Here is a 72,089-nt window from a genome sequence, read left to right on the forward strand (position 1 = left end):
TTAATATTCGTGAAATATTCATAAGTGAACCACAATTAAGGATTTCAAAAACTCCTGGAAGATTTGGAGCCTACTGGGAAGATTTCTAAATTGTGAAAAACTCCAGTATAAACTGAATTATTGTAGGAGATCCTAAAATGATTTAGGAAGCTATACAATGTTTAAAGAATGATCACATCATTGAATTTAGAATATTCAAACAGTTTAAATTTCTCCAGGATGACTTAAAATTATTTTAGCTCTTGGACTAATGCGCGAATCATTTTAAAAGTATCTTTATTTATTAAGCGCAACAGGCCTTGTAGTCCTAGGGCTAAAATGTTTACATTTCTGATTACATAAATAATAAATACCGTAATATAACTTACATAACTTATAAATTTCATTTTCTTACACTTCAGTCTTTTTATACACTCCTTCACCATCTCCCTCCATCTCCTTCTGTCCAATGCTAGTTCTTTTCATCTCTCAATGTTACTTTTCTTCAAGTCTTCGTACCATCTTTTTGCCATCTTTTCCTTGGCCTGGCCTTCCTCCTCTTTTGTATTGGTCTTCGTGAGAGTACCATTTTTGGCATTCGTTTACTTTCCATTCTCTCGATGTGCCCCAAATATCGTATTCTCTGTGCTTTGATCGTCGTCGTGATCGTTGGCTCTTAATATAGTTCTTCCAATTCTTTATTGGTTCTTCTTCTCCACTGACCTTCTATTTTCACACATCCATGTATTGCTCTTTGCATTTTTCTCTCCCATCTTTCTAAAAGGTCTGTTTCTGACTTTTTGAGCACCTATGTTTCCCATGAGTATGTTACTGTAGGTCTGAAAACAGTCTTATAAATTCTTATTTTTGTTTTTCTTGATACGTATTTGGATTTCAATAGTGTGCGTAATGCTCCATATGTTTTATTTCCTTTAGCTATTCTTGCCTTTATCTCCCCTTTTTCATGCATGACCATTTTCATCTATTTTGGCTCCCAGGTAAATAATTTCTTTGACTCTTTTGAACGAGTCTGTTTTTCCTCCATCTCTAAAAGTATCTTTAAGTGGGTTTAAAATATTTATTCACCCTGTAGGTACGTACTATTTTCGGAGGCCTTGTAATGTGTCCTAGAATATTTTTAAAGGGGTCTGGATAGTTCCAGTATTCGAATAATCAAATATAAAAAACCTATTTTACAGACTCTTGAAATGTGTAAAAATCAATTTGGAAGATTTTTTCCATAATCTGGAAGACTCCAGTGCAACTTTGAATTATTCGGTGAGGACTATAGTATAGCATATGGCCTTGAAAGCTTTCAGGAAAGGTTCGATAAAGGATCTATAGTAGTTAACTACATAGATGGGGTTCTGGAATATTTCACGAATATCCAGGTTGTTTCTTGTCAAGGATTCTAGTTTCAAGGAGACGTAAAAGATCTAAAAGGTTCCATTACAGCCTAAAAGGTTTTATTTGAGTCTTAGAAGTTTCGATCTATTTAAAATATCTTAACTGCTTTAAAAGATTCTAAAAGTAGGCACAAATTTCACATTCAATTTAAGACCAGCTTACAATGTTTACATGGTCTTAAGAGTAAACAGTAGCGATCAACAGGTAGCAACTTCAGGAGATAGTATCATACCTTTTTTCGTAAGGTCTGCGAAACTTTGGCAACAGTGGTAACCTTTGACATTATCTAAGATTAATATTTTGACAATTTAACTCGCGCTAGGCGCGCTAAATGGAAGTAATAGAAAACCATTTTGTTATTAGTAAATAAATATTTATAAAAATGAACCAAAATGGGTGAAAATTTTATGTTAACATAGGTATTTGCACGAAATAATAATAATAAATAATAATTACGTTGTGAAGCGAAACGAGAGCCGTCTTATTTAATTAGTTCATAGAGCGCCAAAGGCACTCTACAAATATATCTGAATAAAGGAGACCGTTGTACCCCCCTGGCGACATGCGACAGGACTATGAATATCTACCTAAAAAAAATTGGCATTTGTACTGTAGTCAAGATTTCTGTACCTAAACATATAGATTTATTACGAATTTCATTTTCATGGGAAACAACTTTTCACACATTTTTAATTTATGACAACAGTAGAACTTCTCATAGGTACTTCAATATTAAAATTTGTGGTTGCTTCAATTTCGATGTTCTCATAATTTTGGCACGGTTTTTAATAGACTTTTTCTTGGAAGGATTCGCTATATTTTTGGTTTGATCAACTTTTCCCATTTTGTTAAACTATTGATAATATTTTTAGAATAAAAAATCCTCCTAAAGCTTTATATACTCGCATTAGAATTCGAAATATTTTTACGTAAAATATACTTACCTACCTACATATAACTAAAACTCACAATTAACAATCATCTATTATTTCAAAGAGGCCAACAACTTATACAACAGCAACAAAAATATAATAAATTAACTATCAATAAACAACATAACTTTCCTATGAAACAACAACAACGAAGTATTAAATTAACACACTACTGCACTGAACAGATATCGATAAAGATGACAGAACAGATTAGAGAAAATCTGACGCAGGTTTGTCAAAATGACAGTAATAATTTCTCTATGTTGCCTAATTAGTTATTAGTTATATGTTCGATTTCTTGTTAGAAATAAAAACATTTAGTAGTTCCAAGATTACACAAAATCTAGGCATGTGATAAAAAAGTTTATTTGAAGAAAGTTTATTTTTTGGTTCTTCTTAAGGTGATACAGTAGCGATCAACAGGTGGCAACAAACGCGGTCCAATATTGCGAAAATTCTGCGAACTTTCAAAAGTGAGGCAACAGTGCGTCGGTAATTCGACACTGACAGTGACGTTTATACTATCAAAAACAATAATTTTTATACACATAGGCGCGAAATGTTGCCAAATCAGTGACGTTCGATTTCTTGTTATAAAAAAATCGATTTTTAGTAGTTCCAAGATTACACAAAATCTAGGAATGGGATAAAAAAGTTTATTTGAAGAAAGTGTATTTTTTTTCTTTCTTAATGGCGGTACAGGCTCCTTTTTTCAATATTTTATTTAGTTGTAGAGTAATTTCCACATACTAACATATTTCTGAAATTGGGCTATGTACCGCCATTCTTTATTATATTACGAATATGTGTGCCAAATATCTCGACAAAATATTCAAAATTACAGCCGCAATCTTGGAACGCGTTTGTTGCTACCTGTTGATCGCTACTGTAGCCTCTTAAAGGCTTTCAGGATAGTTGGAAAAGAGCAACTAGGATAGCCCAAAATGGACCTGCGCGGTATTTAGATAGACTAAAAACTTCAGTACAGACTGAAAGATTCCAGGACATCATAACATGTTTTAAAGTACTCTAAAATGTCGTAAGTCTGGTCTGAACTGTTTCATAGGGTCTTGAAACCTACAAATAAAGTTTGGAAAGGGGATTTATTGTAAAAAGTATTTCAGAGGCTTTGAAATGTTTCACGTATATTCAGGCTCGTTTTTGTCAAGTATCCTAGTGTCAAGGCAACTAGCAATATTTCAACTGGAATCAAAAGTTTCTAACATAGCCTGGAAGTCTTTATTTGAGCTCAGAAGATTTCAGATGTGCTTGTAACATTTCAGTAGCATCTAAAATATTCCAAAAGTGGATTAAAATATTTCACGTGGTTTTATAAGCTTCCAGGATAGCTAGAAAAAGATGGCAACCATGATAGTTAACAATATTGTAAAAATTCTGGAAATACTTTTACAAGTATTGAGTGCCATTCCTCTATACACAAATCTTGATTCTAGTAAAGTATAAGTAGGTACTTCAAGGGGCCTGAAAGGTTTCGAAATACCCTAAAAGATTCCAATACAGTACAGACAAAAAGAATCCAGGATAACCTAAAATGTTTCAAAGGGCTCGAGAACTTTTTTACTAATGTATTTAACATTTGCATGTACTTATATTATTTGTTATTTGTACATTTTTTTGTAAACCAAGGCGGATCTGTGAAAAGAGGTCTATTTTTGGATGGGCGAGGTGACATTCGGATTTTTGCAGATAAAGTTGTGACAGCTTTAATAATAATAATTGACTTATGCTCCTTCTCAAATATGCCCGGAACATTAATAAAAAAAATTAAAATATGTAAAAATTTCGAAAAACATCGATTATTTTCTACTTTTTTTGCTTATAACTTTAAAACGGTTCATTTTGGAAAAAAGTCGTGGGGAAATAAAATAAAGATAATTAAATTTTGTATCACATACGTCTGGTTACAAATGTCTTTAATTATTAACCTTTCTGCAAAATAGCAATAAATACAAAATAAGCCTGTTTTTATTCAATGTTTTTCAACCAGTTGGGATGCACTTAAAACCTTCGTAATTCGCTTAGAACATTCTTACAACATACTTAAATCGTCCACCAAATTTCATTAAAATCAACTTAACAGATTTTGCATAATAATTTTGCAATCTAATTTTTTTTTAAAAAGTTAAAAATTTTTAAAAGCTTTCTGAACAAAAAGTAGATTATTTAAAAGTTTGCTAATGTTTCTACATTATATAAAGAGGCGTTCTACCTATCTAATACATTTTACAAAACTAAAATTGGATCATTAGGCGGCCTCAGCACTGTTTTAAAGTTAAAAATAATTTTTTGGCTTTAAAATGTATTTTAAATTAAATAAATTATATACTTTTTTCTTTTTGTCTCAATTAATTAAAAAAAATTGTTGAGCATCCTGTATAAATAATTATGTTAATGTCTATATTAATGAATAGAGAATTGAATAACCTTTCGAATAAGCAAGCACACGACCCCTATTCTCATTTAAAAAAATCATCGATTACGTCATCACACCCAGATGGATGACGTCATTAGTATGATATACAGCGTGTCTACTTGAGTTGGAAACATGGGAAACTTTTTTATTATTAATTTTACGAAAAAAAGTTATTCTTTATAAAAAGTTCTGCATGCCTCAAAACCTAAGATTCAATTATCAGATATCAAATTGTCTCAATATTATACGAGGTATGTCAAAAAATATGAATTTCGGCTAAGGGTAAAGTACCTTTATTTCTCTCAATATCGAAAATTCTTATTATGAAAAGTTGTTTGGAAATAAAAACCAAGCTCAAATATGTAATTACATGCTTCTAATTGGAAAAAAATATTTTCCAAATTTTTCTCAAATTTATTGATACTAACTTCGTTTTTATTCATTACACATTACACATACGATAACTCTTTTATTATTACTTTTACGAAAAAAAGGTATTCTTTATAAAAATCTCTGTATGTCTTAAGACCGAAGATTCAACCAACAGATATGACATTTTATTAATTTTATACGAGTTATGTCAAAAAATATGAATTTCACTCAAGAGTAAAGTACCTTTAGTTTTCACAATATTGAAAACGGTTATTAAAAAAGTTGTTTAGAATTAAAAACTGTGTGTCAATATGCAATTACATTCTTCAAATTGAAATACTGTGAAATATAAAGGTGCTATAATATTGAGCGAATTTCATATTTTTTGACACACCTCGTATAAAATTAATAAAAGTTGATATATCATGGTTGTGTCTTAGATTTTAGACCATGCAAAGTTTTTTATGAAGAATAACTTTTTTTCGTAAAATGAATAATAAACGAGTTATGATATTTGAAATAATTAAAAACGATGTTGGGTATCCATAAATTTGAGAAAAATATTTTTTTTTTCAATAAGAAGCATGTAATTGCATATTTCATCTTAGTTTTTAATTCCAAACAACTTTTTATCATAAGAATTTTCGATATTGAGAGAAATAAAGGTACTTTACCCTTAGCCGAAATTCATATTTTTTGACATACCTCGTATAATATTGAGAAAATTTGATATCTGATAATTGAATCTTAGGTTTTGGGGCATGCAGAACTTTTTATAAAGAATAACTTTTTTTCGTAAAATTAATAATAAAAAAGTTTCCCATATGTTTCTAACTCAAGTAGACACGCTGTATATGCCAAAAAAATTTTAAATATAAAAATCGACCTGTTTCGGGATTTATCTCCAGAGTCATCCATTCTCGAGAAAATTAATTTATTCCAACTCAAACGTCATCACTATATTTGTTTATAAGACAAAAAATTGTTTATAATTTTAAAACAGTGCTGAGGCAGCTTAAATAATCCGATTTTAACTCTGTAGAGCAGCGATTCTCAAACTGTGGTACATGTACCACTGGTGGTACAATTCATTACTTGCGGTGGTACACCAAACACAAAAAAAATTTAAAATGTTACTTAGTAAGTCTTGATAATACACTCTAAAAATACAGGGTGTAACAAAAATACAGGTCATAAATTGAATCACATATTGTGGAACCAAAAATAGTTCGATTGAACCTAACTTACCTTAAATACAAATATGCACACAAAAAAAAGTTACAGCCCTTTGAAGTTACAAAATAAAAATCGATTTTTTCCAATATATCGAAAACTCTTTGAGTTTTCTTATTGAAAACGGACATGTGGCATTATCATGACAGGAAAATCTTTAAAAAAAATTCTGCACCTCATAAAAATTTTATGGGGGTTTTGTTTCTTTAAACCCGCCAAACTTTTGTGTACGTTCCAATTAAATTATCATTGTGGCACCATTAGTTAAACACAATGTTTTTAAAACTTTTTTGCCTCTTTAATTTTTTTAATTAATTTAATTAAGTAATTATTAATATAGTAATATAGTAATTAAGTAATATAATTAATTAATTTAAGTAATTTTTTTAACTAGTTTTTATCGAAATATTTTGAATATTTGTCAATTCCACCACATATCTGTATACTGTTAAGTACGATTATAGAGACGCTATAATAATATGAAAATTTATTTATAAATTACAGCTTTTATAAATATATTTTGAACCATATTAAAAAAGAAGCCACATCTCGATAAAAGGTGCCTTATCGGAAAAATACTAAGAGGCAAAAAAGTTTTAAAGACACTGTTTTCAACTAATGGTACCGCAATAATAGTTTAATTGAAACGTACACAAACATTTGGGGGGTGTAAAGGCAGAAAATCTCCATAAAATTGTTATGTTAACATATTAAAAAAGAAACCGCATCTCGATTAAAACTGGTATATCTAAAAAATACTAAGAGGCAAAAAAGTTTCAAAAACATTGTGTTTAACTAACGGTACCACAATAATAATTTAATTGAAACGTACATAAAAGTTTGGGGGGGTTTAATGGAACAAAACCCCCATAAAATTTTTATGGGGTGCACAAATTTCACTATAATTTCTTTTTAAGATGTTCCTGCCATAGTCATGCCACATGTCCATTTTCATTAAAAAATTTCCAATAGTTCGATATATCGGAAAAAATCGATTTTCATTTTGTAACTTCAAAGGGCTGTAACTTTTTTTTGTGTGAATATTTGTAATAGGGTAAGTTAGGTTCAATCGAACTATTTTTGGTTCTAGAATATGTTATTTAATTTATACCTGTATTTTTGTTACACCCTTTATATGTGGTACCAAAAATAATAAAAGAACTGTAGGTGGTACATGACTCAAAAAGTTTGAGAACCGCTGCTGTAGAGTGTATTAGATAAATAAAGCGTCTCTTGATATGTAAAAAATTTAGCAAACTTCTAAATGGTCTACTATTAATTCAGAAAGTTTTTAAAATATTTGAACTTTTTTAAAAAAAAATTAGATTGCCAAATTATTCTGCAAAATCTATTACGTCGATTTTAATGAAATTTGGTGGACGGATTAAGTATGTTGTAAGAATTTTCTAAGCGAATTACGAAGTGCAACGAAAGTGGTTGAAAAACATTGAATAAAAACAGGCTTATTTTGCCCCCTTATTTTGTATTTATTGCTATTTTGCAGAAAGCGTAATAATTTAAGACATTTTAATTCAGTCGTATATCATACAAAATTCAATTATCTTTATTTTATTTCCGTACGACTTTGTCCCAAAATGAATCGTTTTAAAGTTATAAGCAATGAAAATAGAAAAAAAATCGATGTTTTTCGAAATTTTTAAATATTTTAATTTTTTTATTAATGTTCCGGGCATATTTAGAGAAGGCATCCATAAGTCAATTATAATTACTGAAGTTGTCACCTAATCTTATCTGCAAAAATCAGAATGACACCCTCTTACATCCACCTCAAAACAGATCCGCCCTGGTCTATTGTGTTTTTAGACTTTTTTGAGTATTTTCTACCGATAATTATTACGTTTGTATATATTTTTGAGTTGATTTTATGATTAGATCCTTTATAAAGTGTATCAGCACTTAAATAATATTAAATTATTTTATAATTTTTTTGAAAATACGATTTCAAAGATCGACATTTGGCAACAGCGTCTGGAAGACTACGCCCTGATTCTTAAGCATTTCTGGTGACTATTGGCCCCCTCACGACCTACTATCCCGATCCCGATTTCTATGCAAGGAATAAATTAAGGCCCTTAAGGGATTCCTGTGTTTATTTAAGGAATATGGGATATGATGATAGGGTCTAATGTCCGAGAAGAAGAAACAACGATGCGGCATATGCGTAGAATGTTTTTGAGTTGATAAGAAGCTGGCAAACAGCGATCCTGGAGAATTGGAGATCTATATTATATAAAAACATCTTAAGGGAATGTTACTTTTTTATCAATTAGTGATGAAATATTTACGTTTTGTAACAAGAAGTTAACAAACGGTTTGTAAAATCCAAAATTTTCTTTATTTATGCCTCTAATATTTGGCCTCTAGTATTTACTGTCTAAACAAAGAAGATACACAATAAACTAGACTACAGGCCCATGTCCAAAATGGATGGGTCATATGAACCACCAGGTAACGTATATAAGACGATATAAGAGCATAAAATAATAAGATTCAGCACTATGCCGTCACTTGTAAGCAGTCCAACTGAGTGCTGGTAAGAATAGGGATGTTCACTAATTTTTAAATATAGTTAAATTCAATAGATTACAAGGTATATAAAAACGTAACAATCATAAAACTGTTTAAAAATGTATATTTTTTAAGATAAATGAGTTCATAATGTTGATTTTCTTGGAGGCTAGAAAAACGGTACCCTGCAGCGAGGCTACGGTCTGTGACGTCAGCAGTCGTAACGTCTTTGATCGACGACTAGTTTTGTATACTTATTTACTCAGTGTATTTGAATGTGCGCAGTTTTTTACGTATTTAGTTATTAAAAATAAAGCCAAATAAGTGGTGGTTTGTTCCTGTGTGTGTAAATACATCAAAAAACAGTTCTGACAAGATTTTTATTACCGTTCCAGCCAATTTAAAACAGAAAAAGAAATGGTTTGTTGCAGCTAGAACTTAAAATAACTAACTTAAAGAACTAACTTAATAAAATAAACATTATAGAAGTTTTCGAGAGACTTTCGGCCCTTGGTAATAATGTAATTGTTCTTTCTGCATTTACATTTTTCAAAAATACTTATTAGTTTTCTCAGGATTCGAAAAAAATGAATGAATTTAAATAGCATTGGACCAAGATTTTGCACCTACCCCCTTAAAGAGTAAATGAAAAAGTTTCGGGACCTCAAATTTGTATTCCTTAAACTGGGATATTCCTAAAAACGGAATTCTAATAATACATACAGTAAAAGTAAACCTTGAAATAACTACATGTGGATGTAGTTATGACTTTATATTATATTAAAATCATTACCTAATAATTTAGTGAAAAGATTGGTTGATATGAAAATGTATAATACCCAAGTTCAAAAATATTTTTTACCTTGGAACAGTTGTCAACTCGAAATACGAAACAACCGAAATAAGATCTAGAGTTGAAAAGGACATAGCAACATTTAACAACATGCATGAGAAATATTTTCACCCATTGCGACATAATATCTCTCCCACTAAAAATGCGGCTGCTAAAATGTTATTATTTCCGGTCTTGCTATATGGCGCAGAGGCCTGGACAATAATGGAAACATTAATGAAAAAGCTAGAGGCATTCGAGATGTGGGTGTACCCACGTATCCTCAAAATATCCTGGGCGACCCACACCAACGTACAGGTATTGCGTCGAATGGGAAAACAAAAAGAAATCTCTTTTACAATTAAGAAACGAAATCTTAAATATTTCGGTCATGTCATGAGGCATGATAAATATCGTATACTCCAACTGATAACGCAAGGTAAAATAGAGATCAAACGCGGACCCGGAAGAAAAGACACTCATGACTTAAAAACTTACGCCAATGATTTGGACAAAAATCGATCGAGTTATTCAGAAACGCCTCAAATGAAATTAAAATTGCCATGATGATAGCCAACGTCCACAACGGACAATGCACATAAAGAAGAATAAAAATATTTTTAATACACCTAACCAAGGTAAAGTAATAACCAGCCAATGTATGTATACAATATGCATGCGTACAATGCATGCATACAACTTTCTCTATTTTTTTTGTGGAGTATTAAGCATTTATTTTTTTAGCTTAAAGAAGACATGGAAAATTATATGGAATATACACTCAGTAAAGCTGTGGTAGATTTATTTTTTTACAAGATGCCAATAAATCATACACCATTGTTACATCTACACTGCAGTCGGTAGTTTATACGAATCGGCTTTCTGAAAACCTTCTTCCATTTTATTTGTTTATTTTTGTAAAACCCAAAATATGTCCTTACAAACAGTCTATCCATTTTAAACTAAACAAATTCACTATAAAACTCCACTTTAACCCTGATAAAACAAGAAGAGAACAAAATAAAATGACCTGAAACGTCAAACAGATAAACAGTAACACTATGAGAATGGCGCGCGCTTGGGGTATGCAACTAGTGACGTCAGGCCAATAGAGAAGCGTTCTTGAAATTTAAAATAATGCTAGATTTCTAATAAAGATTTTTTATAGAAAGGCTTTTTCAATTTTGTTGAAATTTTGGACAATTATTCCTAGGGTGTTTCTTAATCGTTTTACATGTTTGAAATGACTTTTTAATTTTTTGTGAACATCCCTACTCAAAAGTGCAGGTAGAGTGGGTACATTTTGGTCATATATTTTTGTACGGCATTTTTACCATCGATAGATCCATGAAAAATAATAAGAAAGCGCGCAGTGCCGTACAAAATTGGCGAGCCACAAAGTTAATAAATTTTTTTGATTCTGTGACAATTTCCAGGGTAAATTTGGTCATTTGATTCTGTACGGCATCAGTTTCATACTGTTTTAATACAACTTCTAATCCATTATTCCGCAACGCCGTACAAAAATCATGCGACAAGGGGAAAAAATCGAGGGTTGCAATCCCCTCTCTTTCCGTGGTCCGAGGAGTGATTTGAAAAAGTACGGCTTCGGTTCCAAAACATTATCTAGCACTCAAAAGTACTATTAAAAATAATGCCGTCAAAAAATTATTGTTCATTTGAATGTATATTAATGCTTATGTTAATTTCATGGTATACTTGATTTATAAAGCTAAAAAAATCATTTGACTCTGTACGGCAACTTTTTCTTTAACATAACATTGTAAAATACAATTGTTATATAGTATTGCCGTTCAAAAGAAACTGTTCTAAATAAAATTATAGAGAAATACAAAAACAGAAATTTTTTAAAATATTGCCAAAGTTTAAATATTCATAGATTAATAAATTATAGCAATTTTATACATTTATCCTTTGTTTTAAATAGTATTAAGGTAAATAAATTAGGAAAAAATGATGCCGTACATTTTAATGCATACCATACCTTTTAGGTTGATGATAATGACGCTACACCATTTTAAAGGTAGTACTTTATGGTCATTTGATACTGTACGGTATTAACATAACTATTTTTTAAGAAAACAATTATTGATAATATGATAAAATCATTATGACGTCTAACTGAAGTGAAAGGGTGTGTAGGTATATAATATCCAAGAATTGAAACTGTAAATCCCAGTATTAACAGTTTTGTATACTTTTAATATATACTTCAAACATTATTGTTACATGTATATAATTTATTTGTTTCATTGTAATGATGTGAATAAATAAAACAACTACTATTTTTTAGAAAAATTACTACTAGAAAACGACTACTTAGCACACAGTACAGTAAGGTACCTGAATACAATATGCCCATGTTGGTAATATGCCCATTTCCATTTTTTGCTTTAATATTTGATATTCGGCGAAGGAGGCGCTGGACACACTGAACGCCTAATATAACTAAGCCCGTGACCGACCGCAAGGTTAGTTGTGAGCTTGCCGTGGTGGAGTCAAGTTGTACGTGGTTTTTAAGAGCGTGTTTATAAAAATTGACGTCAGTTTTCACCTCTGTTTTGCACTTAAACGTTTTAATTTGTCTACGACATGAAGTGATTTTAGTTTGCCATAGAGTACTTAAAATGTAAGTAAAAATAAAATATAATATTATTCAAAATGTTTTTATAATTTAAGAAAATGTATTAATTATCATGTGCTAACAACATGCCCATAGTGTATGCTGACAATTTGCTCAAGTGGGCATATTGCCAGCTTATTATAACAGTTAATTTATTGATTTTTTTTGTTTTAGATAACATGCCTCGTGTCAGAAATAAGGGGATACGGTCGCAATGGAGCAATCAACAGCTAGAATCCGCAATTGCAGCAGTAGTGAATGGAATGTCATACAATGCGGCAAGTCAAAGGTATAATATTTCTAGACGCACTTTGAAACGCTATGTAGAAAAAAATAGTACCAAAAAGGCAAAAATGGGGAGAAAGACTATTTTGAATATAGATCAAGAAAATGAATTGTCTCGACGAATTGTTTGATTGGCAGAAGTTGGGTATCCCCTTAGCAATAAAACTTTGAAAAAATGTGTGTTTACTTATTGCGAACAAAATAATTTGCCACACTTTTTTTCACAAGGAACCAAAATGGCTGGACGTTATTGGTTAAAAGGATTTTTGCAAAGACACCCTGAAATATCGATAAGGAAAGCACAAAACATGAATCCTGCTCGGGCGCAAAAATTGAACAAGTTCATAGTAAAAGACTATTTTGACAAATTAAGGGGTGTACTTCAAGAATTAGATTTAATCGACAAACCTGAAAGAATTTACAATGTGGACGAGAAAGGCTGCAGACTCAGTCTGCATCATCAACAGACCGTTCTAGCAAAGAAAGGCGCGAAACGCGTACATTTGGTTGCTCCGGAACATGGGGAAAATATAACTGTTGTTAGCTGTGCTAACGCCAATGGCACCACCATTCCTCCTGCTGTTTTGTTTAAAGGACGGCGCATGAAGCCCGAATGGAAAGATAATTTGCCTCATGGCACGTTGGCGTTGATGACCCCTAAAGGCAGTATGAATGTGGAAACCTTCATTATTTGGTTGGAGCATTTGGCAAAATATAAATTGGAGGGAAAGTGTCTTTTAATATTTGATGGAGCCTCATGTCACTTTGACATTTCAATTGTCGAAGCTGCCGAGAAATATCAAATAACCCTTCTGTGTTTGCCTAGCAACACAACTCATGAGCTCCAGCCGATGGACAAAGCTGTGTTTCGTTCCTTTGAACACCACTGGGACGAACAAGTGTTGTTGTATTGGACCAAATACAAAGAACGTACTTTAACAAAGCAGCGTTTTGAGGAAATATTTTCGATAGTGTGGGACAAGGCATTGACACCTTCTAATATTAAATCTGGCTTTTCTGCAACAGGAATATTTCCTTATAACCCCGATGCTATACCTGAAGTTGCTTTTGCCCCAAGTATTTTATCAGAAATTGAGAACATTGATCCCACTCCCATTAATGTACGCCAGAAAACACCATCTCCTACTCCAGGCTGTTCATATAACTCCTCTCAACAAAAAAGTGTACCAAAATATCAAAAGACCCAAGATTACAAAAAAAAGAAACCTAGAACTGAAACATCATCAAGTGATAGTGATAGCGGACCCATTAATCTGCGCCAGAAAACTCCACCACCTACTGCAAGCTATTCAAAAAGCTCTTCCCAACAAAACTGTTTGCCACAATACCAAAAGACGCAAATTCACATGAAAAAGAAGTCTAAAACACAAACTTCATCAAGTGAGAGTTCTGGCAGTTATACTTCGGAATCAGAAGACAGCGGCGAAGAAGTTGAATTGGCAATAAATCCGTTTCATAAAAAAAAGGAAACTTTCCTTGTGAATTCTGAAAAAAATGATTTGGTGGTTCATAACAAAGAGAATAACAATCTTCGAGAAGAAAAAAGTATTATTGAAGAAATAAAAACTTGCCAGGGCAAAACTTTGGACACATCGTTTACGGATATGCTTGAGACTCCGGCAAAAATTGAGAAAAAAAAATACACAAAATAGAAAGAAGGCAATAAATAGCAGAGCTACAGTGGTAAAAAAAAATGTATTTTCTACCACTAGCACAGGTCCACAAACAGATATAAATAAAGGCACGAAACAAACTCTACCGGGTTCTTTGGTAAAGAAAAACAAAAAATCAGAAGACGTAGCGAAATGGTTTTGCAAAATTTGCGACAAAGCTGAAATAAAAGACATGCGACTATGCTTTATATGTGTACAGTACGTTCATGAAGAATGTGTAGGGCTGACAAAATTCGATAAGGAATCCTTTACCTGTCCTGATTGTACTGGACCCCACAATAATGTTCCTTAATTTTAAGTTATTTTAGTTAAAAATTGTTTATTTTGACATTTTAGTTTTTACAAAAAGGTTGTTTAATATCTTTGTTTGGTTACATGTTTTTTATAGTGTCAATAAATATAAGATTTTGTAAGTATATGATTTAATTTAATATTTATTTCCATATCTTTTAGTGTTTTAGGTACGCGCATATTACCTTCACTCGACTGGGCATATTACCTTCAAGGGTTGGCAATATGCCCAGATTGAGGGTTTTTTTTAAAAAAAAATTTCGATATGAAAAAAACATAATTGCAAAACAATACAAAAACTAGCGATGTTAAAACACCTAAACATTGGTATAGTGTTAAAAAATATATGAAAAATATATTTTTGTAGCAATAAATCCAAAAATTCCCTTAACATGGGCATATTGTATTCAGTTACCTTATTATAGGCAGGTGTAGATATATGCTTACAAATGCTACACGTCGTAACATAACGTTGCTCCTTAAGCGATATATACGCAAATTATATTTATTTAATATTTTTATTACTTTTTTATCAATATGAACTTTCAGATTTGTACGGCGTTAACTTTTTATAAATTATTGCATTAAGTAGAAATGAACTATCTAAATGCCGTATAAAAAAATTCGTCATAAATTTCAACTTACATTTCGTTATATGGATTTTTCGTACATTTCATTCTGTGGATTTTTCCTTGAGCTTTTTTTTCCTACAAACCTTTGGACCAACGAAAATGTACGGCATGTAAAATAATGTTTTCTATGCATAAAATACTTTCAAAATAAATTAATTTTATGTTGTTTCAAATCACCCCCCGGACCACGGAAAGAGAGGGGATTGCAACCCTCGATTTTTTCCACTTGTCGCGTGATTTTTGTACGGTGTTGCGGAATAATGGATTAAAAGTTGTATTGAAACAGTATGAAACTGATGCCGTACAGAATCAAATGACCAAATTTACCCTGGAAATTGTCAGAAAATCAAAAAAATTTACCAACTTTGTGGCTCGCCATTTTTGTACGGCACTGCGCGCTTTCTTATTATTTTTCATGGATCTATCGATGGTAAAAATGCCGTACAAAAATATATGACCAGAATCCCAGGCAACCAAATAACGTTTATAAAACGTTGAAAAAACGTCATAATTATCACCAAACGACGTCAGTTTATCACGTTTTTTCGACGTCGAAGATCACGTGAATATGTCCCACCATAAGTCACGTCATTTTTATCACATTTTAAATACGTGATATGAAAATCGTAGTTTTTACGTCGATTTTGCGTCGTTTTTTAGATTTAATTTTCATTTTATGGTTTTAGAAATACACAATAATTAAATGGGTCCATCACATGGTTTGTTTTTGAGAAGTCAAAGAAAAAGTTTTATATTGTGATAATGGTGAGTTTATACATTTTAAAGGTGAGTAATACAGTTTGTATTTTGTATTTAAAAACTGTATTACTAACCCTTAAAATGTATAAACTCACCATCATCACAATATTAAAACTTTTTCTTTGACTTCTCAAAAACAAACCATGTGGCGTTTACAACGTTATTCGGCAGGCCCATTCAATTATTCGTATGGGCATTGTTAGTATTGCAATTTTTTCATTTAAGTAAAACCAAATGGAAGGCTTGTTAAAATGCATAGAATTACAATATCCTCAATGCAACATATAGGTATAACATACATAGAATTTTCACTTTTTATATTATAAATATTTACTGTGTCAAAAGTGAAACAACATATAAACTAATAAATCATTTATTAACAAATTAAACATTTAAGTCACAATGTAATAACAAACTTAAGTTTAAACCATTTAAGTTATATAATATATATAATTATTATAATTATACCACAAATTTTAAAGGTACGATTCTGACAACGACTGCAGATGGCAGTTACAGTTGTCACCATGACAGACGTCATTATTTTGCACTAATAATTTGCATAATTATTAGCAACTGACGTTCTTCCGGACAGCAGTTGCAGTCAGATGTCGGAATCAGTCTCATACAGATAAATAGTGCAAAGTATTAACGTCCATAATGCCGAGAGCTGCAACTGATGTTTGCAGTTGCTGTCTGCAGTCGTTATCGGAATCGTACCTTTAGTCAAAAATGAATACATACAAATAAGACCCAATATATTGAATTTCAATGAAAACTATCTGCTTTATATTTATAAATTTTAAAGAAGACGATTGAATGATAAAAAATAGGACAAAACTATAATAGTCTGTGTTCTCACATTTATATTTCCATACTCTTATAATCCTCAAAATGATTTCAAATAATTATTACAAATAGTTGCATACAAAAAGATCCACAGACACCTGAAAAATATATTTTTTGATTAAGGGACTGTAATGACCAAATTAAAATGATAAAAACAATTTACATGTGATATCTGATAATACACACTTAAAAGACTAATAGGGCTTTTTATCGACTGTCATTTGTTTCGAGCATCTGCCATGTGTCACATAATATTAATATATCTACGCAATATGTCTTTGGTGTGTATCATTGGTATATACCAATAACGTATGACGTAGATATAATATTAATATTATGTGACACATGACAGCAGCTCGAAACAAATGACTGTGAATGAAAAGCCCTATACATAAATACTCATGATGAAGAAGTACATTATAATTAAAAATAACTAACCATTTTCATATCGCTGCAACATGAAGCCAAAGCCGTCTTATATTTCAGTTCGTTTAGAGAGAGCAACAAGCACTCTGACTGAACAGCTTGAAAACTCATTAGTTTTTCACCAGAGAATGTACATAGCTGTAACATATGTACATGCATTGGGTTCTTCTTCTTCTGTCTTGCTGTGGGCATACTCAGCTGCAAATAAGATTGCTGCAATATGGCTGCAAACTTCACTATTACCGGCAATACACATACAATGTGCATTTGCTATGCCATTGGAACTGGCTATCACCCAAGCATCTAGTGGTTTAGCATTAGCTTTTTGGGAATTCTTCACCTAAAAAAAATATTTTATCTTTGTGGGAATGCTTCAACTACAAATATTTATTTTCATTAGAGTATTTGCATTCTTTACAATGATTGAGAATATTTTAAAATCAGACATTCATATAATATAATTTTAGAACAAACAATCATGACTGTTTATTATTCTCTTTTCTATCATAGCAATTACATGTCGTCGACCTAATCTGTAAACTGTGTAACTCCATTTATCCAAATTTTACAGAGGCAAAAAAATTATTTCTCTAAATATGACTAATGCGAATACTACGTATCTCCCATTTTAAAAGATAGAATGCTAAAATGGAATATTTTATAGATAGGTACTAACATTTGTACCTATATTGTTTAATGAGTGTATTAATATTATTTACCACCAACTCTTTCTTGAAAATATCACTTTCTAAACAGTGAGGTCAATCGTGTGGTATGACAAACTGGGGAGTTACATATTTTTCGTACTAAATTTACTGCAAGGGAGATCGGTGTATACGAAGATGTTACTATTTACTCTTCTGGTAAAAATATGCATGTGTATCCTTTACACAGTTACACAGTTTACAAATTAGGACGACAATATGTCTGGTTTCATACAGATATATAAACGTAAATAAATGTAATATTTAAAACCCATTTATCTGAAAGACACTAATACTGTTATCTATATATTTTTAATGGTGAATAAATATTATAAAGACTTACCTTTCCAACAATAATATAAAAATCATCAAAACATCAAATGTTTCAAAACAAATCCAGTTGTGAAGGCTTTTATGTGCCTGAAGGCTTTTGTATGCTTTCATCTGCTGCTTAAAGTAGTAACTGTGAGACTCTACCAGTCTATCTATAATAGCATTATAACAGTAATAGATGGAATGCACTGTAAAATCCAATTCTGATGACTGAATTGTATATGGATCTAAATCTCCAATTATTTTCAGCTTCAATGAATATCTAAAACAATAAAAGAAATAATGTTATTGCTTGCAAAATTCATCATTATTGATACATATCAGGGAAAAATGAATAGTAAATAAAAATTGTTTCGCCTACCTTTCTAAAACATCTGCGGAGTTTCCAATAAGAATTTCCTTAAATAGGTAATCACTTTGCATTGTGGTAAATTTATAAAATTTACAAATGACAAACAAAAGTTTTAAAAAATACACACAAAACAGCCAACAAAATCCAAATGAATCCAAAATAGGCAAAATACTAAGACGTGACTAGGACAAACAAACGACAACGATACAAACAAACATAACCTTAGTTTTGTAACTTTTAAGCTTCAAGCTCCTTCCAATTTCGTGACGTCAGACTTAGGCTGGCTGAAATAAAAACGTCTTTTAAACGTATTTTAACGTCATTAATCTTACGTATTTAAAATCACCTACAAAAGACGTCGATATGACGTAATGTTCAACCACGTGTATATATTCCACCAAATATTGACGTTTCCTCGACGTTGTTGACGTCACTTGGTTGCCTGGGATGTACCCACTCTACCTGCACTTTTTAATTCTCACCAGCACTCAGTTGGACTGCTTACAAGTGACGGCATAGTGCTGAATCTTATTATTTTATGCTCTTATATCGTCCTATATACGTCACCTTGTGGTTCATATGACCCATCCATTTTGGACATGGGCCTGTAGTCTAAACATAATTAGCAAAATCCGATAAAAACAAGCCAAGGGCAAAAACAAGTGTAGTATATCACCAAAGTTTTTTAGAGATACGCCAAGATATTCGTCTTCTTCCCACATTTTCTATATCTATTTTGCCTCATATTATTCTGCATGGGGAAGGTGGAAGGGGACTAATAATAACGGGAAAATTTAAATTTGAAGAAGTAATCAACTTTAAGTACCTAGAAGTAACCATAGGAAAAGGCAGCAAAGACAGAATACTGGAGAGAATTCAGAAGGCTAATCAACCTTTTGGAAGCAATAAGCAATTACCTGCCAGATCCAAAAACATCATACCAGTTATATGCAATGGAAATCACGTCGCCGACAAAAAAGAGAGAAGATCTAAGAATAGTAGAAAGAAAAATGAGATCAAATTGGGACCAGAAAGAACAAGTGCCGGGGAAACAAAAATGAAGACCAATGAGGAACAATAATTGGATATAGGAATTTAGTCAATACTCGCAATCTTAAGTTGGTATGTTAATAGTTGTTACATAATCATGGGGCAACCGGTTTCGGTTATTAAATATAACCATATTTGAAACCGGTTGCCCCATGATTATGTAACAACTATTAAAATACAAACTTAAGATTGCGTATTGACTCAATTTCTAATAAAAGATATTAGATATTCCTCCCATGAAAAGGTATAAGTGAAGTTTGATGTAGAAGAAATAGGCAAAATGCATAATTACTTTTGTTTATTTAACGTCCTATATATCTGCTATCTACAATATGATTCATCATCATTCATCAATCAGCCCAGATTTATCCATTGTTAAACATAGGCCTCCTCCAGTAATATGATTCTTGTTCTTCAAGTGCCATCTCCGCGACAGAGGTCGACAATCATCATAGCTAATCGGAGTTTAGAGGCGGCTGTTTTGAAAAGTTCCTTTGATGTACATATGTACCATGCCCTCAGATTGCGCAGCCATGATATTCTACGTCTCCCTGTGCTTCTTTTTCCTTGAATTTTTCCCTGCATAATCAATTGGAGCAAGTTATATCTCTCTCCACGTGTCCAAAATCTTCCAATTTTCTTGTTTTAAGGGGATGGGTACGTATTTTCGGCTGCAATGATATTTTTAATGGGGATTCATTTTTTCGAATCCTGAGAAAACTATTAAGTATTTTTGAAAAATTTAAACGCAGAATGAAAGATTACGTTCTTACCGAGGGCAAAAAGTCCCTGAAAACTTCTATAATGTTTATTTTAATAAGTTACAGGGGGTGAAAAACTAAGAGAAAATGTAGTGTGATTTTTAATTTCAAATATTTCATTCAAAGAAACTTTTTATATATTCTAAGGGACTTTCGCCCCTCGATAATAATTTAGTATTTCATTCTGCGTTGAAATTTTTTAAAAATATTTATTCATTTTTTCAGGATTCGAAAAAAATGGACACCATATCCGTGGTGATATTTTCCAAATCGAACATTCGCTATCTTTGGCATACAACGCACTAAGTCAAATAGAATATGATGACAAGACAAGTGACATTTTTAAATATTTGACCTGGCATCGGGAATATTTTGAGTTGTTGATTAAATAATATTAATAGTGTAATTGATAAATAATTGATTTAGGACATGAACTTAATAAAAAGTTATTTATTGTGTATTATTTGTGGAAGATCCAAGCAGAGGATATATATTTCGTGATCCAAGTATTTTGTTGTTAAAGATGTTCAAAATTGTAAGCGTTCCATAGTAACAATATATTATTAAAAAATCACTTTAACACTTTTCCTCTTTTCTCGATTGAGTATTAGTTTTTGTTGTACATATAAATTATTATAATCACTGAATACATAGTTAGTGAAAAAATTATCACATTTATTAACTGAATTAATAATTTGCAATTATACAAATAACAGTTATCCAAGAGCATTCAAAAGCCATCTCTTTAAAGTTAATGATCATTTATCATTGTCAAGTAGAATGACATTCTAGTAATGTTTACATATCCATACCAGTGTGAATTTTACTACACGTAATTTGCTTTGTAAAGACATAAAAAGTAGGGATAGCCGTAAAATATTTGCGAATTATGTACCGATGGCCTTCAGAAATTAATATGATTACAATAAGTAAATTGTCTGTACAATATTAAAAAAATGTGTTGGAGAAAATAGGCCATTGACAATTTCCTGTCTATTCTTGGCACTGGAACAGTGTCATATATATGTCTTAGGGTTTGTTTGGGCAACTGCTTCCAAATTCTATTGGGCTTCTGCGACTAGTTTATACTCAACAGGTCAGATGGGATTTTTCGTTTGAGGCTTAGTTCGATTGGTTATGCCATTAAGTTTTAAGCTCGATTATGGTGGGGTGTTCTGTGAGTCTTTGTTCATACCGTTTGGTGACTTCGTTGACAGTTGTCATTTTTAGGTCTCGTACTATCGCCTTGATTCGGAGGACTTTCGATTAAAATCTTTCAAGAATGTCGATACCGATACTGGATCTAGCTGCTGTTCCCCATAAGTAGTTTGATTTCATAACTCCAAATGGGTTTTAGAATAACTTTACCTATACATATGTCAAAATTGTGTTGTCGATTAACAGTTTTGACCTCTGGTCTATTATCAGTATAGTTTGCAGTTTGCTGAGTTTAATACCCAGCGGTTTTCGCTTGGTAAAGATCTGTTCCCATCTGTTTCCATCTGTTCCATCTGTCTCCATACGAGCCTGCCATCCAAATACATTCTCAGGTATTTTATGTCGTCTTTCTGTGACAGAGGTTTACTGTAGTTGCACTGTTGTAACCAAATTTGTATTGCATTTACATATGTAAATTTTCCTAAACTCTGTTTGATGCTACGGCTGGGTCTTGATGAGAATTTAGTGCTATGGTGATCTGGTGTTCTAGGTAAGTCCACAGTCAATATTGCGATGGCATAGGATATGTCTGACGGCCTTGTCTTGCGTTTCATATTTTCCACTCCTGGGTTCATTCACCTTTCTTCTTTGGTATAGGTATTTTCTTAGACGACAATGTTCAGCCGCCACCGTTTTATTCTATAGTTTATTGAGGTTCATCAAATGGTCCAAGAGATGGTTCATCTCTTATCTTATTGTTTACTTTCTTGTTTACTGTCTTAGTCTGGATTTGTCCTTCCGTGGGTCTCCATTCTTTTAATGATTCCTTATAAGCCGCTTTCCGAACCCCGTTCCTTGTGGCATGTTACACAGAATGGTTCTGGGCCTACAAAGGTTTCTCTCAAACCTTGTTTTGCCAACAAATCTGCTTTTTCATTCTAGTGTACCCCTTCATCACTTGGCACCAGGGACCCGGACCGTACCGCTAAAAACAGAAAACCGAACCGAACCCGATATTTTTTAGTGGACCGGAACCGAAACTGAACCCTTATTTGATATTAAACATAATTTTTGGAACCGAGCCGTAACACTTAATTTTTCAAACGGTTTTATCGGTTTTTTCGGTTTTGTTGTTTATAATATTGTTATTTTTGTTTTTGTTAAAGTTAATGCAAAAAACTTTGCAGTGTTTTCTACTTTTGTTGATAAATAAAAAATACATTTATTTCAAGATGTTTCAATATTTTTAAGATCAACTCAAAAACCATAAAAAACTGTTATAATAATTTCCTCTTTTAATTCTGGTCAACAAATGTTTCTGAAATTGTTGAGGAAAATAAAATTTTTTGTAGGTATTTCAGAATATTGTCAAATATTTTATTTAACTAAATTCATGCCTTTTTAGCAAATTTTAAAATAAAAAAATTATTCTATCCATTGTTAACTTTTGCACCTGATCAGTGGTAACTAATAATTGATAATCGGTGACAAATCTTTGGAGTTGGTAGTGATGAAATGAATTGAGCCATATTGGTAGGGAAGCCCAAGCGGCGATGTTTGCAGTTACTCGAGGGCGTCAGAAAATCACATGGGAAGAAACCTTGTACTCTGTAAATGTACCCCTACCATATATTGGATTTTAATACAGGGGAGTTCGTTAAGGTGGGTCCGAAAAAAAGATCTACCCTTAGAAAAATTCAAAATTGTCAGATTAAGATAAGGTAAGTTAAGTACATGCAGAACAGTGCGTAGGTATATTTCAAAAATCTGACGGTTTGAGCGGGGCGTAAGGAAATGGGTGAGTCACAAAGCTTCACAAGAAAAAGCGAATATTTCGAGAAATTAACGTCAGATCGAAAAACTAAAAATTACGTGTTTAACATTTTTCAAAAATCTATCAAATGATAACAAACAATACCCCCCATGGAGAGGAGTGGGGGGTTAATTTGAAATAGGAACCCCGCGATATTTCGCCAAATGAACATCAGGTCGAAAAAGTGCAAAATACACGTATTCAATATTTTTGAAAAATCCATCAAATGACACCAAACACGACACCCCACGGAGGTGGGGTGGGGGTTACTTTAAAATCTTAAGTAGTAGCCCCCATGTTTTATTGCAGATTTGGATTCCTTACGTAAAAATAAGTAAATTTTATTGGAGATATTTTTCCGAATTATGGATAGATGGCGCTATAATCAGAAAAAACGATTGTTGGAAATGGAAAATTAAATTAAAAAATGGAAAATCCCCACTTAATTGAAAAACTTTAGTTAACTGTTTCTGATTTTAGGACCTAATCTTCACAACACGCTCGAGTAACTGCAAATTTAGTATACTTTCCTCCCCTACTATATTATATCTTGCATAAAAAATTTTTATATACATACTTAGAGAAATTACACCATATATTTACTTTTTATCAGACTGTAAAATTGAGAATCTGTAGGAACCGAAAAAAACCGTTTGGACCGAAAAAATTGGTCAGAACCGAATCGAAATATTTTAACAAAACCGGAACCGGGCCGGACCTAAAATTTTGAATTTAACTAGAACCGGAACCGGACCGGAACCTTTTATTTCATTTCGGTCCGTGTCCCTGCTTGGCACCCATATTAAAGAAACTTTATTGTCTTTTGTCAGGTTGTTGTCAGGATCGTTCCTTGCCAGTTTTTATTTGGTGAGTGGGTTATTTACCGCCAGAATAACCTAGTTTGGACTCTATTGATAGGCATATAAGTGATAAATTTAACATCTCTCTGGAGATAGGTCCTGTTGTGTACATTTTATTCAACAACGTCCCCGAAATATCAAGATTTTTGGAATTGGTTTCAAAATTCGCTTTGTACTTCGTCTGGATCAGGAAATTTATTATTTTTCACCAATCTTACTTTATGGATAACCTCTGCTATATAATCTCGATAAATAAGCGCTATAAAAATTAAATACATATTTAGGAAGAAATGTTAGGATAGAATAAAGAACAAAATATGGAGGTTTAACTGGAAAAGTTCTTTAAGGGCTACATCTACAAAGTGGATGTTGTTCTATGTAGATAGATAAATAAACTAAGTTAACATGAATTTTTCAGTAATTCCAGTACACCCAGTAATTTCAGCAAATCAATTATTTTACTTTACTGCTTCACTAGCGAATGGCAGTGAACATACTAAATTAATCTTGCTGCTGCCATCTTGTGACAAAACCTGTAATCAAATGAAATAAAACACAACTCTTTTCACAGTTTTCTACTAACCAAGTAAAGTCGTTCAATATTTTTTAAGGAAGTAATGTACCATAAAATTATTACTAAACAAAATTACTTGCTATTTAAATTTAAAAAATAGGAGATGTTAATGAATTTTTATCTGAATAAAATACTTATTATTCCGTATTTTATGTACCTAGTAGGGGAAGTTTTTAAAAGAAGCTTATTCAAAAATATGACGAAAGGTGTTTTGCATTTTGAAATGGTTTGTGTAAATTTGTTTATAATTCTTTTATAGTTCAGGACAGTGCCGGTTTAAACTAACTTCGGGCTCTGGGCGCTGGAGGTTTTTATAGGCCCCTTCATTGCTATTCGTTGTCAGTTTTTTAACAAGAAAACACATGCATTAACTATAAAGGTTTATTGTAAAATCATAAAATATTTTTTTAAACAAGCAAGAATAATAGCAAACGTAAAAAATAATCCAAAAAAAATAAATTTAAAAACATAAATAAAAAACAGAAAGTTCCACAAAACAACACATGACAAGCAAAAAAACATATTCTAAAAAATACACAAAGACAAAAATCACTTTTTTCTTGACTTGGCATTCGCAAACTGCCATATAATAATATTATCACAATTCAGTTTCTCCAGTTCTTCATTCTCTATATAAAATAGTGATAATGCGTCTAGGTTTTCTTGGCCCAAATTTCACCTTAAATATGTTTTTATTCTTTTTAAGGCCGAAAAAGACCGCTCGCCTGACGCATTAGAAATTGGAATCGTCAAATAAATTTGCAGTAAACTTAAAATATTGGGAAAAGTTGCTTTTACATCCTGGAAGAATCAAATTTTTCATAAATTGTATGATGTTTCTTCAAATTTTGGCATAACGTTACAAAATGGGTAATTTCATTATACAAGTTCCCTTTGGTTTCATCAAAATCAATTTTTTCTACAACCGTGTTAAAAATGCAATTTTTAGCACTCCATACGAGCGTTAAAAATGCTACTTTAAGGCACTATGTAGTGCTTTAAAATTTTTAAGGCACTGCAGTTCGTATTGACCGTATAGGCAATTTTGATGTAACGTCAATGTCAAAAAAATATAAGAATGGAATGTCAGTCAAGTTCAAGTAAAAGTTTTTGTAGATATTGTCCTGTAATTACGTTTGTAGAAAAAATATTGTATGATATGCGTGTTAAAAAGTACATTTTTAATGCGTGCCTTAAACGTGTACTTTTAACACTTATATCATAAATAACTATTATGTTTCTCGCATAAAGTATTAATTGACGTCTTGACTTCTTCTTTATCTCTAGATTTAAAAAACATCTAAAAGCTGATGTTACTTCCTTGCTGAAAACAGCGACTAATTTTTTAGACTCTAGATTTTCTGCGACAGCGATTTTTTTTGTCGCTGCGACTACAAATCGCAAGTGGAGTGCTAGCCTTAGAGGCCACTGTATAATGCCAAATAGCAATTTTTGTAATCGCTTTACTTTTGAATGTTTGAAAGAGTGTGTACCAATTGTTTGGGTATTGGCATTTTCGAGAATAATCTATTCTTTATCTAAACATTAGATTTATGTATATCTATTTTTGTCTTTCGTTTAACTATCTTAAAAGGACTTATTTTGTTCCTGTTTTAAAAGAACTTATTTTGAAGCCGAAAAGTGAGATAAATTATTATTTAAGCCCCACAATTCAAAAAGAAATTATTAGAAACTAAAAAAACTCCGTTTGTGCGATTATTTTGGATACAATTCGAGACATGGCCATTGATTAATAACCTACACATTTTTTACCCAGTACCTGGGTAGTTTTTAATGAATGACATGGCGAAATCTGATAACTTTTTGTAGTTTTTGGAAAAGGGCCCCGCCACAAACACTGACACGGGGCCCCTGTGGGACTAGGCTATGGCACTGTGCATAGACGTGAAGAGATGTAACAATAGAACAAAGGCGTTTGCAGTGTATTGGCGTATCTGCGTATGAGATTTTTTCGGAGAATATGTAAATTATTTAGCGACTTTATTTTTTTATAATTAAAAGGCCCAGGCCCCTGGGCGACCGCCCCAAGCGCCCAGTGGATAAACCGGCACTGGTTCAGGAGTTCAGAAGAAAAAAGCAGGAAGGAGAAGTGGGAAGAATATTAAGAAAACAAAAATGATGATGAAGGCCTTCAGAAATGGAAGATTTGTTGTGGAAGATATCCACAATATAACTTATGACTATAAAGGGTAGTCCCGGCGCTAGAGTATAAGGTGCCCACCTGCGAAACTAGCATAGGGCATAGGAGCCCTTCTTTTTTGTTTAATTAGTATTATTAGTATTGGTGTAACACCAGCAGAAAATAAGGTAGCGTTGTTTTTAGAACATGTCCCATCTTGCCAAATCCTGTCCATTCCAAGCCTATACGACTCTGGATCTCACATTTTGTCTTTGATTGTCTTTTTCCTATTCTATTTTCATGCCCTAAATAGATATAGCTAAAAACTTGATGTACTTCTTGATTTTTCGAAAGTTTATGTTCAGGCCAACTTGTTCTATTGCCTGTTTTAGTTCTTCCATCATTTTGTGAGCTTCATTTAAACTCTCGGCTATAATGACAACGTCATCTGCAAAGCGCAAGTGGCTATCAGATATTCACCATCAATATGTAGGTAGCGACCTATGTAGGTACCTTTTAGACCAATCCAGTTTTTTAAATGCATATTCCAGAGCTGTAGTTAATAGGTATGGGGAGATGGTGTCGCTCTGTCTAATTCCTCGCTCAATTCTATATTTATCGGTATATCGGTATCGGACTTTAACCAGTAAGTTTAACCACTAATAGAAGAAATAAGGATAAGAGGGAGTTTAATCGAAGTCGTTGAGTACCTAAGAATCTTCTTCTTTATGTGCCGTCTTCTACCGAAGGTTGGCGACCATCAAACGATAGGTTTCTCTGTTTTGTGCCGTATGTATTATGTTCGCAGCTTCTGGTATTTGAAACCATTCTCTCAAGTTTCTCAGCCAGGATTTCTGCTTTCTGCCCAAACCTCTTATATCTTCAATCTTGCCTTCCACGATAAGCTGTAGCAGACTGTACTTATCATTACGGAACACATGGCCCAGGTATAACGCTTTTCTCCTTTTAACAGTTGTTAACAATTCCACCTCTTTACCCATTCGTCTCAATACCTCTGTGTTGGTCACTCTGTCTGTCCAAGGTATTCTCAGTATGCGTCGATACAGCCACATTTCTAGAGCCGCTAACTTCTTGATAGTTGCTGCTGTTAACGTCCACCCTTCTACTCCGTAAAGTAGCGTAGAGAGTACGTAGTATCTCGTGGCGCGCCATCGGAGGTTAACGCTTAGGTTGCGGTTGCTTAAGAGCTTTCTCATTTTTATGAATTTGGATCTTGCTATTTAAATTCGGATCCTAATCTCTACGTCAGGGGACATCCATTTGGGACATCTTAGATATTAGTGCACCCTAATATGTCTGTGTAGATTTTGGCATTGGATCAGACCATCACTTGTAACACCGTTGCCGTATCCTCTCTTTTTTCATACTATCACGTTACAATTTTTTGTGATATTATATTTGTGTGTGAAATGTATTATGGGAGTCATGCAAAGAAACATTGGAAAAAGTCCAAGAAGACCATCTAATGGAAAATCAGCGTAGGAATAAGCAACAGTGGATGACAGAAGAGATATTGAATTTATTGGATGCAAGAAGAAAATATAAGAATGCTAATCTGACAGAATACAAAAAGCTATAAACAGTATGATTCGAAGAAAAATAAGATCAGCTAAATCAGAGTGGCATAAACAACAATGTAAAGAAATTGAGAACTACGAGCGTATCTATGACGCATTCAATATGCACAAAAAACTGAAAGAAGTTGCAGGACTGAATAAAAAAATGTAATCCTCCACTAATCGAAGATAAAAACGGAAAAATAATAATAGATATCGAAGGTCAACTAATACGATGGACAGAATATATAAAGGAATTATTCGATGATGAAAGAAGCGAACTAGAAACGCTAAATGACATAAGCGGTCCTCCAATAACTAAGGAAGAAGTGCAATACGCTATAAAGAACGCAAAAAACGGGAAGGCGATCGGACCAGATGGGATTTACGTAGAAACACTAAAGCCTTTAGGTGTCGAGGGCATTAAGATACTTACGAAATTGTTCAACTTAATCTATGAAAGCGGAAAAATTCCTAAAGATTGGCTTAAATCCTCATTTGTTGTACTACCAAAAAAACACAGAGCCACAAAATGCAGCGACTATCGCACCATCAGCCTAATGAGTCATGTATTGAAAACGTCTCTTAGAATCATTCATCAAAGAACATATAGAAATATTGAGGAAATAATCTCAAGTACTCAATTCGGTTTTCGCTGTGGCCTTGGAACGCGTGATGCACTATTCGCAACCCAAGTTTTAATTCAAAGATGCAGAGATGTAAATCATGACGTTTTCATGTGCGCGATTGATTTTGAAAAGGCCTTTGATAAAGTTCGCCATGAAAAAATGCTACATATTCTCAAAACTACCGGTCTGGACGGTAGGGACATTAGAATAATCGCAAATTTGTATTGGGGCCAGGCTGCATGTATTAGGGTTGCGAATCAGTGCTCTGAAGAAGTAAAAATCAAGCGCGGAGTTCGACAAGGCTGTATATTGTCACCAATGTTGTTTAATCTTTACTCTGAAACAATCTTAAATGAAGTCTTGGAAAACGCAAAAGAGGGAATACTCATTATTGGTATGCTTATGAACAATATCAGATACGCAGATGACACCTTGTTGCTGACTGGATCAATTGAACATCTTCAAGCGTTATTGAATCGAATGGTGGCATTCTGCGCGATATATGGACTCAAACTCAACGCAAGAAAAACAAAGTTTATGGTTATTAGTAAACAGGCAGCCGTAAATAATAATAACTATAACGTAACAATCGGTAATGACTCAATTGAACGAGTAAGTAATCTTGTATATCTGGGTACTCATATTAATGAAAGCTGGAACCCTAGTACAGAAATAAAAAGTAGAATTGCCAAAGCAAGAACAAGTTTTATGAAATTTAAGAAAATCCTGTGCAGTCATGATCTAAATTTGGAACTTCGCATAAGAATGGTCCGATGTTATATATTCCCAGTACTACTTTACGGGCTTGAAGCATGGACACTGACAGAATCGCTTTTAAAAAACCTAGAAGCATTTGAAATGTGGGTCTACCGCCGTATTCTGAAGATCAGTTGGGTAGAAAGAGTCGCAAACGAAAGGGTTTTGCAACGTTTGAATAAAAGTTGCGAAGTAGTGAACACGGTTAAAAGGCGCAAATTGGAATACTTTGGTCATATAATGCGTCACCCAGAAAAATATGACATACTTCACCTTGTCATGCAAGGTAAAATAATGGGAAAAAGAAGTGTGGGCCGCCGTACAACTTCTTGGCTTAAAAACCTACGCCAATGGTTTGGGAAAACTAGCACTGAACTATTTCGTGCGGCTGTAAATAAGACAATGATTGTTAATATGCTGCGCAACATGAGAGCCAACGATCGACAAGCGGTCTCGGCACCTTAAGAAGAAGAAGTGAAATGTATCATTTGTGTATTTTAGGTATGTTCTAATAATATGTTATGTATGTATAGATAGGTTTTTACTTAATTATTTTAAATCATTGTGAAGCTTAACTTGCTAGGAACCTTGTAATATTGTCTAATGTGTTAAAAGTAAGTAGTGTTGAAACACCAATTAAGTAAAGTTTATTATGTTGTTGTTTTCACCAATTTTGAAAACATTTGAAAACATTGAATTATCCACGTCTGTCTGTCCGTCCGTCCATCCGTCTTGTCCGTCCGACCGAAAATATAACTCCTCCGTCACTATAGCAGGTAGAATGACAAATGAGGTGTCAAATGAAAGCTTATAATCCAAGGATGGTACTAAAGGTGAGAAGATTGACATACGCTGTCTGTCCACCTGTCCGTCCGACAGCGAATATAACTCCTCCGTCACTATAGCAGGTAAAATGACAAATGTGGTGTCAAATGAAAGCTTATAATCCAAGGATGGTACTAAAGGTGACAAATTTGACCTAGGCTATCTGTCCGTGTGACCGCGAATATAATTCTTTCGTCACGATACCAGGAAGAATAACAAATATGGTGTCAAATGAAAACTTATAATCCAAGGATGGTGTGTGTTTGTGTTTTATTGGCACTGGTTTTCACAACCAACTGGCCAGTCAATTTAATAATGATTTTTTAGACTATAACTTATCACTAACTCAGGGGAATAATGTGTGTTGTGTGTCGACGCCATTGTCTTTGCAAAGAGACGCAAATCCTTGGATTATAAGCTTTCATTTGACAACCTCATTTGTGATTCTACCTGGTATAATGACGGAGGTGTTATATTCGCGGTCAGACGGACAGGCGGACAGACAACTTAGGCCTAATTTCTCACCTTAAGTACTATCCTTGGATTATAAGCTTTCATACTTCATTTGTAATTCTACCTGGTATAGTGACGGATGAGTTATATTCGCGGTCAGACAGACAGACGGACAGACAACTTAGGTCTAATTTCTTACCTTCAGTACTATCCTTGGATTATAAGCTTTCATTTGACACCTCATTCGTCATTCTACCTAGTATAGTGACGGATGAGTTATATTCGCGGTCAGACAGACAGACGGACAGACAACCTAGGTCTAATTTCTCACCTTTAGTACTATCCTTGGTTTATAAGAATGCAAACCATTCATGCAGAAAAGGCTGCATTAGACACCATAGATGAAAATGGTCGTGAAGAGGAAAATTCAACCACCAGGCCACAAAAAGAATTATTAAGACTAGAAATCATCAATCAGACAATGGCGTTCACGACTGGACATAGACTTCCTAAGTTTTTCTAGTGTTCTCTACAGACTAGAAATACCTCACCAAAAAGTGAATGCAGTGGTAATTCCGAGAGAAACAGACAAATTGAAACAGCTTCAGTCAAACATTGATGTAGGTACAGCGCCGAAAATAGTACCATAGTACTTACCTATTCACTGTGAGCGGACGTTCATGACATCAACAGAACCAAGTAGGTATACCTAGTGGCTATCAAGATATTTCAGACAACCTTAATCTTAAACTTATTACAAAATAATAAGTTTTGCTATTGCCATTTGTATTTGAATGGTCTGATTAAGTTCCCGGTAGAGGTAGAAAGTAATATATTGTTAATATAGTATTTTTACTACAAAAACGTTATTACGTAGGTCAAAATTTTTGACGTAAGAGAACTGTCAAAACATTAGAATGTGACTTTTCATTATTGCCGTGTTTATAATAAACATAGCAATAATGAAAAGTCACATTCTAATGTTTTGACAGTTCTCTTATGTCAAAAATTTTGACCTACGTAATAACGTTTTTGTAGTAAAAATACTATATATTGTACTTTTAATTATTATACCTGCTATTCAGTCTGCTTACTTCTCGAAATTTAAGGATACTACTCAAATATTTTGATGGCAATAAGTATACCCGAAGAGGATGGTCCCAAAAATAACTGAAGCGAAACAATGAGAGAAAATGAGAAAGAATAAATAAAATATTTTATTTTAATGAAATATAAATAGTAATTAAACATTTTATCTTTATTTTTCATTTTACCTGTTATATAGAATGTAGATCAAAAAAGAGTTTTCATATTCATATAATAATTTTTGAATGAAAAGTATTGTCAGGATGGCCGAGCGGTCTAAGGCGCCAGACTCAAGGTTTACCTTGCCCGTTTACGGTGTGCGAGCGTTCTGGTCCACTCTGTGGGCGTGGGTTCGAATCCCACTTCTGACAATTCTTTTTTGTTTTTTTTTGTTTTTTATTCATACGGTATATTTAAAAAATAATTATCATACTGAAACTGCTACATTCTGCAAAAAATACCTGAATTAAACTTGTCGCATGGAGCTGTAGTTGTTATAAAATGACCTAATTGTAGGAAAACTGTTTGGTTTTCCGAACATTTTCATTTAGTTTCCGGAATACTCGATAGATGGACCAAGTGGTGGTTGCTAGGGTAACCGCTTCCTCTTTTGTTCTCTTTAGGGGCCTTGTTTTCGCTAGGGGTGTTTCAGGTCGTATAATAATCATACTGATGTAAAAAGCCAGTGGCGTTTAAGAATTTACTTTCCGATTTACAACAAAGATGTTCGTTTTTAGTTTATTTTAGATTATTATTATTATAGTTTTTAGTAATAGTAGCTTATATCATTCAAAAAACATTATTTTTAATATGGTAGTCAGTGAACTAAAGTTCAGAAATCACTAGAATTCCAGACTGGCATGGGCAGGAAAACTTAGTTGGATACTTAAGAACTGCAAATAACTCCAATACTTGAGGCGCAAGTATTGTCAGAACAAACAATAGTTCTGAAAGCATTTTCTTCTTTTTTATCTATAAGCAATACTGCTTGTTCATTGACAGATTAATAACTATGAGAGATTGATCCATCTTTTGCATGGAGGGCTGATACTTCTTCTACCTTGATTTGTAATTGACAATTGGCTCTTTGCATAATAGAGTATTTTGACTTCTCTTGGTTTCTTTAATGATTTTCCCATACAATCTACTCACAGAAGGTGTAATGTACCTATATTTCACTATAATTGTTGGGATCTTTTTTATTTCCTCTTTTTTGTATGGTGCAAGTAGCCCATTTTTCATTCGTTCGGTATTTTTCCATCAAATAAGCATTTGTTGAATTTATACTTTAATATTTGTGTAAGGCCCAAAGAGCGTGTTATAGCAGTTGTGCAGGTATGTCTCCAGGGTTAGTTACCTTTTTATGTTTCCCCTTTTTGGCGCATGTTTTGTTTTGTTTTCAGATATTAAATCTGCAAGACATATTGGGTAATATGTGACCCATTTGTCCATTTGTATTTGTTTCTATCTTTATCCTTTTATGGGTGTTATGTTTGAAGATCCTCATCGTTTTCCATGCCCCCCTTGCTCTGGAGCCTCCCACTAAAAATTGTGGCTTATTTCCCAATTAGAATAGTGATTTAAAATAAATGGTACTCCTTTAAAAGGTAAAACTTTTATTGGAGGTGTTTTGTAAGAGGCTGATTTAGCCGGGGCTATTTTAGCCGGGGCTGTTTTGACCGGGGCTATTTTGTGTGCGATCTATTTTGTCGGTGCTATTTTGTTTGCGGGCTATTTTGTCGAGGCTATTTTGACGGGGCTGTTTTGACGGGGCTGTTTTGAAGGAGCTATTTTGACGGGTTATTGTATATCTTGGGCTTAAAGTTGATGAGAAAGACATAGGTAGTCAAAATACGAAATTCACACTTCAAGAAGCACGAAATATCATAGGTGCACTTAACTTAGTTTGGTGGTACAAAAAGGTTAGCATAAGCAATAAAAAGAGAATTGGTCAAACCATGCTTAATTCAGCTCTTACATAAGGCTGGGAAGTTTGGACAATGATAGAAACAGACAAAAGATGACTTACAGCAGTCGAAATGCACTACCTAGGACTACCTACGACGATCTGCTAAAATTTCTAGAATATACTGGATTCGCAAAGAAGAAATCAGAAATATCCGAAGTAGCACAATAAAAACATTTTAGTTTTATTTAAGGTTTATAAAGGTTTTATTGTGGTAAATAAGAAGAAAATGGTTTTAAAGTTACCTTTGTCACTAGTTTTAAAGTATCTAATAAGAGTATCAAATAAGACTAATTAATCTTAATAGATAATTTGTCTTATTGTAGTTTTAAAATGGTTTATTCTCAGTTCACTTTAAAACTAATTAGTTTTATAAAGAACTTCCGGACTTTTCGGTTTGATTAGATTCTAGTTTGCTACCTTTTAGTTTTATTGCAGTTTTAAAGATTCTCCTAATATGACTAATAAAACCTATTATTAAAACTACTTGATCTCAAGACTATTATGTCAGTAAAACATATGCCTTAAAACTATTTTTTTTAATTTTCTTTAAAGTTGCTTTCTTAAAAGCAATTAGTGGGCTATGTTAAAACCAAACGCTCTTAACTGAATCAATTTGGTTATCGTAAAGACTAAACTATGCTCCTTGTTAGAAACAATAAAAATAAACTCATTCCCTCTTCTTGCATGTCCAAATTGGTCGGCCATTTGTTTTAGAGCGAAACAGAGGTGTAGTGTGTTGTAAAAAGTGGAAGTACAGTTAGTATGGAAGAAATAAGTCGCAAGTACTTAAAATATAAACGAACTTGGTCATTTTGAAAAAAAAATACAACACACACAACACTACGACGCCTCGATTTTAGGTTAGATGCACATTAAAACCGAGTGGCATTATTGACAGCAGCATTAAAACTAAACGGTTTTAATTTCAAGGCGACCTTGCTTTTATGTAGGATATATTATGCTCTTGGAAAGGTATAAAATAAAACCATTTGATCTTTAGAATTCTCTGAAGCTATTTCCTTGTGGCATTTTTATGATTAATTATTTATATGGGAAATAAGCCACAATTAAAATGAAAAAAATTGTTGGATACATTCCTGAATATTATAAACGATCAAGAAGAGACAATAAAATTTACAATGGAAAAGGAATACAATAACAGCCTACCTTTCCTCGATGTTTTGATCTCAAAGAAGGATATTGGATATGAGACTCAAGTGTATAAAAAACCAACACACACCAACAGATATCTCAATTACAAGTCAAATCACAACATCAACGTTAAAAAGGGAATCATTAAATCCTTATATGATAGAGCCAAAATTACTTGTTCTAACGAAAATTCCTTTTTAGCAGAAAAACAATTGTTAACATCTGTTTTATTAAAAAATGATTATCCTTTATCGTTTATAAATAAGGAATTGTCAAGATTGGATCGAATGGAACAGAACAACTTAGAACGGGATCCTACAACATTCACCAGAAATAATACGAGGAAAATATCAATACCATATATAAAAGGACTATCCGAGAAACTTAAAACAATAGGAAATAAATTCAACATTTCAACAACATTCAAAACAACAAACACATTGAGATCTATTCTATCGAAAACTAAACCTAACAATGATCAAGAAAGAACAAAAAATTGCATTTATAAAATACCTTGTGAATGCGAACAATTTTATTTAGGTGAGACATCAAGACCATTAGACGTTAGAATAAGTGAACATCAATCTTATATTAAAAATAGAGAATTTGAGAGATCTCAAATATGTCAACACGCATGGGATAATGAACATAGAGTTCAGTGGAGAGATTCAAGTATAGTCCTGAAAGAATCAGATAGTAAAAAGAGAAAAATCAAAGAAGCGGCTCTAATTATGCTAAATGAAACCAATTGTGTCGCAAATTCCTCGGTAGAATGCAGTAGGATGTGGTTACCCATACTGAAAGAGGAAGTCAATAGAAAGAAAATACCAAGATTAGTAAGTCAATAATATCGAGCTAGTACATATTTTATATTTTAGTATTACTTATATATCTAGTATTATTAATAATATTTATAATTTAAACATGTTACAAGTCAGAATTTGGTATTACTTTTTGAGAGTAAATTAATGTAAGACCAAATACTTACGATGTCGGGATAGTATCACAGGTTTTTCCTGTTTTTCCCTTGTGATTTACTATGAAGTCTCTAACGCGAGAATTTTACTGTCGTTGCATTTGGTTGTCTTTTTAAAGACATATCACATGCTATAATTTTTTATGACGGATATTCTTGAGTTGGGGTTAATTTCATGTAATCGAATGAACTATCTTTCAGTAAGTCGTCCCAGGAACGCAACTCATAAAATATTGGCAATATCATTTTAAAGTCTTCTACTTTAAAATGTATAATATATGTCTGAATTGCCAATATAAATGAGTGAGATTAAATAAATTATTAGAAGAATTTTTTTTTGCTTAGCAACAACACTTTAGTTTATTTTAGTAATATTTTGTATTTTGACAACGGCACCCGATTTGGGCGTCGAAACGTTAATAAAATTATTTTTTTCATTTTAATTGTGGCTTATTTCCCATATAAATAATTTAGAATTCTCTGTCGATAGACCACAAATAGTTTTATTTGAATTTCGGCCATATTGCTTTCTGGAGATGCTGAAAGCCATGATAGATTACAATAGAAGGCTTACATAAAAATTATAAATAAGCGACGTAAAGAAATAAATTCGATTTAATTTAACATTAAAACATTAAAATTGTAGATTGAAGTTATTTTTCTTTCAAATTAATATTTTTCGGATTTAATTTTTTTTCTTATTTTTATTTTTTAATCGCCAAAAGGCAGCAATTTTAGGACGCATGAGTTATTTAGACCTATTTTTGTTAACATTATCAATAAAGTTGGGTGCGCAAGTGTTTTTCTACCTTGACAGTCCGAAATAACCAAGTACTTTTTATTATTTTATGGTTACAAATACGTATCTACCTATCATAACACATGTTAAAATTTGTTGGCTTATATGGAGTATATGTGTTTAAAGAATGGTAAATTGTCTTTAGAAGTCTCCATTTAAAAAAACCTTTTTAAGTTTGCTGTAAAACTGCCAGCGCTTAAAGTGTTTTTTAACATGGTTTTAAAAGCACCTTCACAGCAGCTTTAAAACCAGTTGCTTAAAAAAACAAAGTTTTAAGAAGGTTTTTATTTTTGGTTTTATTGACCTCTTTCAGAGTGGGCCCTTTTATGCTGAAAGAGGTTTTATTGCAACCTTAAGGTTTACTTAAAAACCACATGGTTTTAATATTAGTTTTATTCTACAGTTTTAAAGCATCCTTAAAAGACAATAAACCCATTCGGTGCTACTTGGGATGTTAGCACCAGAAACAGTTGTTGATCGTATCGAGAAAAAAATCTTAAACATTTTTAATTACCTTTTATAGTGTACAGTGTATAGAACTATCATCGCTACCCTAGTGAGTCACAACGACACAGTGCCATCTCCTAACCAAAACAAACCATGTTCTGAAGAGGTGATGGTCACCTAAAACCGCACAGAGAGAAAATCAATCCAAAGAAACAAAATACTGCAAAGACTCTCGCGACTGGGCGGAAAGACAGTTCTACGGAGAATTGATCTAGACTGGCGGAAAGATAATGCCTGGGCCTGGAGACCAACAAGGGTTTTAATGTATTGAGTTAAAGGTCAAACACGCGAGGCCCAGCGATTAAGTAGTGAATAAGCGCTGATCCTTTCCTTACCAGCTGAGTATTGATTGGCCTCTCCCATCTTCATATTCGCATCAACTATCTCTAATATTTTGTAAAATATCACTTTCTAGATATACAGTGGAACTCCGATAACTCGGCCTCCGATAACCTGGAAGTCCGGCTAACCCGGACCGATCATCAGACAAAACAAACATTTTTTCAGTTTGACTGAGTTTTTTACAAAGAAATGAACAATACTGTATACAACTATACGTAATTTACATGTATTGTCCATGTGTATTTCATGTTTTCGCAATTATAATGGAGTTTACCTGTAGGTATACAGTGTTTTATTAATTTTTACCATATTCTCCGCCTAACCCGGATTTTCGATAAACCGGATTGGCCGCGGCCTCGATTAATCCGACTTATCGAGGTTCCACTGTACGTAGATACTAATAAAGTATCGTGTTTGTCACATCAATTAACTATACATATTTATTTTTGTTTGCAGATAACCACCAGTGGGTCTTGGGTTTCTCGAATATCTGCCGGGAATTAAATATTATTTTATTATAAAAAGGTGTTTTTATTTTGTTGCTTATTTATAAGAATATATTTTTATTTAAATTAAACCTATTTTGCTGAACCTAATGTCTAACGGAGCTACCCGTCACAATCTAAACGTCAAAATAAATTTATTATAAAATAAAATTGTTATATATATATATATATATATATATATATATATATATATATATATATATATATATATATATATATATATATTATATATATATATATATATATATATACATCCTACTATCAATTTGGCATCGATACATTATGCATTTACCATCGATTTGGCATCGTCTTGCAAAGTGGCATCTGTATATCGATGCCACTTTACACTACCTTAATAACTTTATTCCTGTACTTGCTACCAGAAGTCTAATCAGCTCGGTAGTTAGAGATTTGATTCCTTGATGTTACTTTAATATATCAGCTTTCCTTGTTTACCTCTTACTAAGTTATATAAGTTTATTCCATAAAATGTTTGAGTCCAAAATGATCGTACAGTGAAAATATTATATACATTTAGTTCAGTGTTTTACCGTTTCGTCGCTGCCGTTATATACATGAAAACGTATATCCCACTTTCATTATCAATCATTTTGGCATCAGAAATTTGGCATCACTGTTGAATACAATATTATTCACAACGAAAAATAGACAATTTGAGAATGTATATATTATTTTCATAAAGAAATCAGTCTGGCATCATGTTTTATTGTTTTCACCCAATTTTGAAAAAATGTGAAAACGTATTATCCACGTCCGTCTGTCCGTCTGTCTGTAACCACAACTCCTCCGTCAATATACCAGCTAGAATGACAAATGAGGTATCAAATGAAAGCTGATAATCCAAGGATGGTACTAAAGGTGAGATATTTGACCTTGGCGGTCTGTCCGTCGGTCTTTACGACCGCGAATATAACTCCTCCATCATTATACCAGGTAGAATGACAAATGAGGTGTCAAATGAAAGCATATAATCCAAGGATGGTACTAACGGTGAGATATTTGACCTAGGCTGTCTTTCCGTCGGTCCCTCCGACCGCAAATATAACTCCTCCGTCATTATACCAGGTAGAATGACAAATGAGGTGTCAAAAGAAAGCTTATAATACAAGGATGGTACTAAAGGTGAGATATTTGACTTAGGCGGTCTGTGACTCGGTCCCTCCGACCGCGAATATAACTTATCCGTCATTATACCAGGTAGAATGACAAATGAGGTGTCAAATGAAAGCTGATAATCCTAGGATGGTACTAAAGGTGAGATATTTGACCTAGGCTGTCTTTCCGTCGGTCCCTCCGACCGCGAATATAACTCCTCCGTCATTATACCAGGTAGAATGACAAATGAGGTGTCAAAAGAAAGCTTATAATACAAGGATGGTACTAAAGGTGAGATATTTAACTTAGGCGATCTGTGCGCCGGTCCCTCCGACCGCCAATATAACTCCTCCATCATTATACCAGGTAGAATGACAAATGAGGTGTCAAATGAAAGCTTATATTCCAAGGATGGTAATAAAGGTGAGATATTTGACCTAGGCTGTCTTTCCGACGGTCCGTACGACCGGGAATATAACTCCTCCGTCATTATACCATGTAGAATGAGAAATGAGGTGTCAAATGAAGGCTGATATTCCAAGGATGGTACTAAAGGTGAGATATTTGACCTACATGGTCTGTCCGTCGGTCCGTCCGACCGCGAGTATAACTCCTCAATCATTATACCAGGTAGAATGATAAATGAGGTGTCAAATGAAAGCTTATAATCCAAGGATGGTACTAAAGGTGAGATATTTGGCCTAGGCAATCTTTCTGCCGGTCCGTACGACCGCGAATATAACTTCTCCGTCATTATACCAGGTAGAATGACAAATGAGGTGTCAAATGAAAGCTTATATTCCAAGGATGGTACTAAAGGTGAGATATTTGACCCAGGCTGTCTTTCCGTCGGTCCGTACGACCGCGCATATAACCCCTCCGTCGTTATACCAGGTAGAATGACAAATGAGGTGTCAAATGAAAGCTGATAATCCAATGATAGTACTACAGGTGAGCGATTTGACCTAGGCTGTCTTTCCGCCGGTCCGTACGACCGCGACTATAACTTCTGCGTCTTTATACCAAGTAGAATGACAAATGAGGTGTCAAATGAAAGCTGATAATCCAATGATGGTACTACAGGTGAGCGATTTGACCTAAGCTGTCTTTCCGCCGGTCCGTACGACCGCGACTATAACTTCTGCGTCTTTATACCAAGTAGAATGATAAATAAGATGTCAAATGAAAGCTTATAATCCAAGGATGGTACTAAAAGTGAGATATTTGGCCTAGACAATCTTTCTGTTGGTCCGTACGACCGCGAATATAACTTCTCCGTCATTATACCAGGTAGAATGACAAATAAGGTGTCAAATGTAAGCTGGTAATACAAGGATGGTACTAAAGGTGAGATATTTGACCTAGGCGGTCTGTCGGTGGGTCCGTCCGACCGCGAATGTAACTCCTCTATCATTATACCAGCTATAATAATAAATGAGGTGTCAAATGAAAGCTTATAATCCAAGGATGGTACTAAAGGTGAGATATTTGAGCTGGGTACTCTTTCTGTCGGTCCGTACGACCGCCAATATAACTCCTCCGCCATTATACCGGGTAGAATGACAAATGAGGTGTCAAATAAAAGCTTGTGGGTGAAAACCTAGGACTTACGAAGTCCAATTTAAAAATAGGGCATATCAGAGATATGCCTTAGACATCATAGAAGACAATGACACAGAAAAATCAAACAAGCAATATGTCAAAAGGGCCTTAGTTATGTATCTTCGGTCCTGTTGGTCCAATCGTGATGTATAGCACCTCAAATGATAGGATTTGACAAACAGAATACAATGAGAGAAAAATCAAATACAACCTCATGTCAAAAGGGCCTTAGTCGCGTATCTTCGGTCCTATAAGACCAATACGGCATCTCAAATAATAGGACTTGACAAATAAAATACAATGACACAGAAAAATCAAATACAGCAACAAGTCAAAAGGGCCCTAGTTATGTATATCTAGTCCTATTGGTCCAATTGTGACGTACAGCAGCTCAAATGGTAGGGTTTAATGAACAGAATACAATGACACAGAAAAATCAAATACAGCAATATGTCAAAAGGGCCTTATTTACGTATCTTCGCTCCTATTGGTCCAATCGTGGCGTACAGCACCTAAAATAACTGGATTTGACTAATATAATACAATGACGTATGAAAATCAATTACAGCATCATGTCAAAAGGGCCTTAGTCTTGTATCTACGGTTCTATTGGTTCAATCGTGACGTACAGCGTCTGAAATGATGGGATTTAACTGGCAGAATAAGATGGTGTAGACAAATGAAAATGACGGCATGTAATAACACTTTAAAATTGTAGAAATAAAATGGATTAACACACATGGTATGGCATATTAGGTGAGAGTATTTAACAAATAGAATACGATTACATACGTCCAGTTTTTGACAAGCGACTTCTCTACATATGATAAACGCGAAAGGGCCCCAACGTTCACTGCTCGACATAGGCCTCCCGTTCATTGCATATACCCACTGCTTTCTGACGCTGTGACTTGAGAGGATAGGATTTAACGAATAGAACGACAAAGAAGACTAAACAAGGCAGCTCACGGGAAAAACACAACTGTCCGTTTTATACTCTACAGGGAAGCATCAAATATTCAACGTAAGAATATATTAGAGTATAACGGTATGATAAATCTTTTTCTTCTTTTTTTCATTTAGTGCATTCCGTACGTTTTTTAAACATAATCAGGAGAAGTTGTTGAATTTCTGAAGTCTATAAAAGAATTTCTTAACAAACCTTTTTTTAATTGTGTTATGGATTATTTTTAAGAATGTGTTTAAAAGGCAGTTCGCAGGCTTATTGTTCAATGGGCTTATCACTTTCAAGCGCCTGTCTTTTTTGTAGGACTATTAATTGTTACTTGTGATTTCAACCATTCTAGCGGGGCAATGCCTTTTCTATAACTGAAATGAATATTGTTATCCATTTAATTTTTTTCCTCAATTAATTGAATGCCTCCTACTGGTGTTTGGTCTAAGCTTACCGCTTTTCCCCATTTAAGCTAAACTGCTCGTCAAAAGTTAGGGATATAGAAAATTATGCTCATTTTCATAGCTAATTTTTTCGAGAACAGATTAACGGATTCCACTATTTTTTTTAATATTTTAGATTTTTCTTTAGTATTTATACAGTTGTGCAAAGGTTTACACAAACTTCTTTTTTGTACTTATACCGAGTGGTAGGTATAAGTACAGAAAAGAAGTAAACAGTTTGAGTAAACCTCTTGATAGGTATTAGTTACGTATCTTCACTCCCATTGGTCCCAACGTGTCGTACGGCGGCTCAAATCATTGGAATCAGCCAACAGAATACAATGACTAGGGAGCGGATTTATATGCGATCAATTTTGATGAAATATTCGCATATATATGCGGTAAAAAATTACGAAATATGCGCAAGATATGCACAAAAATTCAAAAAATGCGCATTTCGGGAAACCACAAATTTTCTGTCTTATTTAGTAATCTTATTTATTATTTTTCAAATAAAATCATTTTTTATATATGCAATTTATTCACAGTTTTTACAAAAACTGCTACCAATAGTTACCTATTTAAAATAAAACAACAATATCACTATAAATATATCTTCGATTATAATTCACTACAATGTGTTTTTCCAAATTCTTTACGAGGAAACATATTCTTTGATCAGACAAAATATTTTTATAACTTGAAAAACTCCTTTCAACATCGATAATTGGTGCGTATTTAAAATAACTTGTTAATTTCCGTTAGAAAATCGTAAAACTTTGGCTAAAGGTGTAAATTCTCTTAACAATAGAGGATTTAAAAAATCACCAGAATTATAGGTAGGTACCTACCCTAATAGCACAAGGACGTCCAATGGACGGACTTTAGGGACGTCCATTGGACGTCCGTTTTCGTCCGAGGAACGTCCTTTATACGTCCTATTTTGGTCCAAATGTCGCGCTACCGAACGTCCATTGGACGTCCATCTAATGTCCGAGGGGACATATATTGGATCTTAATCGGACGTAAATTGGACCTTAATCGGACGTCCTAGGGGACGTAAATTGGACCCTAATCGGACGTAAATTGGACCTTAATCGGACGTAAATTGAACCTTAATCGGACGTAAATTGGACCTTAATCGGACGTAAATTGAACCTTAATCGGACGTAAATTGGACTTTAATCGGACGTAAATTGGACCTTAATCGGACGTAAATGGGACCTTAATTGGACGTAAATTGGACCTTAATCGGAGTAAATTGGATCTTAATCGGACGTCTTAGGGGACGTGAATTGGACCTTAACAGGACGTCCAATTTTGGTCCAAATTCCACGTTGCCAAACGCCCAATGGAGGTCCACCTAACGTCCGAAGGGACGTTCGGTGGACGTCAATTGGGCCTTCATAGGACGTCCCAGTTTGGTCCAATGTATTGCTGCCGATCATCCATCTAACGTCCTGGGAGGACGTTCGGTGGACGTCTAGAGACGATATTTATACCTGTGGAGAATGTATTGTGGGAAATAAAAAATATATTTTTTAAGGAACTTATATTACATCTTATATTAATTTACAATTATTGGATATTAGATTATTTACATTAAATTATAATTACATTTCTCCAAGAAATTAACGCACCACCTTAAAAATGGGCCATTTTTGATGTCTCGAATTTCCTAAAGCCATTGTCCCATCTAAGTGATTTTTTTAATAATATTATAGCCTAGGCTATATGGGCTACCTCCATAAGCTTGTCATGCACGGGGAGCTATACTGTAATAATATTATATCACATCGCTGAGGGAACTCTACATTACATATACTTTTCGAATCAAAACTTTTATTCTCTTAATATTATTACTTAAAAAATATATACTACATTCGTCTCGCTAAACTCGAAAAATAACTTATAAACCATAAAAATCTCCAAAAATATAAATGACATAAATGAGAATTGGCACAATTATTATTATGGTTTTAAGTTGATTTTTCGGATTTAACTACAATATTATGCAAAAAATTATGTTATATCGCAGATTTAAAATGGGTTTATCTCGAAAACAGTTATATTAAGTTTAGCGAGATGATTGTAGTACACTTTTTTTAAGTAAAAATATTAAGAGAATAAAAGTAGACTGGTACGCAGTCTGATTTTTGCATAAGAGTTTAATGAAATGGTAACAAATCAATTGGAAGTTCTGTCCGACAAAATACATGGAACGTTTTCGGTAGTCTGATGTTCCAAGTTTTTAACCTGTTCCACAATTAAAACTTCCCCGGTTCCAGTATTCCCGTACATCAAAGTTTGTCCGACTAGACACCGTGAAGCTATTAACAAATTTTCAGCTTGCTGTTAATCAACTTTTTTTATTACGCGGGATCCAGGTCTATAAATGAATACAATAAATAAGTAGGTAGGTACATATTATACACTTATTTATACGAGTACAATTAATAGTAGAGCTGGTTTTTGGGATGTTACAAGCAGCATTTGCATTTCCACAGAGATACTTATGACAGAAATAATAAAATACCGAGACGGACTATTATTATAATAATTTACAATAGGACCCGACGGCCGACGCTATAGGGACAGGTAAAATTTATGACTGAACAATGCACCAAGCATCGATACAAGCAATATGTACCGGTCGAAGGTTATTTTTTATTGTGCCAAATGGACGTATATAGTACCTACCTTTAAAAATCGAATACACAAATTAAAAGATATTTAACAACCATAAAGATTTGTCAAACTCTATCACCGACTTCATGAAAACAAGTATTACTACATTCTTTGATGGTTTTTGCTGTAAATTTTAAAGGATTGACATGAAATTTGGCATACGCATAGCTAACATGCCAAAGAAAAAAAGTGATATTGTGCCAATGTGTGCTATTGCCCTGGGGTGAGTTTCACTCTTTCTCTGGGGTGAAAAACGTTCAAAATAAGTCCGGACTTCGATAAACTGATTAATATTAAGCAACCTTTATTCCATACTTACAAAGTATGTGTACTTACAAATTAGTATGTGAATTTGGGGGGTGAGTTTCACCCCGAGGAGGGGTGATATACAAAATATAGATAGATACACAAAAGATATACAAAAATGTTTCAAAACATCGAGAAAATGTGGTAAAATGCAAATATACATATCATATTATGATAAAATTGCGATTTTGGCGATTTGCCTTTTTGGATAGAATGATGATGATGTTGATTAGGATAAAACTGCGAAGAATTTTTTTATCGAAATATAGTAAAAAATATGAAAAATATACCAAAAAGCTTGAAAAAATATGTAAGTATGTAAGGAAAAACATAAATAATTAAATAAACTTTTGACAACACAACACAAAAGTTTGAAACACTCACTATTTGGATTGGTTGTCCTGGCTTGTGATTTTCTTCTTTGCAGATGACGCTCACGGATCGATGTCAATGTCCAACGGACGTCCGAGCACGGACGTCCAATGGACGTCCAAAGGACGTTCATATTTATTCAACACGTAAGTACGTCCAACGTCGGACGTCCGAAGGACGTTCATTTATAGTCCATCCGCATTAGGACTAAAACTGGACCTATTTTGGGCACACGTACGCTCAACTTCAAAAAGGTGCTCTCAATATTCATCTGTAGTAAGGATACATTGATAAAAATTATATTTTTGCTTATTAGAATTAACCACCAAACTTCTATCATCTTGGTAACGGGAATAATAAAACATTATAAAGTCCACTTTACATCAACAATAATTGAACAAGAAATTGACGACAAGTTATTCAAGGTCAAATTTGGTTTATACAAAACACAATTCTACTTCCAATTTTGCCGTGAATAAACAGAAAATAAAGAAATTTGACAAAATAAAACATATCCAATTGTTCTATTTCATCAAATTCCTTCATTTTCTTTTACAAATCATACATTTTGTACTCGTCAAATTTGGCCTTGAATAACTTAGTCAATTTCTTGTTCAATTTATTGTTGATGTAGAGTGGACATAACGAATAATTTACCGATCAGATTTTCACACTTTACATAAAAACAAAAACATGTATTAGATATTAAACTACATATACAGTTTTGAATTAAATATGATTTATAATCTTTTCCATTTAAACTATTTTATTAACATAATTAAGTTAATATTTTATTAAATAATTTTGCTGTTTAATCCCCTTATTGGTAGAATATGTCCAATATGGACGATTGGAAAAGGTCCGTATTTCGTCCGAGTACGGACGTCCAAAGGACGTTCATATTTATTCCACCCGAAGGACGTCCAACACCGGACGTCCGAAGGACGTACATATTTAGTCCACCCGAAGGACGTCCAACGCCGGACGTCCAAAGGACGTACATATTTATTCCACCTGAAGGACGTCCAAAGGACGTACATATTTAATACACCCGAAGTACGTCCAGCGTCGGACGTCCAAAGGACGTCCGTTTATGGTCCATGGACGTTAGGACCAAAAATTGACCTATTTTGGACGTCCAAAGGACGTCGTGTGCTATTAGGGTATTAAATATAACAAAAGTATATAAAATTCGGATTTCCGGGTAAAACATCCTTCGTCATTTTAACATCCTACAATCATTTCATAACGGCGGCGTATTATCCTATAAGTACTTTGTGTAGAGATCGTTTATTTTCTAAGAAAAAATGAAAGGCGGTTAATGAGCTGTCTCTCTTGGTTCTCGAATTAATACAGACCACAGCCTGTGCGTGGAAATATTTTGTCGAATTAAAAAATTTAAATTTTGTTTTGGACTAATGAAATAAAACATTTTAGTAGTTCCAAAATGACACAAAATCTAGGCATCGGATAAAAAAGTTTATTTGAAGAAAATGTATTTTTTTGTTCTTCTTAATGGCGGTACAGGCTCGTTTTTTTAATATTGTATTTAATTACAGAATAATTTTCAAATATTACCTAATATATTTTTCAAATTGGGCTCTGTACCGCCATTCTTTATTATATTACGGATACGTGTGCCAAATATCTTGAAAAAATATTCAAAATTACAGCCGCAATCTTGGAACGCGTTTTGGCTACCTGTTGATCGCTACTGTATCACCTTAAACAATTTTTTTAAACAAATTCACAAAAATAATTTTTTCATTACGAACGATTTTTTAGATAAGTTGGGTTATTCTGAGCAAAAAAGGTATCTTGAGATTTTTCTCTAAAATTGATTTTTGTCGAGTTATATGGCCATTTTCGCATTTTTCAGGTTTTAAATCGCGTATAACTCGACAACAATCAATTTTAGAGAAAATTGACAAGAGACCTTTTTTTGTTCAGAATGTCCAAAATTATCTAAAAAAAAATTGTTCAAAGTGAAAAAATTATTTTTGTGGATTTGTTTAAAAAATTGTTTAAACAATTTTTCGACCACGGCACCTTGTGAATATGTTATAAGGACCTCTTTTTGAGTAAGTTTGTGCAAAAAAATCGAATCGGAATAATTTCACTAACAGGGGCGACGATAAATCCGGGACTATAGCGCTAATTATTAATAATTAAAAATAACAGCTTTGTAATAAAATAATGACAAAAATCTCTTAAGGACCTTGAAGCAAGGGTTTGAAACTTGATCTGCTCACTTTTTAATTTCATAATAATAACTTTTAATCGAGTTATTAAGACTTAAAAATGGCCATTTTCGCATTTTTCAAATTTTTAATCGCATATAACTCGACAACAATCAATTTTAAACAAAAATGGCAAGACACCTTTTTTGCCCAGAATGACACAAGTTATCTAAAAAAAATTGTTCGAAATGAAAAAACTGTTTTTGTGAATTTGTTTCAAAAAATTTTTTTAAACAATTTTTCGACCAATGCACCGCCCGGCACCCTTTGGATATGTTATAAGGACCTCTTTTTGAGTAAGTTTGTGCAAAAAAATCGAATCGGAATAATTTCGCTAGCGGGGGCGACGATACTGCCCGGTCTACTTTTGATGCTGATGGTGATAGAATAGATACTTTTTATATAACAAAAATAAAACTTTTTTTAAACTCTTTAAAAAATTTGTGGCGGGTTTTCCCCGAAAAGTGCGTTATTTTTTGGACATTTTACGTTGAACTAGTCGATTTGGAATTTGACGAATAAGAACCAACTTTTGATTAGCTCCAACTCTGTTTTTATTGTGTGTCCAGACTTCATACATACATCATTTTTTTTACTGTTTTATAAGCTTTATATTTGCTAGGAATAGTTTTTCGATCAAATACTTACTTTTTGATTTATTTGCGAAAAACCATCTAAAAACAAAAGTTACAAGGAATTTAATTAGTTTATCCACTTACGGACTTATTTGGACCTATATTTTTTCACACTCGAGAAGGGGGTGGTACTCATCCCCAGAAAAAAAGCACACACTGGCACTCTGATGTTCATTTCGCGAAATATCGCAGGGTTCGTATTTAAAATTTTTAATTTACTCCTCACCCCTTTCCGTGGGGGTTCGTTTTTGGTATCATTCGATAGACTTTTGAAAAATATTGAACACGCATTTTTTAGTTTTTCGATCTGACGTTCATTTCGCGAAATATTCGCTTTTTTGTGAAACTTTATGACTCGCCCATCATTTCTTCAGATTTGGGAACACTTAATAATCGGAGGGGGCCAAGTCAGGAGAGTAAGCCGCATGAGAAAGTAATTAGAACCCCAACTCGAATTTTTGCTACTGTCACAACGCTCTTGTGAGTCGATGTATTGTCTTAGGTCTTGAGAACACTTTTTTCTTCTGCTTATGGAGTCGTTTTTCATTCATCACATACCGGAACTCACCACATAAATTTTGAAGACCCTGACATCAAAACTGTATTAAATTATATGTGATCTAAGTAAGTTAATGAAAAGTCAGAATAGATAGAGTAGAACACTTATAAAAAAAATTGTAACAAGCAATTGGACATCGTAAGTTCTAATTTTTCACAAAAAGTGACCGGAAGTTGAACCGGCAGTCGATATTTGAACCCTTCGTGTAACTTTTTGTCAGCTGATATGACGGATGAATTTTGTTCACCTACAGATATGGACGAACAGACAGGCATGAAACCGGAAGTATGTATTTGTTCTGGTCTTTCTTAGTCGTGTTGACCAATAGTTTGTACTATTTCGACGAATTTAAAACAGTACTTTCGGTTGCAACTCTGGAACAGGCAGTCCGAGGTCAAACTTCTCACATGTAATATCATATTTTGGTTATAGGCTTTCATTTGACACCTTATTTGTCATTCTTTCTGTCCTACTAATAGACGAGTTGTGTTTATTGACGGACAGACATGGATAATTCTAGGTTTTCACATTTAATGATAAAAACAATAATTATACAATTCAGTTAACCTGACTATATCATTGTGATAATGACTTCTTATCTAAAAGTGACAACGGCAATAATTGCCGTTGTAATAATTATTATTCCATTCACTCACGATAAAATATCGCAAAACCTCCAGATTTTAAAGAACCGCTTGGATTGACATAAAATTTGGCACACACGTAGCTAAAATGCCAAAGAAAAAAGTGAGATTATGCCGATATGTTCTCTTGTCCTGGATGTGACTTTCACCCCTTCTTGGAGGTGAAAAAACATACGTGCAAAATAAGTCCGGAAGTGGATAAACTGACTAATTCTAATTCTAAGCAAATTTTGTTCTATAAAAGTTTTAGGTCAATACTTTTCGAGGTATGTGCGAGTGAATATGTTTATTTTTCATAGAAAAACACGTTTTGGACGGATTTTCGCAAATAACTCAAAAAGTAAGTATGTACATATTTTATCGAAGAAAATATTCCTAGCAATAATATAGCTTATGAAAAAGAGGTGTCAGTATAAGGTCTGTAGACCCAGTAGAAGCAGGGTTGCAGCTAATGAAAAATAGGTTCTTATTCGTCAAATACCAAATCGAATATTTCAACGTAAAATAACCAAAAAAATAAAGCACTTTTCGGGAAACACTCATCATAACTCTTTTAAAGTGTTTAAAAAAAATTTTTTTGGTGTTTTTAAAACAGTTTCTAGCGTGAAAAGTAAGCAAGTTACGCTGAAAATAAAATCGTTCCCTTTTTTTGGCAAAAGAAAGTCATGAAAATTAATTGTTACCGCTTCACACGTTACTTTAGATAAATGTATTGTTTATACAGGGTGTCTCCGAAAATAGTGCGTTCCTTTAAGGTGTGGATATAATACACAATTTAGAACAAAAAGGTGTTGTAACATTTTTTCCTAAAGTTAACCGTTTCAACAAAAATTACGTTGTTCTCCATAAGAGTAAATTTTTATTTTCATAAATTTATATGACCTGGCAACATGGCGTAGAAGAACCTGTGACTGTGAAATTTAATCTAATGGGACCCCTTGTTCATTTACTAATTGAGTATCAATTTGCATATCAAAATGTATTTTCGTTTTTTGGTCAAACGGCTGAATTTAGAATAAAATGTTATAAGACTTTTTTGCTCTACATTGTGCTTTCTATCTATACCTTTAAGGAACGCACTATTTTCGGGGAAACCCTGTATATGATCTGTAAGTTGCATTGGTTCAAAATGCTTATTTTTGAAAGGGGTTTTGTTGAAAGGCCTCGAACGAATCACTAGTCACGAGTATGTATATGCAAATTTTTAACAGCCATATCTTAACCAATTTTTGTCTTCCAGAAAATCAAAAAATTCCAAATATTTAAAAAAGCAACACCTACATTTTTTACTCTTTAAGATATTTGGTATCACTAATAATTTCTAAGTTATTTTGACAAAAGTCTTTTTTTCAAAATTAAAGATTTAAAAAAATTTACTTTAAAACCAAATTTTTCCACAAATAAGCACTTTGAACTGATGAAACTTACAAACACAAACAATACATAAAGTTACTTGTGAAGTGGTAACGATTAATTCCATTTGGGCTGTTAATTAGAGGGAGTTTTTAGAATATTTTTAACCAAAAAAAAAAGGAACAACTGTATTTTGAGCGTAACCTGCTTACTCTTGCTGCTGGAAACTTAAAAAAAAATAAAAATAAACGTTTTCTTAAACACTTTAAGAAAGTTGTAATAAGTTTTCCCAGAAAAGTGTTTCATTTTTTTTATTTCACGTTAAAATATTCGATTTGGAATTTGAGATATAAGAGCTTATTTTTCACTATAGTCTGTTTTTAAACAAGAGGAGTCATTCAAATTTCCCGCGCCGTACACCTTGTTTGTAATTGGTACAACCTCAGGCAATTTTACTTATATCAAATTTTGACACTATTGGCATTTCATAGGTTAGTTTATTTATTTTATCAGCAATTTTTGTATTTTCTGCGTTCTTCCTTTTATTTTTAGATTTTTAGTCAAGATTACCGTCAAAGGCCGATATGATCAACCAAAAAAGAAGATTTATCTGATGATATTTCTAGTGACTTTCTTGGGTGTGAATCTGCCATTTAGTTTACCTACTCCTCTTGGTTTTAAAACAAAGCTTAGCAATAACTCTGCTTCTACTGGGTCTACAGACCTGACACATATACCATTTTTTCACTTTTTTATAAGCTATATTTACTATTTGCTAATTTTTTTTCAATAAAGTACCTACTTTTTGAGTTATTTGCGAAAAACCGTATAAAAACGTTTTTTTTTTGTTGAAAAATGAACATATTCACTCGCAAATATCTCTAAAAGTATTGACTTAGTGAAAAACGCTATAAAATAGAAGTTGCTTAGAATTAGTCAGTTTATCCAATTCCGGACTTATTTGAACGTATTTGTTTTCATACCCTATAACCGACGAAACTCACCTTCAGATCAAAAGCACATATCGGCACAATATCACTTTTTTTCTTTAACATATTAGCTATTGGTACGTGTCCCAAATTTTATGTCAAACCAAGCGTTTCTTCAAAATTCTGACCAAAAACCCTAAGTAAATTAAACGAAAATATAAAATGAATTTTTCAAACAAATATTTTAAGTCTGTATGAGAAATTTTAATTTAACAGATGAAATCAAATAAACACAATTCAACTCGTAAAATATTTAGACCCTTGCTTGGTAATCCAGCTGAACAGGTAAAGAACCTACCTTTTATGTAGTTTATAATCTGAGAGGATGGAATATTTTACCAAAATATTCCATCCTCTAAGTTTACAATAGACCTTTTCTACCTGTCCTCAAAAGATCGGTATTTTTAACTCGTGGCAACGTCGAAAAGCGGCAAAATGATGGGAAATACACATTTTTATGTGGTGGAAGTCAAAATGGTTATGAAGTGTAAAAATTTTTGTATATAATTTAAATTTTTAAAATTAAAATTTTAGAAAACTGAGAACGATACAGGGCGTTAAAAAATGCGCTCAACAAACATACACGAATTAAAATTCGAAAATGATAGTATTTCTTGGTGATGCCAAATGACTGCAACATGAAAAGATGACATAATGATAGCGGGATGTATATATATATATATATTTATATATATATATATATATATATATATATATATATATATATATATATATATATATATATATATAGCTTAACAGGCCTTAAAGGCCCATGGCTTGGAATTTCTCCACGGTTTTTCTCCATTTTCTCCTGTCCATGGCCGCAGTTCTCCAATTTGATATCCCGATTGTTTGCAGGTCTTCCTTACATGCTTCTAGCCACTTTTTCCTGGGTCGTCCTCTTCTCCTCTTTCCTTCCCCTCTCAGCAGCGAGTCCTTTCCGTCGGTGGGCACCTTCCGTCAGCCATTCTCGCAAGATGACCTAACCAACTTAGTCTCTTTGTTCTGACCATCTGGCTTATTTCTGGTTTCCGGTACAGCTCTCTGATCTCTGCATTTGTTCGTCTCCTCCAAATGTCTTCATCGTTTTTTACTCCCCCGAATATCTTCCTTAGGACACTCCGCTCCCAGATGTTCAGCATATTTTCTTGGTTTTTGTTCATGACCCATGTTTCGCTCCCGTAAAGAACTGTGGGCTGGATCACTGTTCGATAAAGTCTTAATTTTGCCTCTCTGGAGATGTTTTTGGCTCTTAGTAGTTTGTGTAGGGCTCCGACAGTCTTTCTTCCTCTCGAGATTCTTTTTTCGATTTCCTGGCTTTCTTCCCCTTTACTTGTTAGCGTTACTCCTAGATACTCAAACTCCGTCACCTTTTTGAAGCAATACTCTTTATTCTCATTGTTTGTGGTAGTTTTCAGTTGTGTGTCTTCATTTGAGGTCTGTCCCGTTTCCATATACTTTGTTTTCTGCTCATTAATTCTCAGTCTATACTGCTTAGCCTTTACTTCAAAGAGTTTGAAAATCCTCAGCAGTTCCCTTTCCGTTCTTGCCATTAGCACTATATCGTCCGCAAAGGCCAGAACCTGGTTTCTGTTGTCAAAGATCATACCTTTCGTTCGTATTCCACTCTCTCTCAATATTGCCTCCAACAAGAAATTGAAAAGTACTGTGGACAGCGGATCTCCCTGCTTTAATCCCCTTTTAACTTCAAATTTTCCTGATAGGCTTCCTTCTATCCTTACTCTGTTGTCGGTCTTCACTAAGGTCATTTTTACGAGTCTGATCATCTTTTCCGGAATTCCAAGTACTCTTAGGGCCTGGTACAAACGCCTTCTTATCACAGAATCGTAAGCTTGTTTGAAATCTATAAAGAGGAGGTTTAACTTTAACTGTTGCTCGTATGTACTGCTTTGAATCATTTTCAATACGAATATTTGATCAATGGTGGATCTGCCCTTTTTGAATTCTCCCTGGTATTCACCAACCTGCTCGTTTAAGTGCCTTTCCAGTCTGCTTCTTACGACTCTGGCGAGTACCTTATATGTTACGTCTAGGAGAGTGATACCCCTATAGTTTTCACACACTGCTCTATCTCCCTTCTTATGAATGGGACATACTATGGCCTCTCTCCATACTTTCGGCATTTCCTCTCGCTCCCAGATTTTCGTCAACAGGCTACATATTCGCGTTATAAGTGCTTCTCCCCCATTGCAGTAATAACATTGCTACCTGCACTTTTGTTGTTTTTCATACTATGTATGATTTCTCTTATTTCTTCCACGGTTGGAGTCTCTACTGTTTCCGCCGGGCCTCTGACTTCCTCTACCATTTCCTCTTGCTCCTCATCACTCCCATCAGGTTCTTCATTAAGTAGCTCTCTAAAATGTTCCTTCCATCTACTTAGCTTCCCCTGCTTATCTCCTATTAGGTGCCCTTCCTTGCTCTTGTAGTAGTTCTGTTTTCTTACACATTGGTCACTGCTCCTTTTCGCCTCCTGGTAGAAGTTTCTTACATTTTTATTAATATAATGCTCTTCAATCTCTTGAAGATTTTTATCCATATGCTCCCTTTTTTTACTCCTACACACTTTCTTCGCGTTTCTTCTCGCCGCTTCATATTCATTCCTGTTTTCTTCACTTGGTTTATCCATATATTTTAGTCTTGCCTCATTCCGTGTGTTAAGACTTTTCTTGCAATCGGTTTCAAACCATTCTTTGTCGCTCCCCTTTTTAACTTGACCCAACCGCTTTTGAGCTGCTTCCTTCATTGCGTCTTCTATTATTCCCCACTCCATTTCAATGTCACCTTGCTCTTCGCTCTGAAGTAGTTTTGCTGTCACGTCTGTCTGGAAGTTTTCGGCGGTTTCTTTTTTCTTTAGTTTGGCAACGTCATATTTTTTATTTATTATTCTCTGTTCTCTGACCTTTGGGATAGTTTCTCTTAATTTCGTAATCATTAGTATGTGATCGGAATCTGCGTCTGCTCCTCGGTAAGTTCTAATATCTGTTATTAATTTCGCGTGCTTACTCTCCACTAGGACGTGGTCAATTTGGTTGCGTGTTCTGCCGTCTGGAGCGATCCATGTTTCTTTGTGGATTTTCTTGTGGTCGAAGTAAGTACTCATAATTCTCAAGTTGTTCTCTTGCGCAAAGCCTACCAGCATCTTCCCATTCTCGTTACTTTCGTCATGTTTACTTTTACCTCCAGTAGTTTTTCGGTACATCTCTTCATTCCCCACTTTGGCATTCAAATCACCTATTACAATTTTAATATCATATTTTGGAATTTGATTATATATAATTTCAATATTACCATAGAAATCCTGTTTAACATTTTGGTCTTTATTCTGTGAGGGAGCATGCACATTTATTAGATAAAATAAAATTGTTACTTATTCGTAATAAACATAGAGCAATCCCTAAAAACCTCCCCATCCAGCGACTATGCCCCTGAGTCTTTCTCAGAGCGAATCTCTTTTCATGGGGTTGCATCTGTCAACTTTTCGGCTCTAGTCCCCATTCGGAGTCGATTGTGGCCTTAGTTTTAGTTTATATTTAAAATTATTATTTAATGTATATAGCAAAAAAGAATAGATTAGGATTTGTAGGATAAGAGCGGAAAAAATCGATCAAAAGCTGAGAATTTGTGTGATTTAATAACTGGGACGATTATGGACGAATTCGTAGATAAAAAATTAATATTTTGGATTTATATTAAACACTGAAGGTAAGCCAATATATCAATAATTATTTAAGCATCTCTAACATTTTCATTTTTAACATAATTCGTTGTTATTTTGTTTTGATAGATCATCTGTACATGTTATTTAATTTTTTTAGTAAGTTATTTATACAAAAACATTTATTTGTTTATTTTTTCATTTATTTAACATTTTTATTTTAACAGCATTTGTTGTTACCTATATCGTTTTTATAGGTATTCTGTACATGGTATTTACTTCTTTTATAAGTCATTTACACAGAAAAAACATGTACTTATTAATTAATTAATTTATTAATTATTGATTGATTATATTATTTATTATTATACACTAATAATACCTATTTTCAACTAAACAATGAAGTCATTTATGTCCTCTTGAAGGTGTTTTGTTCTTAATTCGTGTATTTTTAGACTTATTTCACTCTGTAGGTACTCTATACCATATTTTGGATAAATTGTTAGCCTAGGCGACTTTGAATCTTCTATATTAGTTTAATAGTTTACTTTTAATTTACATTATTCTAACTCCTTTTCAAGTTCTCTCTAATATACACTCACCGGCACAAAATTTCGCCACCCAAAATGTTTGATTAAGTTTGATAATTTATAACTTTATTATTTGTACTCCGATTTTCACGATTCTTGCACCAGTTTGTAGATACATGCATTGGTATCGTTTGGTGTTATTCCGGTAACACAAAAATTTTGCTTGCATATCCTTATACGGGGGGTGAATGGAAGCGTTGTATTTTCTCCTAAATTTAAAACATTCTGTGGAAAAATCGAAGAGTTAATTTTGTTTCATAGTCCTGTCATATTATCCCGGAGGAAGCACTAAAATTTTGCTTTTTGAATTATCCGAATATCTCTTTTCTTGTAAGAGCTGTACCATTTTTTGTAAATAAAAACAGTGATTGACTCATAAAATAGAGGTTGGATTGATAAGATTAAAATGGCCCGCATGCAGCCCAGATCTCAATCCTATTGAGTATTTATGGGATGAATTAAAAAAAGGTATTGGCCGTCATCCTATGCCTTCAGAAAATTTGGTACAATTATGGCCCTGGTAGAGGAATATCGTGCTATTCCCCAGGCAAGGATAACCCATCTTTATTCGATGCCAAATAGATTGCGAGCAGTCATTGCTACAAGAGGTGGACATACCCGCTATTGAACTGTTTTGTTTTGTTGTTAATTTTGTAAAGCAGTGTTTTTGTTTACGCTCTTACCGGAGCGCTCTTACAGCGCCTACCTTTCGATCGAAAGGTCCGAATGGTCGTTAGTTCGAATCTTACCAAGGTCAGGAATTTTTCGTTTATTATAAATTAATAAATGAAGATAGTTTCTGTCGTTGTGGGATCGGTACTCACCGGAGGGACCGCAGACGTTCGGATACAATTAGCGTCTCTTTGCAAAGACAATGACGTTGACTTTGCAAAGTAACAAGACACTTACTCAACACACTTGGTGTTAGAATTTCTTTTTGACTTGTGTCTATTTCTGTCTTTATTAATAATCATTTTGTATGCGTTACATTATTTTGCAGAATTTGTTCTTTAACATTCATTAATCGTCTCTTGATCAGGCGTTGTCTTATGGTTCTTATATCGTCTTATATGTCTTATATCGATTTGCGCATATTTGTTCTTCCTTTTATTATTTTCATTTTGAGCCTACTTTTGGTCACTACCTACTGGGTTGTGATCTCGTGATCTGGTCCTATATCGGACCTTTTTTTATGACATGGACTTTATATCATTCAGCCAGTCACAACATGAGGTACTTAGTGTCATGTGTAGTGTGTGTGTTGAGTAAGTGTCTTGTTACTTTGCAAAGTCGACGTCATTGTCTTTGCAAAGAGACGCTAATTGTATCCGAACGTCTGCGGTCCCTCCGGTGAGTACCGATCTTACAAGGACAGAAACTCTTCATTTATTAATTTATAATAAACGAAAAATTCCTGACCCTGGTGAGATTCGAACTCACGACCATTCGGACCTTTCGATCCAAAGGTAGGCGCTCTTACCACTGAGCCACAGAGGGGGTTATATCGGCACTTGGATATGTTTTTGCTGACAGTTATCGATAGATCTTCTTCTTACGGATCCTATACTTTCCGAATGTTGGCGATCAGCATGGCTATCCTAACTTTGCTTGCTGCTATTCGGAATAGTTTGATTGTCGATGTATTAAACCACTTTCCCAGGTTTTGAAGCCAAGATATGCTTCTTCTCCCTGGTCCACTCTTTCCAAATACCTTGCCCTGAAGAATAAGTTGCAACAAGCCATATCTCTGTTCATTCGTCATAACATGGCCAAGATATTCTAATTTGCGCTCTATCATTGGGTTAATAATCTCGCATTCCTTGCCCATTTCACAAAGGACCTTAACATTAGTCACACGATCTTCCCATGTAATCTTTAATATGCGTCTGTAATGTAACACCACGTCTCGAAGGCCTCGAGTTTTCTTAAAGAAGCTTCAGAGATTGTCCAGGTCTCTACTCTATTGCTAGATAGATACATCCTCCTCCTCCTAAGTGTAACCTTCTCTATTGAGGTTGGCGATCAATATGGTTCTTTTTAGGTTGGATCAAGATAGGTACATACATATACTATCGGTTTACAACGTTCTCCGTCTTCCGATACCAGTTCGCCATTCCTCTCTGTTCGCACATTGATCTACTTGCAGACTTCTTTCATCCATGGCTTTGTTTATTCCTTCCTGCCAACTTTTCCTCGGTCTACATCTTATTTTTCTACCTTTTAACAAGTACCAGTTTTGTACTTGTTTTGGGATTCTGTCCTCATGCATTCTTTGTACGTGCCCAAGCCATCTTAGTTGTATTTCGTTGGTAACATAAAATAGATAGGTACATAAAATATTTATATTATTTTTTTCTTATTTTTTAGCTAGTCAAAGAATACTTCATTAGCATGTGGTGCTGTTACCTAGTCTACAAGATTAATTAAAATCAAACCAAGACAAATAACCCACAACTTAACCTAAAATTCTGAGTTCCTGCTTTGATTTTGAAGTTGTGATCTTGAATTACTTTCTACAAGGATGAAATCCTTTGACTGTGAATCGTCCTCTGAAGGTGACGAGCCGACAATGCACGCCATCTCTAGGGGCGTGGTAGAACCGCCGCAATGGTTAAGAAGCGGTAACGCGCCCAATTGGGGGTGGCAGGCAGCGGTAAGCCATTATATTTCCTTCAATGTATATGAGTTTATTAAGCGAACTTTCACTTTCTAGATTTAAAAAATAATAATTTTTCTTTTTTATGTAAAATATTCGTTAGTATCAGAAATAATGTCCTCAAATTTAATTCAGCTGTATTTATAACGGTACCGATCTGAGCTCGGTTGTATAATACAACGCGCGCGAAGCTTGACGTGTGCAGCTGCAACTCGACAGTTTTTTTATTGTAGGTTATTCACTACATGCAATCAATAAATAAAAAAAATTATAAGCATGTTAGTTGTTTGTTCAAAGGGGTGTAAGTATAAATTTGGATTTGTTATCCAGTGATAACAAAGACTCCACTAGCTTCTTAAATTATTGAACTGTGCCCTGAAAGGGTAAGTAGTTCACTGCACTGCACTGCACGACACTTCACTTCACTGCTGCTTAGAACTTATGTGGTAGCTCCAGTGGTTTGTGCCTCCTTAGTCTCCGAGTCTGCTCACTATTATCCAGCAGGTTTAGTGTAAGATTATTAGGGTGGTTTTCTAATTTTATCAAGTAGGGGCTGCTGTATTCACTCACTGTCTCCTTTACTGTGGCTACTTGAAGATCGTCTCTGATTTCTCTGTTAGGTATAAACCAAGGTGCATTTGTTATGGTCCGTAGTACCTTCGACTGGAAGCGTTCCAATATCTCTATGTTTGAGTTTGCAGCCGTACCCCATAGTTGTACACCATATGTCCATATTGGTTTTAAGGCTACTTTATACACCAATAATTTGTTTTTTAAACTAAGCTTTGACTGTCTTCCCAATAGCCAGTAGTATTTGCTGAGTTTCAAGCCAAGTTGTTTTGGTTTGTTAAAAATGTGCTTTCTCCAGGTCAGTCCTTTATCCAAGTGCATCCCTAAATACTTAACGCTGTACTCTGCACCTCTGCATTTGGTAAATGTAACCTGCACTGATTTTACTTCATTGACTTTGATTCTCCAGTTTCTTGTCCAGTCCTGAATTTTCTCTAGATGTTGTTGGAGAACCCAACTCGACAGTTGGGTTCTAAAACTTATAAAGCGAGCACGTGTTTTATATTATTGAAATTGATGGAAAAATATTGTTTTGAAAATCGAAAAGAACGCCTTAATCTGGTGATCATTTATAAGGGTACGAACATGCCGAAGATACATGGATGTGCGCGGTGGAGGTCGTGGTCGCTACATCGATGTCAAAACAAACCTTCAGTTTCTTATGACATTGCACATACCAAAGATGTTTCACCAGTTCACCCTCGCGACCTATTTTCGCGTTTTACAGCGATGTCGATGCCAGAACAAAACAGTTTGTTTTACATCGCGATCGAGCTGTTGATCTTTATAGCTGTTGATCATTAGGCTTTAAACATTGTAGAAAGTTCAGATTATAGATTGCTACCAAGAATTCTGCATTTCGATCTAAAGAAAAATTCTCTCTTTTATTAATTCTATTTATTTGTAGGGGAGTTCCGTCGCTGGGGCCAGCTCTTCTCACACTAGTGGATCAGCTGCGGTAGACCAAGTGGGCTTTGCTCAATTTCCAACCAATTCTGAAGACCATCAACAAATCCCTGGCAGGAGAACACCGCTTAGTACTGTCGGACTGGGTGGTTTCTATTTTCAAGGTTGTCAGCCCAATCCTAACATTGTCAGTCATGGACCGCCCTCGGATGAGAATAATCCTGACCCTGGGTGTTCCAGTCAAGGCCAAAGGTAAGCTAGAAAATGGTTGAACACATTTGAAATAATCAACATCCGATTTCCGAAAGAATAAACTTTTTCCTGTGTCATGCTCGATTATAGTGCATTGGATATGAAATGTACTACACAAATTTTGTTGACTTCCGTAACTTTTCTCATTCGCTGCAAAACAACCTCGTTATGAACTATTTCTACCCAAGTTATTCGTAGGATTCTTCGATATATCCGGATTTCAAAAGCGTCCAGTTTTCTGAGAAGTGCATCCAAAGAACACAAAACATCTTACTAATCTAATTTTCAGTCTTAAAGTGATATTCAAGAAAGTCATAAGACTTTCTTCATCTCAAAAATACAGCTCTGGACTTCCCTATGCGTATTCGAATTTCTTTGCTCATGTCCCAGTTCTCATTTCGATTACAACCCAGGTAAGTGATACTATTGGTTTTCTCCAGTTGTTCTCCATTAGCTGTTACCTCTTTTGGTTGTATTGGAGTTTTATTGACAACCATCACCTTCGTCTTTGTCTTCGTCTATCCCATGCTTTAGGTATTGGAAAAGAGCTCCGACTATATGTTAAACAATAATGAAGACAAAATGAAGCCCTGTATTACCTCTTTTCGTATTTGAAGCTTATCAGAATTATCCCGGCATATCCTGATACACGTTGATGCCATCAGATTTTTAATGATACGTAGATTTTTATCATCAATACATACCAGCCGAATAATAGCTATCATTTCTCAAGCAAAGGCCTTCTCAAAGTCAATAAAACACCTATAAACCGGATATCCGACATCTCTGGATCTGTGTGCCATAATCTGAATACTATCTAGTGCCTCTCTGGTTCTCAAGGTTATTGCAGAATCCAAACTGTGTGTCACTAAGTTGTTCTTATATTTTTTGGTACATCCTTGAACATAAAATTCGAAGAAATATTTTTAAAACATGCAAACTCATCAAGGTGATGGTTCAGTAGACACTAAATCTTCCCAGATCCGCCCCATTTCATTTCAAAAATACCCAGAATTGATATAAGTATGCAGTCCTCTCATCTCATATTGCATTATGGTTTTCGGGTTTATAATATAAATTTCGCTCATTACATGTGCCTATTCTACAACTAATTTCAATATCAAATTTCTCCCCAAGCAGGAGAATCCTGAGAAAAATAGTGCAGTAGTCATTCCCTTGGCTTTCTAGAACGCTGTGTCCATGCTATTTAAGTGATTGCCACCGCATTGAGTATACTATTTTATATTGACTGTTCTGGCCTTCATGACTTCTGCTCAATACAAATACAAAAAAACTAGCTGCCAAAAAATTTCCAGGTTTGATTTTATAGAAGCTCTAAAATCAAGGCGTGCCACCTCCGCCCATCAGACCGTTGTGAAGACTATCTTCTCCGCCAAAAATCCGTTATGGACTCCGTTGTAAACCTTCTCTGTGACCCTAGACAAGGGTACTTTAGAATATACTACTTTCCCAGGCCAGGAAATACCTGGAATCTGCAAATGACAGGAATTGATTCACTTTCCCTGGTTGGACTATCCAGAAGGAGTTCATATGCACTACCTACTAAGTAGCGGGATAAAAACATGAGGAATAAACACATAAAAGCCTTTTTCAAAATACCAATTTTGAAAACAAGAAATCCTCCCTTTTTGTTAATATGCAACATATTCCTCCATTGTAATGCAAAAACGTGTTAAAAAGAAAGTACTCAAAATTTTAACTGCTGTACTTTTGAATATCCCTTTTATGTTGAATTTCTTTTCTTTTCTATATTTTAACAGAGCATTTATTTTACTGTTTAGACCCCAAGAGTCCCGTTTACACAACGCACAAAGTCAGTCTTCTTCGAAAGGAAAAGGAAGACAAGGCAAAACCGTCCGTTTAAACATTAATGCCAGAGAAAGAAGACGAATGCACGATTTGAATGATGCGCTAGATGAATTAAGGTAAAGATAGTTCGTAAAAGTACTAAAAATCCATTTAAAATTCATATTAAAACTTATTTCATATTTCAGATCTGTTATTCCTTATGCTCACTCGCCGTCTGTAAGAAAATTGTCAAAGATAGCAACCTTGTTACTAGCTAAAAACTACATTTTGATGCAAGCTAATGCCTTAGAAGAGATGAAGAGGATTATATCGTATTTGCAGGTAAATCAGTAGTTTTTGTCTTTAAGTAGTCAGTGATATTTCCAATACAGCTTTAATTCTTCACTTATTTCTGCACTCCTTCCATATTTGCCGTTCATTAACACCCACAAGTACTCAATTGAATATTACTTATTTGCTCTTTGTTTCTGGATCCCAACTGGGGTCAGTATGATTTAACTAGCCACAACAGAAAGGGCAATAGAAAGAGCAATGCTAAGTATACGACTGTCAGATAAAAGAAAACGACTGGGTAAGATCAAAAACAAAACTCGAGGACATCACAACAAAAATTCCCAAACTCAAATGGAGCTGCACAGGCCATACTGCTACAAAAAATCTAACGTTGGAACGCCACAATAGAACATTGAAGACCTGACAAAGGTAGAGGACCAACAGGAAGACCACAAATGAGATAAAAAATCTTCTTCTTCTTTAGGTGCCGTGTCTGTATTCAGACGTTGGCCGCCATCATGTTTACATTTTCCTGAAATCTCTCTCTATCGGCTGCTGCGCGAAATAATTCTTCTACTGTGCAGCCACACCATTGTCTAATATTACGCAGCCATGAAAGTTTCTTTCGACCAATCCATCTCTTTCCCTCCACTTTTCCTTGTATTATAAGGCGAAGCGGATGGTATTTAGGTCCTCTAATTATATGGCCGAAGTATTCTGTTTTTCTCCTCTTTATGATGCTTATGAGCAGACGTTCCGAATTCATCATTTGAAGAACATCTTCATTGGAAGTGTGCGAAACCCACGATATCTTTAGGATTCGTCGATAGCACCACAATTCGAATGCTTCTATTTTGTTTAGCATTGTGGTTTTTAACGTCCATGTCTCACAACCATACAATAGGATAGACCACACATAACATTTCAGCGCCTTCTTTCGAATATTCATCGACAGGTTTCTATTACATAAAACTGGTTTCCAGGTCATAAAAGCCTTCCGTGATATTTCGATCCTAGTTATTATCTCTTCACCAGAGTCACAATTTACATTTAACCAGCTGCCAAGGTGCTTGAAATGATTTACCCGTTCTAACTCCTCTCCATCAAGAGAAAGCTGACCTTGATCTATATTAATCTTTCCAACTGCCATCCACTTTGTTTTTGAAATGTTGATTTTAAGGCCTCTCCGATAGCTTGCTTCACTGACTAGATTTAGTAGTGTCTGAAGATCTTGTAAATTTTCAGCAAGAATGGCTGTATCGTCAGCGTATCTAATATTGTTGATTACTTCTCCGCCTAGCCTTACTCCCTCTTGTCTGTCATCCAAAGCCTCCCTAAAGATTTCTTCAGAGTACAGATTAAAAAGGGTGGGTGATAAAACACAACCTTGTCGTACTCCACGTTTTATCGGCAGTTTTTCAGTACGACTGTCTCCAATTTGGATAGAGGCTACTTGATTGTAATATAAGTATTTCAGCAGTCTTATATCGTAGTGGTCAAGTCCTGCTGCCTGCAGGCAATCGAAAAGTGTATCATGTTGTACTCGGTCGAATGCCTTCTCGAAGTCGATGAAACAAACATAAACGTTCTTTCGGAATTCACAACTTTTTTGTAATAGAACGCGCATACAAAATAGTGCTTCTCTAGTTCCTAGACCATTTCTAAATCCAAATTGCTTATTACCCATTCTAGTTTCGCACAGAAGGAATACTCAGATAAAAAATAGCCGGGACATATTAGAAGTATGTTGTTCAGGATAGAGATCAATGGAACGAGTTGGGAGAGGTATATGTCTAAAAATGAACGATAAAAGGCTAAGAAGATGTGAAACGTTCTATTTCTTAAGGTCCCTTCTCCAATACTGAAGATTGGCTGTAACTAGAGCAAATTGTATCCATGACTGTCCAGTCTCTTATATTCTTCAGCCAGAACTATTTTGTTCTTCCTGGATCTTTTTCCTTCCACTTTCCCTTCCATTATGAGTCGTAGAAAGTTGTATTTTTCTCCTCTGTAAAATAGGTCCTAGATAACTCGTTTTCTGCTTTTTATACAATATTTAGAAGTTCTCTCTCAATCCCCATTCTTCTCAGCACCTCGTTGTTGGCCACGTGCTCTTTACAAGAGATCTTCAGCATCCTTCGAAAAACGCACATCTCAAAGGCTTCTTACGTCTCATACTTGTAATTCCGAGAATCCATGTTTACATTCCGTATAGCAGTATAGAGTATAGGAAGAAGGAGAGTGCCACGGTTGAAGAATTTAAGAGACTGGTTTAAATGCAGTTCTACAGAACTCTTTAGAACAGCTGTAGATAGAGTAAAGAATAGTGATGATGATATCCAACTAGTGTTGCTCAAAATCGGTCTTGGTCTTGCAGTCTTGGTCTTGTTCTTGCGTTTTCGCAAGACCAAGCCCGTTGAAGGGCAAATCTTTCATATAAGACTTACTGAATTAAATTTGACCCCCTATTTATTTAAATAATTATACATAAAACTTTAAAAACAAATTTGCAAAATATTATTTTTAGCGTTTTAAGTAAGCACTATAAAATATCTTATTTTACAGATTAAGTTGCCCTATGTTACCAGTATTAAGCAAAAAAAAATTGGTCAAAAAATATATAATATTTTTTGAGATATTAAATTTGTTTATTAAATGTTACTATATTTTCAATTGCAAAAACGCGGTTGTTGCCAAAGGCCTATTTACCTGTATTAAATCTTAATATTTTTATTTTTATGTATATTTTCGATAAATGTATTGATAAATTCAAATTTCAATTAAACTTCCTCCTAAAATGGCATTTGAAAATTATTCAAATTTGTTTATAATTTGTTTTTTTAATAACGTCGCGGGAATTAAATATATTGAAATGCCGTTTCGATAATTGAGTTCCTGGGAATTTTTCACTAATTAACAAATTTTTTCGTCTTTTTTTCCTCTTGGAGTTATATTACTACGGGCCCTTTTATTGTTAAGTTTCATTAAGCATGTCGACTCTCTAAGTTGTAGATTCTAGACCTAAAAATATTAAGATTTAACTAAAATATCTTTAATAAAATGTGGCTACTTACTGAGTTACAGGGTGTTTCATTTAAAAATTTAAAAATTATTGTTACCAAGTACTTTAAAACTATTTGACGTATCCTTATTATACTTGGCAGAAAGTGTGGATACTGTACAGTCTACTAAATTGTAATAAATAAAAGTTTCTAGCTACTACCAGAGGCGTACGACAGGGGATAGTGAATTATTGACCCTTCCCAAATTCTACGCCACTAAGGGAATTACTATTTTAGCGAAATTTTTCGATTCTCCAATACTTTCTATGTAAATAATATACTCTTTACTGGTAACGATTAAGTCATTAGTATTCGAGATATTGGACGTTAAAAATTAAATGGCATAGTTATTTTGATTTATTCATTCATTCATTTTAAACTTCCAATATCTCTCAAACTGATGACTTTATCGATACCAATAAAGTTAGTTACATACAAAGTATTGGAGAATCGAAAAATTTCGCTAAAATAGTAATTCACTCAGTGGCGTAGAATTTGGGAAGGGTCAATCATTCACTATCCCCAGTTGTACGCCTCTGGCACTAGCTAGAAACGTTTATTAATCACAATTTAGTAGGGTGTATAATAGCCACACTTTCTGCCAAGTATGATAAGGATACGTCAAATAGTTTTAAAGTACTTGGTAACAATAATTTTTAAATTTTTAAATAAAACTCAGTAACTCTTATATTATGTAACTCAGTAAGTAGCCACATTTTATTTAAGATATTTTAGTTAAATCTTAATATTTTTAGGTCCAGAATCTACAACTCAGAGATTCGACATTCTTAATAAAATTTAACCCTAAAAGGGCCCGTAGTAATATAACAAGAAAAAAAAAGAAGAAAAAAACGACAAAAAGTTTTTGTTAATTAGTAAAAAATTCCCAGGAAGGCAATTATCGAAACGGCATTTCAAAATACTTAATCCCCGCGACGTTATTAAAAAAACAAATTATAAACAAATTTGAATAATTTTTAAATGCCATTTTAGGGGGGAGTTTAATTGAAATTTGAATTTATCAATACCTTTATCGAAAATATACATAAAAATAAAAATAATGAGATCTTAAGCAGGTGAATATTTCTTTGGCAACAACCGCATTTTTGCAATTGAAAATATAGTAACATTTAATAAACAAATTGAATATTTTAAAAAATATTAAATATTTTTTGACTAATTTTTTTTTACTTAATACTAGTAACATATCGCAACTTCGTCTGTAAAATAAGATATTTTATAGTGCTTATTTAAAACTCTAAAAATAATTTTTTGCAAATTTGTTTTTAAAGTTTTATGTACAATTATTTAAATAAATAAGGGGTAAAATTTAATTCAGTAAATCTTATGTGAAAGATTTACCCTTTAACTTTGCAGGAAAAAATCCCATAGACCTTCATTAATAAGTGAATTACCTCAGCAGTTTAAAAAGTATTTTTTTTTTGCAAAAATGACCCCTTTTTAATTATTTAAACAATGATCCCCTTGTATGACTTGGATACTTTCTTGAAAATATCTTTTGTAGCCACCTAAACTTTGATATAAAATTTGTTTTAACCTGTACGAATTTACATTTTCACTTTTTTTTTATTTTATTAGGCTATACCATAAACATACATAGCGAATCAAAATATCCATTTAAAGAACACTTCACACATTATTTGACACGTAATCAGAGGTCATTATTACAATGTAAAAATAAAATATTTTGTACATTCCTTCCCAGCAGACGACTTATCTGAAATTAATTATCCGTGTTATGAGAATAGTCGCCTTCTAATCATAACATAATATTCTTGCTTTGCGAAGCCGATAGTAATATCGAATATCGTATCCCAATTTTTAATATTAGCTGATAAAAAATATAAATAAGTAATTAATTTTTTTCATTATTAGTTTTTTAGGAACTTATGCCCGGTTGCACCAACAGATCTTAAGCTTAACTCGAGAATATCATAAGAATTAATATAATATAATTATAATATATAACAATAAGAATACCATAATATAATAATAGATATAATTGATAATAAGGTAAGAATCTAAAATTATGATGCAACGTAAGTGATACTCAAGGAGGCCCTATCTATAAGTAGAGCTTAGCTAAGCTGGAGCTTAAGATCTGTTGGTGCAACCAGGCATTAAACACACAAATGTTATCGGTATATAGAATAGTAAGACTATTATGTATTGTTTTTGCTCAATGTGCTATGAGTTCACTCGGTTAAACAAAATTTACCGAAACTGCGCGTATATTATTTAAAAGTATGATACCGAGACAAAAGAACATATATTTAATGCCGGATACCCTAACAAAATACCGAAATATTATTTAATAACGATATACACGTCTCCAAATAATTTACGCACCACCTTATAAACGGGTCATTGTTAATGTTTCGAATTTCCTAAACCTGTTTCCGATTTAAGTGATTTTTTTAATATGTTGTCTTATTTTTATAAATATTATTGTCATTATACACCGGGTGTAGGTATGTACCAATCAAACTGTGTTTTTTTCTCAGAGGAATAGGACTCAAAACAACATGGTAACTCTGTGGAATATTCTAGCATTTAAAATAAATAGGAATAAGATACTGAAATTAAAACGATAGCCTCATATTTTCTTAACATTATGTTTTTTTATTCATTCGCTTATATTGTATAATAAAATACATAAGTTTCTAATTAGTCCAGAGAAATAAGGTTTTTCTCGTGACACATCCCCCTCCAGGCCGAAACCAAATTTTTTGAGTAGTATGGACATCTATATTATTAACCTATATGTTTCCTGCAGCCGATTTTGATGATATACATAGTTATAAACAAATGAAGATCGAAAAACGGTAAATTATCGCTTTTTTCGTCTATTACCAAAGAGTTAAGCACTTTAAACAAATTTGAGAGTAAGAAACTCATAAATCGTATAAAAAACTTCAATATGGCATTCGCTGAATATGTCCAACCTTATTGGTTGCTTAGAAAATTGCAAAATAAATCATAAATATTGAGTTTTTATAAATATTCGTAACTTAGGTAAAAATTAACTTAGAATCTTCTTATTACGCGGAATGCCGAGACTTCTTGTACTTAAATTATGTTTTAAATTTCAAAGCAATTGGTCAAATAGTTTAAAAGTTATTTAATTTATTTTTCCCAAATTCATTTTTTTTGCAACACTATAAGTCAGAAAATTATGAGGTTACAATAATACTTCGGACAGTTTATGAAAGAAGAAAATTTATACTATTACCTTAATTAAAAATAAATGACAAAAAATAATTTTAAACAGTGTAAAATTATTTTGCAAAAACATGTCCATTTTTTGCTTACTTATAAACAATTAGAATAACTTTTTAACCGTTACCCGTAGAAAAATTATTTTTTCATATTTAGAAAGACTGAATTTTTATACACATTTAGAAAGAAAAACCACTGTTCTAGGACATTTAGGGACAAAGTTAGCCCCCCCATTTTTTTAATTCACATGTTTTTGCAAAATTATTTTGCAATATCTATAATTATTTTTTGTCATTTTTTTTAAATTAAATTAATACTGTAAATTTTCTTCTTTCATAAACTATCCAAGATATTACTGTAACTTCATCATTTTCTGACTTACAGTGTTGCAAAAAAAATTAATTTTGGATAAACAAATTAAATAACTTTTAAACTATTTGACCAATTGCTTTGGAATTTAGGGTGTAATTTAAGCACCATAAGTCTCAGCATTCCATGTAATAAGAAGGTTCTAAGTTAATTTTTACATAAGTTATGAATATTTATAAAAACTCAAAATTTATGATTTATTTGGCAATTTTCTAAGTAACCAATAAGGATAGACATATTCAGCGAACGCCATATTGAAGTTTTTTATACGGTTTATGAGTTTATTACTCTCAAATTTGTTTAAAATGCCTAATTTTTTAGTAAGAGACGAAAAAAGCGAAAATTTACCGTTTTTTGATCTTCATTTGTTTATAACTATGTATATCATCAAAATCGGCTGCAGGAAACATATAGGTTATTATTATAGATGACCATATTACTCGAAAAATTTGGTTTCAGCCTGGAGGGGGATGTGTCACCAACACGATATTTTTTTTCCTTATTTCTCTGAACTAAATAAACTTGAGTTAGTTAGAACATAGGCACGCATCACTTAGATCGTGGGTTCAAACCACACCCGGTGTCAATTGTCTAAATCAGTAATTCTCAATCTTTTTGAGTCATGTATTCTTTTTCTCATGAGCATCTTTCAGTGCGTCACAGTTTTTCGATATCTTTCTAACACATTAAATTGTATGTGACAGAAAAAACGACGTCGGTGATTACTAGAGAGCGGAATATATGCAAAGTGCATATAGATTCATATATTGCATATTTTCAGACAACAAACACAACATTGCATATTTAAGCTAAACACGATTTATTTTGCAATTTTAAAAATAAATTATATAAAAGTTTAAAATTTTCCTCTCTTAGTTGGAATTTTATAACTTCGATATGAACGAGCTCGTTATTTATCTATCTATCGCTCATTATTATCTATCTGGACTTTTCCATTACTACCTGAATTTAACAATTATGGGTGTTCCCAGAAAAATATTATTTTATTAGCGTAGCAAGTCGTAGGTACCTACCTGCTTTTAAGGGTCTAATATTTATTTTGTCAGTTTCCGGCCAATATTTGTTTAAAGTAAACGTTGTATCGTATTTAGTGTTTTTGAAGTGATTGGTATATATTCAATTTAAATATGTCTGCCATTCAAAAAAATGCTTGGATAAAGTGTTTTCCCGAGTTAAAGCTAAGTGGATACAAAGTATTTTGCAAGGCCTGTCCCAAAATCGTAAGTTACATTCATTTTCACATTTCATTTTTTTGCGACTTGGCAAATTAGTTTACTGTCTAAATTAAAATATTGTCCTATAACATCAGTAGATGTAGAACGAACTTTTTCTGTGTCCAAACATGTTTTTAGTGATGGAAGGCAAAAGTTGCTAGTTGAAAATTTTGAAAAATATTTGATTATAAATTCATACTATAATTTAGATTCTTAATTTAATTATAATATCAGTTTTTGTGTGTCATTTCATTTGTTTTTATGTGAAAAATAAATATGTATTAAACATAAATGTAGATTGAATTTTTTAAACATAAATGTTTATATTTAATATATTGTTTTATTTTTGAGTACCTATTTTTAATATGCATTTGCATATTTAGACAAATCTAGAAAAAATACCTGCATATTTTTAGTAAAATTAATGCATATATATATGCGCATATTTTGGTAATGTTGTGTTGCATATTATATTCCGCTCACTAGTGATTACATTTCGTCGGTGACATTTATAACATTTATTCTAGTTGTCAGTAGATGGAGCTATAATCGAAAAAAAATGATTTACGAATTATATAATATATCTACGTATATAATCTGTACAATTTATAAGACTATACAAATCAAAGGAAATACTATTTTATAAATGCAATAAACACAATTGATTTGTTTTTATGCCAAATTGCAAATAAAATGTCACAACTGTCAGATTTAACTAAAATGTCATGTTAGAATAAATGTTATAAATGTATATTATCACGGACTTACCTTTTTTCTATCATTTGTGACGCACTGAAAAATGCTCACGAAAAGAAGCATACCACAAGATACTTTTTAATATTTTCATTACCACCTTACTGAAATAGCTAGGCAATCTAATTACCTATAATAATTGTGGCTGATTT

The 72,089-nt window shown here is 33.4% G+C and overlaps 2 protein-coding genes and 1 non-coding gene across 3 annotated transcripts in view; 2 read left to right on the top strand and 1 right to left on the bottom strand.

Annotated features, from left to right (window-relative positions):
* Positions 1–16,667: 16,667 nt before the first annotated feature.
* Positions 16,668–18,895, bottom strand: LOC114335688 (uncharacterized). Its single transcript, XM_050653366.1, has 4 exons — positions 18,697–18,895; positions 18,346–18,597; positions 17,311–17,638; positions 16,668–16,970 (listed from the first exon to the last, which is right to left on the bottom strand). The coding sequence occupies exons 1-3, from the start codon at positions 18,756–18,758 to the stop codon at positions 17,635–17,637; spliced, it is 318 nt and encodes a 105-aa protein (XP_050509323.1). The 5' UTR covers positions 18,759–18,895; the 3' UTR covers positions 16,668–16,970; positions 17,311–17,634.
* Positions 18,896–32,626: 13,731 nt separating this feature from the next.
* Trnal-caa (transfer RNA leucine (anticodon CAA)) lies at positions 32,627–32,740 on the top strand. Its single transcript has 2 exons — positions 32,627–32,664; positions 32,696–32,740. It is a non-coding gene; the product is annotated as a tRNA-Leu (tRNA).
* Positions 32,741–56,015: 23,275 nt separating this feature from the next.
* LOC114335687 (class E basic helix-loop-helix protein 22) overlaps positions 56,016–72,089 on the top strand; it is an 18,198-nt gene continuing 2,124 nt past the window's right edge. The window contains exons 1-5 of the mRNA XM_028285969.2: positions 56,016–56,248; positions 59,159–59,444; positions 60,925–61,175; positions 62,978–63,121; positions 63,191–63,326. Coding sequence (XP_028141770.1) covers positions 59,313–59,444; positions 60,925–61,175; positions 62,978–63,121; positions 63,191–63,326 — 663 coding nt within the window. The 5' untranslated portion in view covers positions 56,016–56,248; positions 59,159–59,312. The remainder of the gene's footprint in view (positions 56,249–59,158; positions 59,445–60,924; positions 61,176–62,977; positions 63,122–63,190; positions 63,327–72,089) is intronic.

Source organism: Diabrotica virgifera, chromosome 6, assembly GCF_917563875.1.
Source record: "Diabrotica virgifera virgifera chromosome 6, PGI_DIABVI_V3a".
NCBI lineage: Eukaryota > Metazoa > Arthropoda > Insecta > Coleoptera > Chrysomelidae > Diabrotica > Diabrotica virgifera.

Bases quoted from the DNA above. Each gene is read 5' to 3' on its own strand.
- LOC114335688 (XM_050653366.1), bottom strand. From the start codon at position 18,758: ATGCAAAGTGATTACCTATTTAAGGAAATTCTTATTGGAAACTCCGCA. The intron at 18,598-18,696 runs GTAGGCGAAACA...TTATTGTTTTAG, and splicing joins TCCGCAGATGTTTTAGAAAG to ATATTCATTGAAGCTGAAAA.